Genomic DNA, 72,089 nt, shown 5'->3' on the forward strand with positions numbered 1-72,089 from the left:
ACCTACTGATTATCAACTGTGACTCTGAAGACTGTGAAACTGCGTTTCTATTAAGAATCCTGAAGACCCTTTGAATTGGGCGTAGGACACTGCAGTAGTGGAAAGTCAAACTTACATTGGGTTTTGTCTTTTTAATAACCAACTAGTTTCAATCTCTGACTTAAAATGTTCATTGTACAACTCCCAGATGCTATCATTAAGTTTAATGTAGTCTCTAGTCCCTGCTAACTCAAAAGCTGAGAAAACTGTAACATTTGAGACCTGAAAGGAAATATCTCTCTGCTTTGATGTAGCTTGCCGAAGTCCAGTCTTCACTGATGGGCTTATTAAGTATAAGGATTTATGACTGTCTTTGTTCCTCAGCTACAGAAGTTCACATAACAGCTTTCCATGGTAGAGTTTGTCATTCAGAACACTGGAAATCTGCTTCTTAGCAACAGTCACTTATATGGCTCAGGAAAAACAAAACAAAACAAAAACCATTCTTATTTCCTTTAAACTAGTTATTTTACTTTATATCAAATCAACCTGAATTTCATTTTAACCTTAGTCCCTTCTTGCTATGTAACATCTGTTCATGTGTCTTGAAAATTAGAAAGTGATCAATATTTTTCTCACCTTTGCTTCCTGCTAATCAGCTTAACTATTGTGGGCAAGCTACTTGGGTTAGTAGAAAATGTCCTATCTCTAAAGGCTGGCAATCACAGATGCGATTAGCAAGAATGTTCTAGAATTGTGCTACCAGTTTTATTAACTGATTATTTCAAGAGCCTAGCAGCCACCCAGGACTGGCTGCTATTCAAGCAGACAGTGCAGAAATCAAATAGAGGTGTTACTGCGAAAATCTAGTGGACACCACATTGGTGCCACATAACGTACCTGCTTGCACATTGAAATATTATTCAAGAATTAGATGGAATTCCAGAAGATCTTCCCTGGGTTCTTTATTTTGAAAATTGTTATTCTTGGAGTTAGAGAGATAGGTCAGAGGTTAAGAATGATTGTTGCTCTTCCAGAAAACATAAATTTAGATTCCAGTATTCACACTGGGCACCTCATAGACTCCTGGAACTCCAGCTTCTTGGGACCTGATGCTGTCTTTTTGGTCTTCATAGACATATGTGTGCACACACACGTATGCACACAAACAAAAATAAAACAAACCTTCAAAATTGAATTTTAGCTTGATTGTTATAATATCAGAGTAATTTTAGTTATATTGATCTTTTGATAGATTTTTTGTTTATTTTCTTGTGAGTGCAAAGTATGATATGTAAAGAACTAAATTATGTTATGCTGTTATTGTAATTAATCTGAAGGGGGAACAGTACTTGAAAGAGAACAAAGAAAAACAAATGCAAACAAAAGCAAAGGAATACTCCAGACCAGTGGTCACTTTCCTAATGTAATGACACACTGGAAATTGTGAATAAGCTTACTCATATAAATACATTTCAGTTACTAATGCTATGTAGAAAATTATGCAAAAATGTAGTACAGACAGGCCCTGACTCCTGAAGGGCTTTCTTAGGGTGTTTCACCTTTATCATGGTATACATGTGATTATGTATTCAGTAGTAACGGAAGCTCAAGTGTTGAGTTTTGATTTCTTGGGAGGACATTGCCAAGTGGAATAGTACTCTCTCACCATGCTGGGCAGCAGCAGGAGAGAAGACCTTAGCTTCCAGTCCTCCCCATAATGACAAGAACAAACAGGTTTTCTACAATGTGCTCTTTACCAACCCATTGTATCCAGTAGATTAGTTGTCTTAAATGAATTTGTTTACTGACTATACTTTTAGCTTATAATGTGTTTATCTGGATGAAATCACCTTGTAAGATGAGGCCCATTTGTTACTTAATCAGGTTGTGATTCCGTGTGTCAGCAGGTCAGGAAGGATGCAGCTGAGTAGCTCTCCCTTTCAGTGGTACTGCAGTTACCTGAAATCTCTATTATTTATAGAGTCAAGATGACACATGTGTCTAGCTGTTGATTGTGACTATAGATTCTTAGCACTTGGATCTGAGTGCCCCAGGATTTTAGTTTCAGTTAACAGAGATTTCTGTGTATTGTCGTATTTCCTTTGAAGTGGGGATCTACATGACATTTTCTGGACTAGCCTGACAAGAATTACCCACAGCTCCTACCACTAAGTCTGTCTGGCACAAATTGTTACTAAGGAATCATTGGGGAGAACAAAGATAGAAAGGGAAGGGGCGTGGAACTTACAATTTCATTGGTGACACATTGGGCTAATTCTAGGCATGTTTTTATGGTATCATGACCACTATCAAGTGGAATTTTATCTCAGGCATTCTGACTCTACTGCTCACACTCTAAAACACATATCACTGCGTGTGTGTGTGTGTGTGTGTGTGTGTGTGTGTGTGTGTGTGTGTGAGAGAGAGAGAGAGAGAGGGGGGGGGGAGAGAGGCAGGCAAAGATACAGCTCTATACATTCTTTACTCATTGTTAAGAAAAAGTAAAACCAAGTACAGATTTAAATCACATACAAAAAATGTTGGCTAAGAAGTTCTTACTGGTGAACAGAGATGGTGACAAGACACTTACAAAGAAGACCAGGTCCCTTGACTTTTCAGCTCTGTCTCTACATGTTCTACATGTTCAGACTCTCTTCTCTCTGTCCATTTCTCTGTCTTCTCCATTTTCAAGCCTGTCTAAGCTCTAAATGATCTATGCCTCACACTATAGATCACAGTCCCTTTCCTGGACTTTCTGCTGAACATTTACTCCTCAATTCTGCAAATTGTGTGTCATATCTCCCAAGTGTGCGTGCATTTTAATGAGAACTAAAGGAGAGAGACTAAGAGTGAATTGAACGTTCAGAGTCGCACAACTTTGGGCACTCTTTATCTTATATTTTTGTTTTTATATAAAATAAAAAAACATTTTGGACTATGTTTCTTCTGACCCAAATATTGTGATTGCACACTGGAGACTTTCATGCAAATAGAAAAGCCATAATTCTCACAGGCTTCCGAAATCTAAATTTTAGAGTCTAAAATTCCTTAGGCTCTATCACGGTGACATGCTGATTTGTGCCAGAGACAAATGACTCAAATACAAGTAGCCACAGGGGTACTTTCCCCATGACTCACTTTTGATAGAGCTGGCTCTTAGTGACAGGTCAGCTCAGGGGCCTTTTCTCTGCCTAATGAACAGCTACTTTGTAGTCCTAATAGTCCTGCTATTTAGAACACGATAAGAGCATAATTTTCCCCCATCAAATTGGATATCCATTTTCCTAATGTTCTTTCTATTTCAGATGAGAGGCCCCTTATCCTTCATTATTTTAATTTTGGAGACAAGGGATTCAAGGTCTGATTCAATGTGCTTTTTCATTTAATGAGAGAGGGAAAGGACATCAGTAAATTTCCTATCATTTTTATAAATTAAATTTGAATTACATGGTCGTTTCTAAGGAACACCTACACCATAAGCTTTGCTTTGTCCATGGTATGTGTCATGTACATGGGACGAGTGAAAAACCAATGTTCAAAAAGCTTATAAAATAGGTTTTCTTATTACTTTTCCAAATATTCTTGGTGTCATTTAATACTCCCCCGCTTTACCCTCCTATCCCCCAACATACCTAAGAATCCCATACTGGTTTCCCCTTTCCCACCCCATAGCACCTGTGTTCTATTCTTCTCTATATAAATCTATTTTTGAATATATGGATATACTGTTTTAAATACATAATATAGACTTTTAAAAATATATGTATACGGTTTAACTGGACTTACTCCATATGGAGAATAATGTTCTTCCTAGAAGTATAGATTAGCAAAAAAATAAAAGTCTAGTGTTTTGGATTGTTTTCTTTATATAGATGAGGGCTGGCACAGGATGGGGCAGGGCCTGTGATTGGAAAGTGAGAAAGTGGGACAGGGATAGAGTTTGGGTAAGGAGAGAGAGAAAAAGGGGAAGAACCAAGATGGAGGCAGAGAAGGATGACCCAGATCCATGTGGCCTCAAATGGCCACAGATAGTTATAAATATTTCTTAAGGGATGGATATTTATAGGTCAATTTATCTTATCTAGGTGGTTGGTTTATATCATTATCAACTGGTTGTAAGTTTATTATGTGGACATTTTGTGGAATGAAAATTTAAGTTATAAATCTGATTGCTAAATTACAAGCTTATGAGTCTTGATTTTCACGGGTTGCTGGGAGTTGATGCTATACCTGTTGGGGGCAGATGTTGGGAATGTGAGCAGAGCTCAGAGACAGAGAGCCAGGTGGGCGACTGCTGCTGGGACCAGAGAATAGCTGGGGGTAGTGTGGCATGGTACCCTAGAACCAGCCGCTGCTGAGGTGAATATCCCCTGCTAATGCCATATGGCTTGATGATGCCAGCTAACAAGAATTTGTGAGATTTTTTAAAATATTTACCTTACACAGTGTCAGATGTGAGATACTTCTCCTTTGAGTTATTGGTTGAAGCAGTCCAAGAAACTCGTACAATAATACAGGCTAATGTAATTGTTCTTGGTGGCATGCCAGAATCCAAGAGTAAAGACCCTGTTGTAGACAGCCCACATATCAGTCACAAGCCAGGTCACAGATGCTACTGACCTGGAAGCATTGACTAGTTTTCATCATATTGGCAGGTCCTGTGTAAGGTGCTGAAGCAGAAAAGTTATCAGTGGTCCTACCCTCCTGTGAACTGTAATAATTGACAATGTAATGGCCCAACTAGATATGCCCGATGGAATGACAGTAGCACTAATGTCTTAGAAACTAATGTTAACAAACAGCTGTCTTACTAGAATTAAGGCCTGTTCAATGGGAGGGAAGCCATGTTTGGTACTCTAAACCTAGCCAAGGACCTATGACAGGAGAGGTCACAGACAACAGAGGAGAGGCTACTGCCACTTTGCTAAAATGGTATCGTATCCGATTACCTTCTGAATCCTTAACCTTACACCAATAGTTCCCTGCCCTCATCAAAGAAGCTTCTTTTTGCAGTGAGTGAGGTCATTACAGAGAAGCACAACTGGCCAAAGTAGAGAAAAGAAGTGACTACGGAGTGTTCAGCCAGATGGGATTTCCCTGTCATATACTCTCTCCCCAGACCATAGAAAATATCCTGGAACGGATATAAAGACTATACATTGAGAATAACTACTGAGAAAATATCTTTCAGACACTATAGAACATGTTGCACTTTACACCAGCCTGCAGAAGGTCAAGTCAGTCCATATTCTAGACAGGAGATAAGAGGGACTCGTCGGGCCCTGCCTCTAACTGGACAGCGGTTGGAAATTGATGACTGCTGCGGGCAGCCCTTGAGGGGCCATCCATGCTATGGTGGATGACCCTATCCCCATGCACCTACAGGCAGCATTAGTTAGACTCAGTGAGTTTAAAGATATAAGAGGAAAAAAAGGACACGAATTTGAGAGGGAACATTGTGCAAATGGCATCCAGGATGAATTGGAGGAGCTAGAGGGGCAGATACGATTGAAGTACACTGCATATAAGAAATCACCCAGGGAATAAATAAAAATGAAAACACCTAACGATAAAACAGCCACAATTTGATAATTATTTAGCTCCTGTGGAGACAGGTTGAGCTGTACACTATTCGCTGAGATGTCTGAAAGGGAAATAACAAATAATGAGGCCACAGTTTTCCCTCTGAGCTGCCCAACTACGGTTCGAGGTTGCGCAAAGAAAACATCCTTTTAAAGTTCACATTGGAGATGAACTTACCAATTAGGGTTATACTAAAGGTTGGTTTGTGCACTACTTATATTTCAGAAGCACTCGTAACTCAGTCAGTTGTCAAAGCATTGAATTACTCTTTAATGAAAGGTAACAGAATACCTTCTCTTTGATCTATATTTTGATCATTAATTTTAAGTACGTGCCCGATTGGCATTGCTGCTGTTAATGAGTGAAACCAGATGCCCTGTAAGCGGAGGGTAGGACTGGAAACTGAAGCCTGACAATCACTAACAGATTCATGTCTGCCTTAGAGTCTATGAAAAACCGCATGTTCTTCATGCACTCTGCAGAGATAAATGTACTAATGGCTAAATGTCACAGTCTCTATGAAATTCAGCTTAACTGTTCTTTCACATGTTAAGCACAAGGTTACCATATGACCCAATGGTGTCATCCCTAGGTATACACCACAGAAAAATAAAAATATTGGCTCACATAACAAGTATATGCAAATGTTCTTAGTGGTACTAATCATAGTAACTAAGGTTAATAGTCAACCTCAGTAGACCAATGATAAATGGACAAGTAAGGTTCAACATGTCCATAGCATGCAATATTATCAATCAACAAAAGGAACAAAATGCTATAATATTAATACATAAATAGCATATGCATGCATATACTAATTGGCTAAGGCTATCATAACAAGGTATCAGAATCCAGGTGGCTTAAATAAGGTGTGTTTCTCACAGTGCTAAATGCTAGAAGTCCGAGATGCAAGTGCCACCTAGATTGATTTGTTCTAAGGCATCTTTGGTCTGTAAATTGGCCAGCTTTTCCTTGTGTTTTGTTTCTTTGTTTGTTTGTCTGTTTCTTTCTTTACACAGTCCCCTAGCATGCATGTATCCTGATGCCTTTTGATAAAGGCACTAGCTCTCTTGGATCATGGCTTTCTCAAATAACTACTGGTCTGCAAAGCCAGGCGCATTCCCAGATTCAGAGAGCTAGGACATTTACGTGGTAAGGATTCCTGAGAAACAACTCAATCCAGGAAAGCCACAGAATCATGTGGTGCAAAAGTCAACTTAAAAGATTTTAGCACGCGCGCGCGCACGCGCGCACACACACACACACACACACACACACACATGTACATAGCAATATTAAAAATAAGATTCCATAAATGGTCATATAGAACTGATTAAATTCCTTGTACTAGGCGCCTTGGTTGGATAAATTACATGTATTTCTATATAATGGAATATCAAATAACCACTAAAATTCACAGCGGAGAACAATATTAAATGACATAGAGAACAGATCTCAATTTTATAGAAAAATGTATGCTGCATTCAATGAAAACCTAAATAAACATCTATCAACAAACACAGTAATTATCTCTAGGTGGTAGGATTATACATGATTTTAATTTCATTTTGCTTCCATTCTCAGTACTTTCAGACCATTTTAATGAATATGCATTACTTATATATTTTTAGAAAAACAGGAAATCATGATAAATGAAAGAGGTCTTGTCTTAGCAGGAGCTCCTTTTTCCTGGTGGTCCTGGATGAAGTAAGCTTCATCTTCAGTATTGACTCCGAAGCCTCTTAGCATTGGTCCTGATAGACCATGGACAGCAGATGAAGGAAGCACTCTGAATAGAGAGTAACTTTCTGTCTCTCCTTTATTATGAATGCTAATAAAAAACCAAAGCAAACAAAAAACAATTATTAGATGCACTGAATTGAGTCTTGGAACACTGTATTAGTCAGGGGTCTTTAGAGTAACAGAAGTGATAGAATGAATCTCTATCTATTTATCTATCTATCTATCTATCTATGTATCTATCTATCTATTTATGTATCTATCTATTTATCTATATGTGTGTATACGCATAAGGATTTATTAGAATGGTTATGAGTTATGAGTATTCCAGAGATGGCTATCTCCAAATGGAAAATCCAAGAACCCAGGAGTTGTTCAGTTCACAAGGCTGGATGTCTCAGTTGGTCTTCAGAATACACTGGAATCCCAAAAAGTAGGTTCTAACACCAGTGAAGGGGTGAGCTTGTCAGCCAGAGTAAGGGTAAGCAGGCAAAGAAAAAGAGCTTTCTTCTTCCATGTCTGTACATAGGCTTCCAGCAGAAAGACTGGCACAGATTAGATCTGGGTTAAAGGTGTGTCTTCCTACCCACAATATCCTGATTAGAAGTAGGTTTTCCCACTTTGAGTTAAGCAGAAATCCCTCACATGTGTGCCCTCCACTTTGGGGTTTTAATTATAAATGTAATAAAATTGATAATGAAGAATAGCCATCACAAATACCATTTGCAAATAGTTTTCCAAACACACCAAGAAATGTTAGTGTTGGAAGGCAAAAAATAGAAATTGTACTACCTGAATTACTAATGATAAATGGTGATTATAAGGAATGAGGTAATTCCAAACTTCACGGCCTCAGGCATGCTGCAACACAGAAGCATCATCTGTACATGTCAGAAAGCAGATGCCTTTCTTTTACTATTAGCTTAGATAAGGCTTTAAACTCCTATAAATGCTGTCTCATTTCTCAGTAGGATAAATAATTCAACACTGTTGTGAAATTAAGTGAAAAATTATATGAACAGTTTATATACCAATCCTTTTCTACCTTTAGTAGCCACTCTGCAAAGTAATACTTCCACACATTTTTCTGAAAACCCCGTTTTTCAAACTAATTGCATTTAGAATGAGCTCTCATCAGTACAGTATTAATCCTTCTACTGTTTAGAGAGCCAGTGAAGAAGTTACCCTTTGCAGTTCACGTTGATAATTACACAGGTGTTAGTTGACCAGATGTCTGATCTATCTTTATATATTATTATCATTCCATGTAATGATTAATCTTCATGTAAGGTCTCCTTGTCCCTATAATAAAGTTTGAGCATTTTGGGGAAGGCGATGAAGAAATGAGGCCCCCCCAATGGGAGAGTTAGATAAAGGACTGAAGGAGCTGAAGGGGTTTTCAACCCCATAGGAAGAACAACAATATCAATGAACCAGATGCCCCCACTCCCCCAGAGTTCCCAGGAACTAAATCACTAACCAAAGAGTACACATGGAGGGACCCATTGCTGTAGCTATATATGTAACAGAGAAAGGCCTCATGGGCATCAGTGAGAGAAGAGGCCCTTGGCCCTGTGAAGGCTCAATGCCCCTGTGTAGGGGAATGCCAGGGTGAGGAGATGGGAGGGAGTGTGTGGGTGAGGGAACGCTCTCATAGAGGCAAGGGGAGGGAGGAAGGGATAGGGGGATTCCAGAGGGGAAATTGAGAAAGGGGATAACATTTGAAATGTAAGTAAAGGAAATATCCAATTTTAAACAAGAAATGTGTCTAATGATGGCAAGACTTTAAGTTAAAATTCGATTTGGAGATCACGCACAGTTCTATTGTATCCCATCTCATATCTTTGATACCTACCTCTCTGCTTAGAAACCCTATTAAAATGACAGAGATACCATTTTTATCTTCAAAGTTTGTGAGCTCGAAGAAAGTTCATTACAGAGAAGACACAAAAAATTATGAAAAAATAGCATTGGAAAAAAACAATGAAAAACGCTTGCTAATTGTGGGCTAAGCATCATTTAGCTCAGTTCTGTCTCACAGACATGATGATTTTCTGGGACCATAAGTACATAAAATAACAAATAATAAAGCATCTCTGCAGATTTCTTAAAGCACAGAGACCATAAAGGCTTTACTCTGTGAAAAACGAAAACATGTCACAAATATTCTATCCCAGTACCTTAAAAAATGAGTCATATTCAATGAAAGACTCATCAAGAAGATCTCATGCTAAGCATAAACTAATGCCCATAACTACTCACTGTAATCAGTGCTGTCAGTTGGTCTATTTTGGAGAATCTGAGGCTTTCGTGTTTCTGTGTTGCTATGGTTACTCCAGAGTCTTCCTTTGGTTGGTTCACAATGAAAATTTTAGAGACCTGGTATTTGATACTCTTACTACACCCACCCCTGCTCTATGATATGAAGCCAATACAAGTCTATTTTTCTTTCTCTCGACCTTGGTTATTTATAAGCATGTGAGCTCACAACTATTATTGTAGGTAAGTCAGAATTTCAATGATGATAGAGATGGGCCCAACAAAAATAAACCTGTGAACTCAGAGATACTGATCTTTGAGGCCTTTTCTACTCTCTCTTAGTGATATGGTGGCCCTATCTCCTTCCACTGGGGCCTTCTTACACTTCATCTATCCCAGGCCAGGAATCTATGAAATCATTTCTTCTAGGACCTTCTATCTCCATAAATGAGAAAAGACAAAAATTTCAAACTTGTATCTAATGATGGGACACACAGAGAGGCAGCATTCACCACAGATAATAGATTGGGCATTGCCTGTTGTCATAGCAGACAAGATAGAAAATATATGAAGGTCCAGCTGTCTGACTTTTTCAGCCCAGCCAAAGAAGGACAATGGTATGAGTCATTGCAACAACCAATATTTAGACCAGAGCTAGAAAAGGAGTTTATGGTCCTTGTGTAGCTCTCCTGTTTCAGTTTGCAAGACAATATTTCATAGTATTTCCTTGTAGATGCTCTTGTGCCTGGGATAGAAAAGACCTCTCTGGTTTGAAGAGGGAAGTTCTGCCAAGGGCAAGTTGATCCAAAGAAGCTATAAGTCTTGTTACCTAAAAGGAATGTTGAGACACTTTTTGCATGGGTAATAAAATGCACTTGAACTCTCCTGAATTAACTTCAGCACTGATTAATGCCTACTAAGAAGCAAGCTTGGATGAACTTTTAGGAGCACAAATCACCACCCCAACCCTACTGCAGTACTTTGCAGGGGCCTGGCAAAGTACACATACAAATACAAAACAATAAAACAAGCAACATCATTGAGTCAAAGATGATCATCTTGACTGGCTTCAGAGGCAATACAGAGAGCAAGGAATGCTATAAATGGTTGCTGGATTTACCAAGTAGACTTCTTTGGAACTTTGCTTAGCCTATCTTTTTCATCTGACTATATGAGTTTCTCTGTAATTCTTATCAAGTGGGTAGCTCCTAACATTTGGCACATATTTAAATCGCTCATTAACTTTTACAACAATCATTGGTAAGGTGATACTAACTCAAAGGTAAAAGAAATATTAACTCAACCTGTTATTTTCCTTAATTAAAAACTTAAAACCTGATCATGGATCTTATTCCTTCTAGTTCCTTCTCACTATCAACATATTTGTGAATGAGAATGCCTTCTACCCACAACCCCCACATCCCAGTCCTCCATCCCCCTACTCCCTATATTTGAGTGCTTAGTCATCAAGGAGTGACACTATTTGAGAAGGATTAGAAGGATTAGAGGTTTGGCCTTATTGGAGGAGGCGTGCCACTTGGGGTGGACTTTGAGTTTTCAAAAGCCCATACCAGGCCAGGTCTCTCTCTCTCTCTCTCTCTCTCTCTCTCTCTCTCTCTCTCTCTCTCTCTCTCTCTGTCTCTCTCTGTCTCTGTCTGTCTGTCTCTCTCTCTCTCTCTCTCTCTCTCTCTCTCTCTCTCTCTGATTATATCTGGATGTAGCTCGAAGCTAATGCTCTATCACCATGTTGATGATAGTGAACTAAGCCACAAGCCCTGGATTAAATACTTTCTTTTATAAGAGTTGCTTTGGTCACAGTGTCTCTTCACAGCAGTAGAACAGAGACTAAGATAAATATTATCCTTGTTGATTTGTGTTATCACCTACATACAACATAGGATCAACTGCAAAGAGGGAACCTCAGTTGAAGATCAGATTGCCTTAGGCCATGCCTATGAGAAACTGTCTTGAAGAGTGATTGGTGAGTGAGGGCCCAGACCACTTTGGGTAGCACAGTCCCTAGGACTTGAGCTGTATACGAATGGGTGGCTGGGTTGAGGAAAAGGGATAACATTTGAAATGTAATTTTAAAAAATCCAATCAAAAATAAATGAATCATTAAAAACAACAACAACAACAACAAAAGGATGCTAGTTAATCATAAGCCAGAGAGTAATCCAATAAGCAGGATTCCTCCATGGTTCCAGATCCAGGTTTCTAGTTTCCTGACTCTAGTTCCCTTGATGGATTATTACTTGTAATTGTAAACTGAAATAAACTACTCATATTACTACTCATATTACTTTGATTGTGGTGTTCACCATGGCAACAAAAAGCAAAGTAAGATAAACATAACAATTGCTAACTCTAAGATCAAGGATGCAAGCTCGCAAAAAGTAATCACTTTATATCTGTGTCAAGATGTTCCTGACATTAAGCAGAATCTTAGAGAGATTCGATAGTTCCTTCAAGGTCTCCTTTCCTGGCATTTCTTCTACCACTGTCCTATCTTTTTTCTTATTACATTCAATAACACTCACTGAGGTATTTTCTATTACACTGTTGTTACTCTTTCCTTTAAAAGTTTCTCAAATTTTAATGTTTAAAAAAATTGTTTATGGAATTTGCTAACAATGTACATTTTCCAAGCTCTATTCCTGAAGATTCTGGATGGGAGGAAGAGGGTGGCTAGCCAAGAGAGTGTGTTGAAAACAAAAGGTGGACATACATTGGATCACCTCTGAGCAACTCTGCTCTAGATAAGTGGTCCATGCATAGGAAAGCAAGTATCCAGTATATAGTTATTTCAAGTTAGTTGTTTTGAACATCTGCCAGACCCTGTGATTCAACTTTTTGGAGATGATTTCAACACATGACACCTTTCCAGAGATGCAAGGATCAAACTTTAGTCATAGACAGGAAGTCTTCTCAGTGCTTGCTACAAGTTTGATAATGTTACAGTCTCCTTTGTTTAAAAAAATGATGGAAATAACAAATTGTTGCAGTTAGAGATGATTCTCAGCTTTGTCATACCAAGAACTATAAGTTCTCATTTCAATGAATGCAATTTTCAGAACTTTCAAGTATGTTTCCTGTGAGTAATTATCACCCCGTGCCCCATGATGCCAACTTACTTTAAATATGTTGGAAATTAATAACCAGAGAGGAATCTGCCTGCGTAGTCTTTTGCAAAAGAACTGGTGGCATTGTAATTTGGTTTCATCATTGCCAAGAATATCTGTTGGTGTTAGGGAAGGAGGCTGTTAAGAACTGCCAAAATGTCCTAACCTTTGAGAAATTACCCAGAGGAGGCCAAAGTGGGGGAAAGGAGATAATGTCTTGTTTTATTTCTGATTAGAACAAAAAAACTCTTTCCCAAGGACGATACATGCTGAGTCTACATGGTAACTATAGACCTGTCACTCATCTGAGTCTCCATAGCAACCACCAGCATGTTACTCAGCTTTTACTATAGACTAAAGACAGAGCAGCCCCCTCTGCTTCTATGTCTTTGAAGACCTGTGGATTGTCTTGTGTACATGAATGCTAAGCCAAATTTGGAAAATCGAAAGTCAATGAAATGTTCTTGAATCTATACAAATACAAAAATGGTCAATAAGAAATGTTGAGGAAGACAGGAAAGAAATTAGATTTAGAAGATAGAAGTTTTAGTTTAGGAACCAACTTCCTAGACTGACTAGGATTTAAACTGACATTCTGTTCTGTTAAGAATATTGGCTATGAGTCAGACTCCTAAGGACTTAATATGTCCTCTGTTACCTCTGACTGATAAACTTGAGTAAATTGTTTCCTCTAAGCCCCATGTCCTTATTTGAAAATGGAAATAACAACAATACATATTGTACTGGAGAAGAAAATGTCACCAAGTGCGGGAACAGAGATTCCATGAACATAATGGTTGAACAAACAAATGCTTCCCCAATTACAAGGACATTATAACAGCTGTGGCTACATAAACATGACTCACTTTTGAGGATGAAACTTCTTCCTACTACTGCTTCCCCTTCAGTTTGACAAAAAAAAGAATCATGATTGTTAGTTCAATGTCATCATTTCCTTAAAAAGAGACTGTGCCTCTCTATGTATTAAGGAGATGAGACAAGGAGTCAGGGGAAATGAATTAGTGGAGAGAAGTTAACAATGAAGTTACTGCAGAAAATAGAGAGTTGGTCTGTGAGTGTAAGGTACAGTGGGAAATTAAAATTATGGGTAAGGATGTATTTTGCTTTTTCTATATGGTTTACGTGAGATGTTGGTGAAAGATTTCAGGTATTTTAAAATTCTACTTGGTGTTTCGGCCAATTGTTCTCTGCCATAATACAGTTCTTCAACTATAGCTATGCAGTATTAATAGCAGGAGTTTTACACCTTGTGATAGAAAGACTTAAATCCTGAGAAACAGCTAAATCTACCTTGAAAGCCTTTTTGTGTCCTAAATCCCACCTTTAGATGAAGCACAATGTATAAAGATAAATCTTTCTACCTTCTGAAGTTACGAGATGTTTCCAAGTATATCAAAAACCCAGAGTCAGAGGCTATAGGAAGGCTATAGGAAGGAATAGGAAGGCTATTTCTTCTCTTTGGGCCGGGGCAATCTGCTCCAAGCTGGAGTCTATCTCTACACAGGTACCACTGGGTCAAACTAAAGCCAGATTTTGTTGGTTAACAATTTCTGACCAGTATTTCTGGTCACTATGGGGTGGCTAAAACTGACATACAAAAAATGGGCAAGAGACTTAATATTCTTCTTGTATTAGGAATTTTATCAACAGGGATCTTAGTGAGATCCAGGGCCAGGATGGTGACATTGATAGAGATGCTTAGTGGCACAAAATCACTGCTATCTGTCTCCCCCTACTGTTAGAGAGCATGCCTTCCCCAAAACGTACTAGTTCTAGATGCTGAGATCATAGGTTTCAAAATCTCAACTCAACTCATGGGTTAAAATCAGACATCTAGTAAAGTACTGCCCAGTACTTTGTGAATGTGTCAGGTTGATAGAATGACAACTTTCCCAAATAGCTAATTGCTCAAAGTCCCCAGAGGAAAGATGTGTTATAGAACCAATGTCAAACCAGATAGGAAATCTACAGATGGGAGAGGAAGTCTAGCCAGAGTGGAGATGTTTTCTATCTTTACTAGGTATGTGATAGGCTTGCTGGACTATTTTTTTTCCTGTGACAATACATTTTATCTGCCAAATCATAAACTAAAATTTAAATTGGGAATAATGTCTATATTTAATTAAAATGACAAGGTGACAAAGTATTCCAGTTACAAAGGAAAATAAACAAGTTTATGGAAAAAGATCCAAGAGTACAATGTCATTCTAGTTTTAAAAAGTAAAAATAAATAAATAAATAAATAAATAAATAAATAAATATAAGGATCAACATTTAAAATTATTGAGAATAAGTAAAAAATTATTAGAGATAGTAAAAATTAGGGAGTCCAAGACAAGACTGAACTCTTTTTTTAATTGCATTTTTTATTTACATTTTAAATGTTATCTGATTTTTCCCCTCCAGAAACCTCGGTATTCTCCCTACCCAACCCCTGCTTCTATGAAGGTGCTCACCCACCCACCCACTCCCTCCCACATCTCTGCCCAGACATTCCCCTACCCTGGGGCATCTGGCTGTGACATCTGTCACCCCATTGATCCCAGGGTTTATTCGACTGATCTGGCTGGCTAGGCAGGGTGTCCCCTTCCTCCCTCACCACTCCATGTGCGTCTCTTCCAAAGCTGCATGCTCAGTCAAAGAGGATGAAGAGGACGACCTTCCCAGAATAGAGGAAGATCGGTCTTCAGTCGAGGTTATACAAGTAGCTGCACTCCCCCGCTGGAACCTCCAAACAAAATCTCTAGGTCCAAATACTTAACTGTTAAGGTTTGGGATTAAGAAAAGAAAATTAGAAACTGAGTTAGAAGAAACTAGATTGCTGTAAAATAGTTGTAAACAAAGAAGATGTGGTAAGCATTAAGAACATCGTGAAAGGATTAGGCAATGGAAGTGTGGTGTTTCAAATTCATGGACTTAAGAAGTTAAAAAAAATGTGTAAAAATATATAAGATGGAGCGATGATGGCAAAGAGTCAAAGTGGAATCAATCTGAATGGATTAGGTGCTCAAGACATGCAGGGGTACCCTTAAAGCCGTTGGCTTCAGTTCTCCTTAAAAGAGATGGATTTCTTTAGGTAAGACTTTGGGGAACTTAACTAGAATAGAACCATCATCCCTGGAAACAGCTGAGTGGAAGTAAATATTATAAAACCATATGCCTTAGCAGAAAGAGTGATGATCTTCCTCTGGTTTGAGGTATATGATATATGTCCACAGGTTTTGAAGTGATCCACCAAAGACAGACCATGAATGTTCGCTACCAAAGATGAGTGAAAGTTTTCTAAACAGAGTGAAGACAGGAGTGTTCTGGGAAGGAGCAGATCATGCAAATACTTGTGGGCATTGAAAGAGTGGTACAGCTGGGGTAATTCTCCACACCAATGAGCACAGGGCATAGAAAGACTAGATAAATAGGCAAGAGCTGGATCACAGATGGTTATAGACTTAAATTTCCATTAAGATGAGGGTGCTTCTGCTCTTCCAGGCCAAACACATAAGTGAAGAGTTAGAGAGAAGGCAGACACCTGTGAGATCTACTAAGGAGAGAGAACCACTGGGATTTTTCAGACTTTGAGATCTATTTGGAATGATGGGAAAGGGAAAAGCTGAGGATTGCCTCTGTCTATCACCATGAAAGTGACCTTTGTGTGAAATACAGATTCTTTCCCCTTTCTATGTGAATCTTCCATCACTCTAGCACCATTCATTGACAATGCTTTCCTTTCTTCCTGTATTCCAGAAGTGTTCATGTGTGTGTAGTTCTGGTTGTGGACTCTGCAGATCCACGGTCCCTTCTTCTGTAACTGATTAAAAATATTACTTACTTACTTACTTAATTACTATAGCTCCTAGTAAGTTCAGTGTCATAAATTCTTTAACTCCTGATTAAAGATACATTCTAGATGTTTACCGTTCCATGTAAATTTTGAAACCAGATTTTCAACTAACATAGCAATCTCCTAAAAGGGATTTATAAACACTGCTGAATCTCCCACACTGTTACACAAGTGGTGGACATATTTGCTACGGTATCGGTTCTAGCACTAATTTATCTCAGATTAGTATCTCTCTCGGAAGCTCAATGCTAGCCACAAACTCTCTGGTTCCAGCTACCCGGTAAAATCATGGTTCTAGAAGTCCAGCAGCAGCTGGCTTATTGCTGCTCCCTACCACAGACTCTGCCCACACCTCCCAGCAACCGCTCCCTAATAGTTAAAGTATAAACTCCCAACTACCGGGTTAAAATCAAGACTCAACAAACTGTAAACCCAACAATCAGATTTATATGCTAAATTCTCAACCCACAATGCTCCACACAATAAATTCACCTCCAGTTAATAAAGATATAAACCACACACCTAGACAAGATAACCACACTCTAGTCTACCTGAATCTGGATCATCCTGCTACGTCATCTCCATCTTCATTCTCTCTGCTTCTCCTCCTCCTCTCTCCTTCCTGTACTTTCCCCCAACCTATCCTTCCTTCTCATCCAATGGTAGGCTTCGCCTTATCCTGTACCTGCCTTGTTGCATAATGACATCACCGTACACATATTTAAAATGCTAAGTTTTTTATAAAAACAAATTTAATGGTCTTATATTACTTGTATATTACTCAATAGGTTTATCCAAAGGCACTTGATAATTTTCTCCTATTGTTGACAGCCTTTAAATGAATACTTTGGTAAGTTTTGACAAATGACATCATCAAAATAATAAAGATATGAGATATACTCTTCAATACTCTCAGATTTTCTTCTCAGCCCTTGTAGTCATTTATGTCTCTTCCACATTTCAGCTTCAAATGTGCTTATCAATTTAATCTTTCCAGCCCTAAAATTTCATATAAATAAAATTATACACACACATCTCTTAGACTGATATTCTGCACTCAGTGTAACGTTTCTGATCTTTATTTGTATTGCTGGGTTGTATGCCAACTTATACAAAGAAAGGATTTACTTAACAGTATCTGTTTTGATATTAAAGATTCTAGTCTGCAATTTCTCTTTATTGGATTGAAAAAAGTTGCCTTCTCAGTTTATAAGTCTTTGAAACTCCTATTCTAGCTTTGCTTCATTTTCCAAATGCCTTATTGCATGTGATGAATATCTTCCTTCCCCACATTTTATTTTAATCTAGTAAATTGTATCATAGTGTTTTAAAATACTGTAATTAACCCATTTGTGGGTGATTTTATGAATGATTGAATTTTATTGATATTTTGAGAGGTTTTGCAAATATGTTCATTTAAAATTTTATCTTTAATTGTGTTTCCTACTAAAGTCTGTTGAATATTTAGAATCAAGATTACAATGACCTCATGAACTTAGAAGTATTTCCCTCTTTCTTTCTTCTCTCTCTCTCTCTCTCTCTCTCTCTCTCTCTCTCTCTTCTTTCTTCATTTCTTTCTTTCTTTTTTTCTGTCTTTTGAGGGTTCCCCCCCATAAATGTTTGGTAGGAATTCATCAGAGAAGCCATGTTGCAGGCATTTGCTGTGGGAAAGATGTCATTGAAAACCGAGTTTGTGAATAGAGCCAGGGCGGCTCGGAGGTTTCTCTTTTCTCCTGTTTGATTCTGGGGCTGTAGTTTTCCGGGAGTTTTCCTGCTCTGACTTTTAGCTGTTCCTGTCCAGTTCTTTGCCATCATCCTGTTTTCTTTCTAGTGTGATGTCTATGCTTCCATTTCTGAAAACTGATTGTTCGGCCCTTTCTCTCTTCGCTCTCCATTAGACATGCTAAACATTTGCAAAGCTTGCCTCTGCTGATCCCTCTGACACTAATGTTCTATTTCATAAGTTCTTCCATTTGTCCTGGTCATTTCGCCCCATTTAGCTCGGTATTCTCTTCTTCCACTTCCTTTTGAGGTAGACACTTCAACCCTTCATCAATTCTCAGCCTTCTTTGCCTATTAACACCATATGAATATCATGTAAAATTTTCCTTCAGTACAAAGCTATATATCCTACAAGGCTGGCTATGTAGATACCTTAATTATTAGCTGAAAACATGTTATAATTTTCACTGTGTTTTCTACTTATATGCTGTTTAAAACATGTTGTTTCATTTTCAAATACATTTTGTTTACTTTATTAGTTATCTTAAGAATAAACTGTTTATTTACAAATGTTTATTTATAAAAGTTTTAGAGTTATAAAAATTCACGGACAGAACATACCCATAGTGCTCTGGTAACTAATGAAACAGTTACCATTGGGCATCACTATTGACCATTATTAGGGTACTGCTGCTCTCATGGAGTCTTAGTGACAGACACATGTCAACAAGAACTGGGCACACATACATGTTAAAGATCCTTCTCCATATTGCCGTATGTGTCTGTAGTAAGGCAAACATGAGCCCACATTCATGTCTCCACTATAGTCCATTGCCACATGGATCCTCCAGCCTTCTCCTTTGCTTACCTGTAATATTCTACTCTAGCCAAGTGTCTCTATTGCTCTTTTTAAAAATGCACTTGTGTTTTCTTCTACTTGTTTTTTCTTCTCTCTCAACTTTATACATATTTGTAATATGTTTTCAGCACATTCCCATTATCCTTTCCCTTCTCCTCCATCCCACTGACACCTGTTTTCTGGCAACAATTTCCTTTCTACTTCCATCCCCTTTTGTGGCCCAGAGTGGCTCATCTGAGCATGGATAGGGGTTCTTTATTTCAGCAAAGGCACTGTACCAGAGGCAACAGCACAGAGGGAGAGGACATTCATTCCCCAGCAATAATTAACTGCAGACAGCTCTTCAGGTCCCTTCCTACTCTGAATGATTTCCCTTGTTCTGAAGTCTGCTGAAGTGAAAATTTCTGCTTTCTTGGAAACCCAGTTCTAACACATGATGTCTTTCTGGAAGCCGACTTGACTGCATGTTCTGCTGAAGTAGACATGTGAGAAGGCATGCGATGTTTGTCGGAGCAGACGCTTCAGAGTGTGCGTGATGTTTACAAAGAGTATAAATGGAACCACATAAACAGTGATAGGTTGCTCTTGCATTGCAACATTGTGCCATACTTCTCTGGTCTTGTTTCTTTGCTGGTCTTCCTTGTTTAGAGAGAAACACACCAAAGAATTTCTTGTGGTGTTCTGACTGACTCTAGTCACTTTCGCTGACTCATGCTGATTTAGCAAAACCTTGCATTTTCCGTGCGATCATGTCACTGTTACTGACTGTGTAACTACTGTACTGTTGGTATCCTGACAACAAAGAGTGGAATTGTCTCTAGAAACTACTATTAAACAGGCCCTCAATCCCCTTTTTCTATTAACTTTCTTTCTCCCCAACCTCTAGTTGCCAGGTTAGAGGGGAGGATAAAGTGTTTGAGAAGCCTAAATAAAGTAAGTTTAGAAAAATCTAAGCCTATAGTCTGTTTCAAACAAAGTTAATATAGTTTATCTGGAAATCTTTTGATTATTATTCCCATTTTGCTCCATTACTTTAAATTTAATTTAAATACTATATATAAAGTGAGTTTTCTATAATAAACATGTAACTGGGTCTTCTTTAGTGATCTAGACTGAAATTCTGTTTCTCTATTGATGGATTCAGATCTTGAGAGTCTTTAGGAATGAACTGGTTCATAAGACTTTTGATTGAATGTTCTTATAAGAGGAAAAATTTTATGGACATGTTTCTGTTTTTATCTGTCTTTATCCATCATCCTGCTATTAAATTATTTAAAATTTATATTTACGTAGCAATGCTAAAATTGTATAATTAAATAATGAGTGAAGTCTGACAAACAAAAACTAGATATGTGTTACACATTTTAAATATCATATTTCATATTATAAAATAATTTTGCTTTCAATAACATTGGAGTAAATTTCCTCCTTTCATACATCAATCCATTTTTCTTGAGAACTAATCACAAGAAACTGCACTTTGATGGCTCTCTTTGATGACAAATATATGTATATACAGTAATGTATATTAATAATACAATATATTATATATATTAGAGGAAGATAGAGAGGGAGACTGACCGCAAACTTGCTATGTAGCAGAGGATGACCTCAGCCTCTATTTCTAAATGCTAGGATTACAAGGATGCACCACCATGTCTGGTTCTACGCGGTACTGGGGCTAGCACCCAGAGCTACCAACTTAACTACATCCCCAGTCCTATTTTAAGTCTTTAAGAGTGAATTAATAAGTCACAGAAACTCTTCAACAGTGAGTTACACTCCAAGTTCATAAATCTTCAAATGTGGATTTCTATGAGAACTACTTTACTTTTTCTCATCATAATAGCACTGTTCCAAGCGTTCATTTTCACAATGATATTTCTGTGGCATGAGTTTTTCTCTTATTATTGAAATGTCATTTTTACCTTGAAATGTAGAGATTAAGTGTATTTACATTTTATAGAAATGTTGTCAAGGTTACACAACCATTTGTTGTCAGAAAAGGTCAAAACTTTTGGAATAATAACCATTTTGAGAAACATAAATTCATGACTCATATTAAGCTCAATAACCTTTATGCACTTTCCCCCATTAGTAAATATTTTGGGCAAGCTAACCATTTGATAGGCAGTAAGTTGTTTGCTTTTTAAAAATTATCTCATATAATTCCTTACTTAAAGAAAAACCACAACTTTATCTTCTTTGAATTTGCAAGTGAGGGAAGCTAATTTCATGTAGTCATTTTGGAGTTTATTTTTTAAATATTTGTTTATATTGACTTTTCAAGATGGGGTTTCTCTGTGTAGCATTGCGTGTCCCAGAGCTTGTTCTGAAGACCAGTCTGGCCTGAAGCTCACAGAGACTTACCTGCCTCTGCCGCCCAAATGTTGGGGATTAAAGGCCTGCGTTACCTACACCTGGTTTTTGTTTGTTTGTTTGTTTGTTTGTTTGTTCTTAATCCAACATCATTTAGTAGTGTTTTAGGCTAGATTTCTCAGAAGATGGCCTCCAGGAACAACACTGTTCATGAAGGAATGTATTAAGAGATGCCAGAGTGAAGGGCTGTCTCTCTCTCTCTCTCTCTCTCTCTCTCTCTCTCTCTCTCTCTCTCTCTCTTTATCTCTCTCGTGTGTGTGTGTGTGTGTGTGTGTGTGTGTGTGTGTGTGTGTGTGTGTGTGTGTCTGTGCAGGAAGTAGAAAAGGGAAGAAGTCAAGCTATGTGCATTCTAAGGAAGTCTTGGCTTCCACCTCCTCATCAGACATCATGGAGCATAAACTGCATCTTGTGTGCAATTTTTGAACATTGTCCACTGAAGAACGAGAGAAAGGATAACTTCCCCCATCACAGATCATCATCAAGATGAACCCTTCTGGGGGCAGTGAGGGGGCATGTTTATTTGTGTGGGCCCAGCCAATTTTGAGTCAGACTGTTCTACAAGTGATCTTGAAATAAATGGCTATCTGATGCCTTTCGATGTGATTATCATCTATTTTCTTGTAATATGGATCCACCCATCTTTCAGAGGCAGAGACACTTCCACAAAATTTGTTATCTATTCTAAGGAGGGTATTTTTTAACCTTTTTTACAACCAGGAAAGATAGTATAATTCACGTCTGGTCAGTGGATTTGCAGTGGGAATAAAAGGTTCCCTACTCAAGTCTGCCATATGAAATCTGCCTGTCAAAATTCCTACTCTTTTCGCCTTAATTTTGTGGCCAACTTTCACAAAGAACAAAGAACTGGCTATAATCCTGATGGAAAAATCATGGGTAGCACTAAAAAATAGAAAGAATAGTTTTGTATACTTGCTAAGATTCAGGATTTTCCTAAATACTGTGCCACCAACATGAGATGCTTGCTGAATCCTTCCCATTTGCTATTAATAAAAGCAGTAGGCAGTAGCATTAATGAGAGCATCAGATTCATCACATCCTTCCCATCCTTATGACCATCAACCTAGTCCAAACTATCAGCATCACTGGTAGGACAACTGTCACAGCGCCTCATATCCATCCTTGCTATATTCTAATGTGTTCTAACATTTTAGTGAAAGAAACTTTTCATCTTAATGCTTTCCATTAGACCCTTGAAGGGCCTGCCTTGTCTGGCTGTATCCACCACAGCAGTCTTGTCACAAATCACTCTTATTCTAGCTTATTTCCCTGGAGCTTCACCAGCTTGTTCCGGTTCCCAAATGTTCCATGTTCCTTCTTTCCATAGAAACTTCATCTCAGCTAATCAGCTGTTGGCTTAGAGAAGCCTTAGACCAATCCTGATATTGGATTTCTTTGATCTTATATTTCTTTGCATATCCCTCACTCTGAACATATATGAGCAATATATGTTTATTAATGTTTATATAGTGTTTAAATAATAATCATATATTTATATGTTCACATGAGAGCCCATGGTACCCATAGGCTCATATATTTGAATGCTAAGTCATCAGGGAGTAGAACTGTTTGAAAGGATTAGGAGGTTTGGCTTTGATGGAGGAAGTATGTCACTCACTGTGGCTGGGCTTTTAAAACTTCAAAGCACAGTTCTCTTCCTCCCCTGCTCCCCCTCCCTCTCTCTCTCTCTCTCTCTCTCTCTCTCTCTCTCTCTCTCTCTCTCTCTCTCTCTCTCTCCAAATCAGGATGTAGCTCTCTGCTACTTCTCCAGTGTCACAAAAGTTCCCTCCATGTTCCCTGCCATGATTATAATGGACTAAGCTTCTGAAACAATAAGCAAGTCGTCAGTTAAATGTTTGTTGCCTTGGCCATCGTGTCTCTTTAAAACAACAGAACAGTATCTAAGACAATAATGTCATCAAATATTCTTCGTAAGTATCAAATCACATTCTTATAGTTTTGGTTGTGAGCCTAGCCTTTAATGGCCGAGCCACTCTCCAGCCCATCACATTACATTCTTTTTTTTTTTTTTTTAAATCAGTGAATTGATGCATTTATTGGAGTTACTTTCATGGATATGGTTGATGGTTGCTTACAGAAGCATGTGATACCCCAAGCTGGCTGTGCCACAGAGCAGGCTACTCCAGAATGGGTGATGACAGAAGCTGTGTTTCTGCTGCTTCCTGAAGAACATGCAAGATGTTCAGCAGACAGGAGAATCTCACCCTGGCCCCAGAAAGTCTTATTGCTTTAGTAACGTCAGGGACAACCTTTTGAATCTTGCAACTCTTGGGGCTTCTTGGGCCTTCTAACTTTCATCAGTTTTCTGAATCTTACGATCCCCTCCTTCCTCCAGAAGGAGACCTTTCCATTAGGAGGAGAATTCTTAAGTAATAGAAAATGCATGTACCATAGTTAGAGTGAACTCTAGGGCTCTGGGTTGTGCTGATGTGTTATTGAACATTCTTCAATTGTGACCTGAGCCATTCTAGTGGAAGGAAGATCACAGAAATCCTCTGTACTTCCTATGACATTTTACTGTGAGTCAAAAATTTCTCTAAGACAAAATCAGTTGGAAATTGTGAGAAAGTGAGAGCCAAGGATGTAGTTCAGTGGTAGAGTGCTTCTCCAGTACACATGAGACTCTTATTTTGATCTCCGGCATTGAAAAAAGCAACAAAACAGAACAAAATATCTATTTTCTGAATCTTTGGGCCACCTGCTTTTTTCCAACCCACACAGCACGATTGCTTCATTCTTGAAAATTCGTGTGGGGAGCTGTGACCATTAGTAGTCAAATAAAATCCCCAGAGATCCACAGTCCCAAAAGTGGTATTACATTTCTCTCCTTCAAACCTCTTATGTTATTGATTGGCATTATTATTGGCAAATATCAGAGTGCTGCATTCCTTGGGAAAGCAGGAACCAAGAAAACTTGGCTTGCAGCCTGTGTAGATAGACCGTCAAGAGGCCAAATGAGTCCAGAGAAAGATGGAGAAGGAGTTCGTGGGGGTCAGTAAATATCTTTTATACAGGGACAGATACTCTTTGAGGCTTTGCAGCCTATGTTGCTTTCATTGCAATCCTTCAACTTTTCTGTTTAATGTAAGCACAGCCAGGTACAAAATGCACAAAAAAATAGTTACAGTATTGTTCTATCTGTCCGATCTGTTATTTCTGAAATCAAGCAGTGGGTCTGACTTGACTTACAGTTTATGGAATCTAACCTCCCATATTAGAACAAGAAACAGGCTAGCCACTATAGTCCATCAGAATAATGGCTGTGTCGTCTTCCAGTGAACACTTGAAATAAATGTTTTCTGCTCAACTTCCTACTGATGTCCATTTTCAGCATTTCTAATCTTTACCATCAGGGACGATGTGCACAGAGTAACCCCATGGCACATGAGATAAAGTGTCTAAAAGGGTGGTTTCTAGAAGTTAACTTTCCAGGACAACATGTATCTGCATCTGTAGTTGTGATCAGTGGCAAAGTTGTCCTCCTGAAGAATGATGCTGATTAAAATTCTGAACTACAGTTGATGAGACCATCTTTTTTTATAGTTCTTTTCACCTGCAACATGATAAATCTTTGGGGTTTTTTGACATTCTGTGGAGAGTGGAAATATACAAAAATTAAGCTCTAAGTTGTAGAGCTTGTCTGATGAGAATTTTGAACAACTGTTCATATGTCCTCCCTGTGAATTGTCAATCGAATACTTTGTCCAGTTTTCTTTCAGCAAGTTTACTGCTGGCCATTTTCTTCTTGATGTCTCCATATTAGAGATTAGTATTTTGTGATATAAATAAGTTATTATTTTCTTACCATGTGGTTTGACTTTGATTTGATGTTATTTTTCAACCTGTAGGGATGTTGTGGTTTGAATGTGAAGTGTCCCTCAGGCTCACAGGTTGGAACACTTAGTCCCCAGTTGGTAGCGATGTTTGGGAAGGCTGTGAAACATTTAAGAGGTGGTGGAACCAAAGGAAGTAGGTTACTGGAAGGGGTGCAAGCTGAAGGCTTTCTACCTTAGCCTTACTTCTCTCTCTCTCTCTCTCTCTCTCTCTCTCTCTCTCTCTCTCTCTCTCTCTAAGCTATGATGGGAGTTTGGCTTGCCCCCTGTTCCTGTCACCATGCCTGTGGAGCCACATATCTGTCATGCTAGACTGACTATGCTCCACCCACCAAACTATGTGGCAAAATGAACCATTTCCTCCTTCAGATCCTTTTAATAAGGTATTTGAAAATTCACCAATAGAAAAACATTGAGTCAAAATTGGTACCAAGTGGGCTTGTCGTTATTATAAACCTGGCTATGCGGGTCTTATGGTTTGTGAGACAAATGTGAAAGATTTTGAAACCATAGGCTAGAAAAGCCCTTAAATATGGTACACAGACAAGAGTTTAATGAGCCAGTTTGAGGGAAAAGCGGAGGAAAATGAGGACTTTGGAGGCCTGACTCAAAAGTTTTCGAAGTGAGAAACAAAGACTGTTGAGAACAGAGATGGGGCTCATCCAAGTTATTGGAGTCTTTTATGCAAAGAAATTCATAATATTTTTCCTTTAAAAAATTCATCATTTGAATTGTTTGCAGTTTACTCTACTGTGCATTGTGAAGTATTGGTTCATAAGACTAGTTTTCCCAGTACCTTATGGGACAATATATTTTCTCTATTCATTTTCAAGCTCACTGTTGTCTTGCTCTGGACTCTGTTCTGCATTTGGTTTTGATTCTGAAATTGCTATTCTGGACCATAGGTTATCTGTCTGTTTGTATGCACACACCATCCCATTTAGTCAATAACATTATCTTTCTTCCTGTTTCGTTTTATGCTATTAAATGTTCTTATGCTTTTATTGCCCCATTTGTTGATATTAAATGATATCATTTTATGCCCATTGTGGCCTCAGCAAGTTTATTCTGCCTTCAATGTACTTTCTCCTCATCTGACTTTTTTGGTTGCTATAATTTCCACATTGACAGAGAATAAATGCTTGTATTTCCTTTCTGTTCTTTTAAATTCTACACTTGAACAAATATTAGTTCTATTACTGAACAATTTAAACATTATCACATCAGTTTTTACCAGTTATCCTCAGTCATCTCGTCTTCATGTGACCCAAGCTGAAGAGTAGATAAAGATGAGGATGAACAGATAGCACACGTGGAGGTGTAAAGTGACAACAGGGAGTGTCATTATTCATAAATGGATCTTGACTCTTAAACTATAAAAGGAAGGGAGAACAGAATGGGATTGAAGTATGGGAACAACTTTGATGAACAATTCTGCATTAGAATTTCTGTCAAGAATCAGGAACTGTGGTACAGATGAGGAGGAGATTCACAGAGTGGGGGGGGGCAGCTGATTTAACTTACAGCTTGGGATACCAGAGGTTAGAAACACCTGACTGATCGTAAGGACCAGGTTATGACTATGCAAGTGAATTCCAAGAGTTGAGAAGATCTTTAGCTACAGAGAGGTCAGGAGGCAGAGAATGGAGTAGGGAAATCGTTGACATATACCAACAAGATTGCACGATCCAGTAACATAGCCAGGGCTGGAGTCAGGAGAAAGGCTCCCACCAACATACCCCAGGCTTTGATTTGGAGATTGCTGGAGGTATGTGCACGCAAGGGCAGGGCGGGCTTTCACTTGAAGATAGATGGATAATTATCTGAAAGTCATCTTAGGAGGAAAGACTGCTTCTGTCTTGGTCAGGTTAGATCTCCTGGTGCTTTTGTACCAAAGCACTAGGCTTGCTGGTGGCAAAGCCTTGTCTTTCTGACAGTGTTAGTGTCTGGGTTGTTCAAAATCAAGGTGCAAGCGCATTCCATGCCTGTTTGACAAATGGCCACCTTCTTGCTATGTCTTTGCACTGTTAATTAGTTGCTTAGATACCAGGAGGATAGGAAGGAAGACCTTGGGTTTTGTCTTCATCTTCATAATCTACTGCTTGACAAAGTAAGGACTAGAACAGCAGGATTCTGATTACTGTTCAGTGGAATGGGACCTGAGTCATATTTTTCACCTTGAGAGGAGACATAACATTCTTAACTGTTACAGGTTGATGACTACATAAATATGGTTTGGGGAAGCCCTGAATCTTATGAGATTACTGTACCGCACAAGGCTGTCTCATAAACAAGGCCATACCATTCTCCCTCCTGTTAGAGTCAACCGAAATGCAACTACTGGTTACCTGGGAGGAAAACATACTTTCTAAAAAGCTGTCTGCTCCAGAAATAGTATAAAGCCTGCCCCACATGCAGAGTGATACAATGGGCTTTCTGGCCAATCCACAGTATCCTTTAAAATGTTCCATTTCCATCTTCGTATTCTCTGCACAGCACTTTGTATGCTACTCGTAAATTCTCTTTTATGGAAATTCCAAGGACCAGGAAGTTGAGGGGACTGCAGATTGAGAGGCTCCAGTGAAACCCTGTAGACAGCAAGAAGAATATTAATCCTGCATTTTATTTTATTTTATTTTTAAATAAGAGCTTCAGTCTCAGGGCTTTATTTCCTCCCAAGGTTCCACCTCTTGGTACTAGTATCTTGAGGTCTACAATTTCAGTGGATGACTGTGGGGATGACAGAAGCTTTCAGCGCACAATCTCTGTGTCCTTGGCCCTATGCCTTGAGTGATAAGAGGTTAGGTGGTTGGGGAGAAGAGTCTCCCTGGGACATGCCACCTTTCCATCTCAATGAGGAAGAAAATAGAATCGCATCACATCAGGAAGGGGCCAGCGATGAAAAGCTTTCGTTTGGCTTGTGGTGAAGAGGAAGCATCAGCTGGCAGAGTTCAGGAGGAAAATTAATGGAGTTGGGTTAAAAGAGACTGAGAATGCCTGTGACAACAAGTGCTTGCCTCTGGGAGAACCTGCATCCTGGACAGACTACATTTGCAGATATTAAAGGCAGCAGATGGAAATGTGTCCTCAGGGGTTGTCATCATTTGTGTTGATATTGCTTATTATATGCAGTTTGAGAGATAATTGCTATAAATTTCCTGGATTTTAAGTTTTTTCTTATTTTTCTCAAGAGTTTCATAATAAACACTGTATCTATATCATTCCACTCCACTCCCTCTCCTCTAACTCCTCCAGTGTCTCTGTAATACTTCCCCAATCCATGAACTTCTCTTTGGTTTTTATCATTAGATATACATGCTGGTACAAGCAACCCACGGAGCCCACTTAGGATTAAGTGTGCTTGTGTCCAGGGTTAGTTTTGTGTTTTAAGTCAATTGAACTCAATGTTCCAAAGAATAATGGAATAATGTAATCAAACTACATTAGAAGTAATTGAGTAGATACTGTGTGTTTGTGTGTTTTCTCTCTCTCTCTCTCTCTCTCTCTCTCTCTCTCTCTCTCTCTCTCTATCGTGTGTGTGTGTTTGTGTGTGTGTGTTTGCAGATGCCCTCAAGGTCCAGAAAAAGATGTTGAACACATGGAACTGGGTTCAATCAGTTGTGAGCTACCCAGTGTGTTTCTGGAAACTGAATGTCGCTCTTCTTTAAGAGCAATATTTGCCTTTAACTGCTGAGCCAGCTCCTTTTTACCTCTCTTTTGTTAATAGTTCTCTTTCAAACTCTTACTTGAATTTCATCTATTTATTTTTAAATAGTTTATTCTTTGAAAAATTCATGCATAAAATACAGATTTCTCATCTCCATGTATTACTACCTCCTTCCAACTCTGCATAATACCCCTACGGATGCCCTCCCAACCTTGTGCCCTGTTGTTGTTGTTGTTGTTGTTGTTGTTGTTATAAATAGACCTTTGTATTAGTTAGGGTTTTCTTGAGGAACAGAGGTGATAGAATGAATATAAATATATTGTTAAATATATCATTAATAGTATTATTAATAATATATAACATACCATATATTTATTACATAATAATATAATATTGTATAACATATAATAAATCATATATGGGAAAATGATATGTATATGGGATTTATCAAGAATGGCTTACAGGCTGTGTTCTAATTAGTCCAACAATTGCTGTCTACTAATGGAAGTTTCAAGAATCTAGTAGTGTTTTTATCCCGGAGGTTGGATATCTCAGCTGGTCTTCAGTGTACACCAGAATCCTGAAAAAATAGATTCTAATGGAAGTGAAGGAATGGAATTCCTGACTAGAGCAAGCAGGCAAAGAGACCGAGCTTCCTTTCTTCATGCTCTGTCTATAAGCTGCCAGCAGGTGTGACCCAGATCAAAGGTGGATCTTCCCACCTCAAATACCTGAATTAAAGGTGGGTCTTCCCATTCCAAACCCTCTGGATTAAAAGTGGGTCATCCCACTTCAAATGATTGAATTTAAAAAAAAACTTCCTCACAGGTGTACCCAGCCACTTGAGCTGTAGGTAGATACAGATCTAACCACCACACTCTCCGATTCGAATTAGTGCTGCCTGTTTTCGAATGAGTATGTGCCCATTCACCAGGAATGAACAACCTCTTAACCTGGCCCTTTCCCCTATAGAGAGTGGCTTTCCCTCCCTCAACACCCATCGACTGCCAATAGTTTCAGATACTTCCCTCTGCCCTATTCCATGGTAGAATTTTTATTACTTGTTTGATGTGCTTAGCAAATTATTGAAATATTTTTCTGTAGTCTTTGTAACAGCTATCATCAGGAAGAGAATAGAAAAATAAACAACTTGTTGTGCTTTTTTTTTTTGCTCTGACAACTACTATATGGTCCATTCATAGTCACTGTACAAAAAGTCTGCAGTGTGTAGGAGAATTGGAGAGGTGTATAGAAAGATAATTGAAGATAGTTACATAGTAGCATCCTCAATAAAAAGCAATGAGTTAAGGTTAAAAACATGAAAATTTATGAGATTGAGACAGGATGGTTGCTGTAATTTTTAGAGCATCCTGGGCTAGCAAGTGAGTCCCAAGCTAGTCAGAGTTACATAGCAAGATGCTATCTCAAAAAATAATAAATGGGTGGATGGATGGATGGATAGATAGATAGATAGATAGATAGATAGATAGATAGATAGATAGATGAAATAGACAACCCACTATTGCTGATGCCAAGAAGTACTTGCTGACAGGAGCCAGTTATAGGTGTCTCCTGAGAGGTTCTGCCAGTACAGCTAACCATTAGACTGAACAAGGGAACCCCAATGGAGGAGTTAGAGAAAGGACTGAAGGAGCTGAAGGGGTTTGCAACCCCACAGGAAGAACAACAATATCAACCAACCAGACCCCACCAGTGCTCCCAGGGACTAAACCACCAACCAATGAGTACACATGGAGGGTGGCATGGCTCCAGCCACATATGTAGCAGAGGCTGGCATTGTCCAGCATCAATAGGAGGGAAAGCCCTTGTTCCTGTGAAGGTTCATTTCCCCAATGTAGGGCAATGTCGGGAGTTGGGGTGGGAGTGGAAGCATCCTCATAAAGGCAGGGTGAGGGGTTGTGGGAGAGGGGACCAAAAGGGGTAACATTTGAAATGTAAATACATAAAATAGCCAAGGAAAATAAAATTTAAAAATAAAAATAAATAGACAACCAACAGGAAAGGACAGCAAATATGTAGTTCAACTCGATATAATGCCCGAAGCAGCAAGTAAATAGAAAAGAAATGCAATATTACCCTTGAGACTGAGGGTAGAACACCTGGCCCTCTGCAACCTATGCAAGTGATGAAACTCAGTACATCCTTTTATTCATGATGTCTTGTGAAACTTTTTAAAAAAGGAATTCATCATGCCTTTACTAAAGACTACCTTTAATGAAGGAAGCAGGGCAATATGATCCAGCAAAATGGATCCATGAAAAATGTCTTTATCATTTCTTTGTAAAGGTATTGTATTGATGTTAAAAAAAACTGCATACTTTCAAAGATAAACTAAATGAGAAAATAACTGTGAGAAGTCAATTAATTATTTATGTATTTATGTGTGTTGTGAACATATGTGTGGAGATGTGTGTGTGTTTGTGTCTGTGTGTTTGTGTCTGTGTGTATGTGTTTGTGTGTGTGTGTTTGTGTATGTGTATGTGTGTGTATTTGTGTGTGTGTGTGTGCATGTATGTATGTAAGAAGCAGAGAAATGCATCAGGTGTCATTTCCCACTCTTCGTCTTTTCTTTTTTCCAGAAATGGCCTCTCTGTGAAGTTTGAGCTTTCACCTTCTAGACTAGACAGAAAGCCAACACATCCCAAAGATCTTTCCCTGTCTGGCCTTCTTAGAGTTGAGTATACAGGCATTTATAGGTGTATAACTGGTTATGCAGGTGCTGGAATTCAAGCAATGGTTTTCATGATTGTGGAGCAAACACCCTTAACTACTGATTCATTTCTCGACATCTAATATGTAATACCTTAAATTAAGCCTTATATAAATGGTTAGTGTTGGTTTGGTAGTTAAGTAGGGCTATTATAATTAACACAGTCTTGAGCAACATTATCTGAACCAGTGTAGAGAAGTAGAGAACTTTCTGATACAGTGAAACAAACCTAAAGAGTGGCCAAAGCTTGGGATTTCAAGGATCCTTTGTTTTCCTGATAAAAGCTTCTTTTAAAGAAACACAATCCAGGGCTTGGAAACCTCTCTTTGTGGTGAGAATTTTTTTTAAATTGTGGTTATGTTTGTTGAAACAGACTTTGGCTTTTGCTTTTAGCGATAGGCCAATGTCTTCAACTTTAGAACAATGTGTCTGCATTCATTGCTGGAAACTGGGAAAGGCACATCGGATTGTTACTAGGAAGGATATGTTGTTCTGGGGTTATATCTGGAAGGAGATCATCACAAAAATATGTGTGCTATAACTAAGTGACGTGCGTGCGTTCCTTCGCAGTTGCCATAATTGTAACAGTGGAAGCATATGTTGCTTATCGTGATGAATCTGGCTCTAATCATCACCAAAAAGATACAGCCATGCACGAATGGTGTTTGTTTCTCATCATACGGTATGCAAATGCCGAGTGTCACTTCTTCTGCCCCATATGCTCCTTTTAAAATCCAACACTAACATGTTAGAATTGGCCTCCTTGACAAACAAAACATTACTATCCAAATCCTCATAGAAATAATGATGTGAGATTTACAGAGTTGCCCTAAAAATGAAAATTATGGATTATATAAGACATGTCTATTATTGGAAATTATAGAAATCGTTTCTGTGTGACATTCTTGATCAGGTTAGTCAATTATGTTCAATGGAAACACACATTGAGACAGAGCTCAGGGGAGGATAAAAACATTGATTAGCCATTTAAAATTGTGAAGAAAGAGACATGTGGGTAGACTTTACAGAGAAAGAAGCCAAGTAATTTGCAAAGCTATACTGTTTGGCTGAAGGAAAGTTCTGGAACAAGTATGGACACCCAATGTATCTTGCACTGGGACAAATGCAGGTGGCTCTAGGGAGAACATGGCTGGTGAGAAAATGGCTGTGGGAAGATGGGGCAGAGGCAGAAGGTCCAAGAGACTGGAGACTGTGTGCTGGGGAAACAGGTAAGAGGGCCCTGAGGACAGAGAGCATAAAAGCTGGCCCCATCACCTACCACTTGCTACCCATTTGCCTTGAGGCGGTGTGGGTGGAGGGGTGAAGCCCTCTCCTTTTTCTTTTTCTCCCCTTGCCACCTGTAGTAGATGGAAGAGTGGCCGTGGGGCCTAAGAACAAGAGAGCAAGCCCTGCTTTCTCATTATCTGTAGCACTCAGGAGAGCAGGGCTTGTACCATGCCTAGGTAACACAGGGTAGCTGGCCCTGATAGCAAAGGCTGGGGTGAGCCAGCCCCAAGGTATGAGTGGGAGGGCTGTCCCAGTGTCTCCTAGGGTGCAGCACTTGGGAGAGTGGGCACTGTACCTTAACTGGTCAGCAGAGTGGACCTGGCTCTGGAGGTGTGGGTATGGCTGAGCTGACCTGAGGGCATGAGAGCAAGAGAGCTGATCCTGCCTCCTGCCGATGGCAGCATTGAGTGGCGGGCGGAGCAGAGAGCATTCACCCTGGTGGTGTGGATAAGAGAGAACCTGGGGGTGACCATCTCAGCTACCATCCAGTCCCAGAATCAAAACCAGGAATTGGCCCACCCCAAAATCTACAGCATTTGCAAATGGTTTGGATGGATGAAAGGATTCGTCCTGCTATTCGAAAGCTGCAACATTTCCGTGACACATGGCAACAACAGAATAACCAGGAGGAGTCCCAATGAGGATGGTGTCACAGAAGCCAGAGATCACGAACCAGATGGATGACTCATTGCAATGAACATTTGTAAGTGAAGATCTGTAGTCACAGGGTTATACTGTGGGACACACTGCTTCCATGAGGATATGTTTTCTATGATTTGTCTTTTGTTTCTGTTTTTGGTGGTGGTGGTGATGGTGGGGCTGGTGGTGGTATGTGTGTGTATATGTGTATGTATTTTATTTTGGGGTAGAGGTTGTAAGAGCTAAGGGTATAAGAGAAGATGAGGAGATGAATGGGACTGGGATACATGATGTGAAACTCACAAAGAATCAATAAAAAGTTAAAAAGAAAATTCAGGATGAAACCTCAGTACTTAGTATTACCCACCGGAACCATCAAAGTCCATAGTTTTAGGAGAGTCTTTAAATGTCCTAACCTTGCTTTATGGCTTCCGTAGTTCTGCTTCTGGGTAACTGTTCTAGCTAACTGAAGTGTGACAACTCCTGTCATGGCTTTTGTGTTTCAAAGCTCACATGAGAAAGGCTTGGGGTTAAACTACCATCCTGAACACCCTGTGTAGTCTCTGGCCAGCTGGTACAAACTTTCTATTGGCTTAAAAAAATGGTAGGGGAGCAGATTAGAGCTGTAACAGCAGGCACCTTGAGAAAACTCAAAAGCAGATTCTTTCTCGACTTCCTTACATCTTCCTAAGGCAAAAGTAACTTTTAAAAAGATTTATTGCAAGGAAAAGACATGGCTCAGATGTTGAGTCCTTGTTGCTCTTTCAGTAGACACAAGTCTGGTTCCTAGCACATGTATCAGGCACCTAACATCTTCATTGAATCCAAAGCCCCTTCTGGCCTCCATGGGTGTATACACACACACACACACACACACACACACACACACACACACACACACACACACACACACATCTTTTTTTGGTTTGTGGTTTATTTTTTAGTTATTAGTAGAATTTTGTTAGAAATAATTTTACTATATACTCTATAACATCATATTTACCTATTGGCTTTGTATATTCCTAATCAAGTTTTCCATTCCATTTATAAAAGCTTTGTTTACCTTCAGTGAAGATTGGGCAGTATTCTACGTAGGCTGAGCTTTAGACTTACATTGACAGAGAAGAAGAGAACCTGTCCTGGCTGAACTGAACCAGAAAATAGTTCATTCTGTCCTATGGGCTTCTTGGTAATGTTTCCATTTATTTAAAAAAAAACAAAAAAAAACAAAAAAACAGAAGGCAAGTGCTCTGAAGTATTCCTAAAAATAAATGCTTTCTCCTCCATTAAGAGTAGTAGCACATGGCAGCTGGGATAAATGGGCAGAGTATTTCCTCTAATTTAAACTAGAGATCTAGCTCTGTAGACAATACAGATGATGATTTTAGCTTTCAAAATATATATTCGTATCACACACTCATTTGACAATGTGATTGGCACTTTTTAGGCTTTATACGAAGTAGTTATACAAGTAATGGCTGAAGAGAAAGGCATATTACAAAAGGGAACAGAACCTGTGCAATTAATATTAATATAGTTTGCATTTTCTTATAAAACTTCTATTGACTGGCATTACATTATAATTGGGAAGATGGTTGGGCTCTTCAGGAAGCTACCTATTAATCTTAAGGACAGCTGCCTTTAATTTTCAGCTCTTTTCACGAACTTGTTTTCTTCCAAAAACAAAGCTTCTTAGACTCAACATTTTACTACCTTCCAATAGTTTATTCTAGGAAACAAAATAATTTCTATTTCCTAACCTACTGAGTCTAAATTTGCTTAATATGCAAGAAAGAACAGTAAGCTATTTGTGCGTGGCCCTTAGTATTGATCAGTGCTGATGTGACCCAGCTTCTGTGACTTAGTTTGTTGATTTAGTTCAGGAAATATATTTTAAATCTCTAAGCCTCAGTTTCAAGTTCTAAGTGTGTGTTGGGATAGTATTAAAGATTAAATTATCTAAAAATATTTTTAATTACAGTAAAAGCAATTGGTTGGTATCCACACAAAAATATTTTGCACCCGCTTTCCCCTCTCTTTTGAATTATGCGTGGAAGAGTCTTAGGAAGGCTGCATGTTGTGAAGGACTTCTTTTCCCAATTAAAATAACAAAGCTTTTGTCCTGTCCCCGTGTTCTCTTATTTCAGAAGTTGTGATACCTAGGAGTAAAGATAGTGCAAAAGAAAATTAGAAAGAACGTGCTCCAAGAGAGAGCTGACCTGGGCTAATTATCTCAAGACCTGTTAGGTGAAATCAATAGCCTTGACTAATAGACTCGCCATCGAGTTTTATGTGACTCATAAAAGGTTGTAGCATTTCCATATGACTCAAGAGCAAAAGTGACCTCCAGAACATAAGAATATTCAAATAAAGTAACTTGTCCTTTTACCTTCAATGTGAATAGCACCATTAGTGAGTAAAGAAAACTCTCTCTCTCTCTCTCTCTCTCTCTCTCTCTCTCTCTCTCTCTCTCTGTGTGTGTGTGTGTGTGTGTGTGTGTGTGTGTGTGTGTGTGTGTGTGTGTTGTGTGATTAAATCAGGTGTCAGTATTGGGTGCCATCCATGTTGTCTTTGAGACAGAGTCTCTCAATTCTCCAGAGTTTGGTCTATGGCCAAAATGTAATAAGCAAAATGTAATCATCTGTGTATCATATTAATTTGTTTTCTTCCTCAATTTACTTATGCCTTATTTCTCTATGTGAGGAAATACGTGGCTTTTACTAAATTTGCTCCTTATCAAGTTGTATTGAGTAATGCTATGTGCTTTTTTTTCTAACTCCAAAACAAAAATTATTTTTGACGAGTGAGGAAAACACCATCTGTGGCAACTGAAATAATATTAACTATTTTTTTCTATTCTCAAAGCACATGAATGTTACATAAAGAAAGGAGAAAAAATGATTAGTCCCAGGCTGACTTTTTTGGTGCCAAATAAGTATGCTAATTTTGTTGGCTAGGTTAAAAGATCCTGAAACCAGGGATTTGTGAAAGACAGACTCCTGGTTTACATCCACATCTGTATACTTCAGGACCTGGGGCACTAAAGATAAGTTTGGATTCTAGAGGAGATATGAGAATGAGGACAGTTGGAGAAGGACAGACGGACGCTAAGCAGAACATGCTTTCTATCTGTAATTTGAGACTAGCTGATGGTTTGGATGAGTCTACGATGGCAGTGTCAACCTAGAATGCTTTGCACATCATGCTTATTAAAACACATTCATATTAGTCTCGGGTAAACTCCATGACAGTTCTGCAGTTTCAGTGTCGAGCAAGAATACTGGAGGTCCAATAAGTCAAGGAAAAGAGGCAGAGGAGGCTTGCAATGGAGACGATCGAGAAAGCATCTGGTACAGGATACAACCTCATCCCACGGAGAAAAGTGTGTATCCATTTAAAGTCATGTGGGCAACGAGAGATAAAGGCTGCTGTGGGAGTGAGCTGTTCTTGTACTGGATATGAGCAAAAGCTTTATGCTTTTCTCTATCAGATATAGAACCTAAAAACAGGGACTCTAAATGGAATCCATCCCAGGCATGACCTTGAACGGTGTGACTTCTGGTTACGGAGGAAATCTTGAGGGATGAGAAAGAAGTTAAAAGCGGTTGGTACAGAAAGGGAATGACAATCAGAGATCTTCTAAGGTGGTCCCATTCCTAACAAGTGACCATGAGCTGCAAGCAGCAAAACAGAAATGATGCTGTTTCCTACAAAAACCCTCTTTGTGTTGTTGAGCCGTTCTCCTTCCTTGGTATCCATGCGCATGTGCGGTGAAATGCTGTGTACAACATACTCCAGGCTGATGCTAGTAGTTAGCGACAGTCACTGTAATTCCCAACCCATTTCCACATCACGTTTTTATCAGAATTAAAACATACTCTCCTGAAAGAAGGAGAGGTGTTCGCAAGACTCAAGAAGCTAAGGGAATGTTTCAGGCTTAGCAAGTTCGCAAAACTTACAAGACCCAGGAAGCTCGGAAAGTCATAAGCATCGCAAGGCTGTTCTCAAAATTATAAACACACTAAGTGCTGGAGAAGAGTAGATTCTTCAGGGGAGCTGTCTGCAAGTTGTGTGTGCAGATCCAGCTTTCCCAAGCTGTCACCTGTACTAGATGGGCTTTCTGGTGATGCAGTCACCAAAAATAACCCGATAATAACCCTGTAAACCACCCCCTCATCCATACTCCTGTAAGTAAAGTGCATTTATTCATTAGTTCACTGAGCTGGAAGTGGGTGGGGTTGTTTCTTTGGTTTATTGTTGGCATTCTGTCTAGGGTGAATGGTGTTCGCTTATAAGAGCCCAGAGAAAGTCACACAAGGATTTACCAATGCAAGTATCAATTTTGCTCCATAGAAGAAATGAAAACCTTTATGAAATAGAAGTGTCTTCAATGTCCAACTTTACTAAGAGTTGTTGCCATGACGGTCTTACACTGATTACAAAAGGAATACTCTGAAAAAAATAACCTATAATTTCCTTTCATCCCATTGACTAGACTTGGTGAGAAATATGGAGGAATTTGAACTCCAAACTGTTTGATACTGTCACTTCTCTTCTCGGGGGAAAAAAAGAGGAGAATTTTATATGTAAATTTTTATAAACAAGAATTTAAAGAGAATGAATTGGGTCCTAATAGTTTAGAAGTTTCCTCCACTTGTACAAAATTATTGTGCCAATTGAAATTCTATTGTATAAATCCTAATATAGTTAAAATTAAAAAAGAAAAACAGTTTTCTCTTTCTGAAGTTCTATAATGTAACCTGTCCATATATTTAGATTACTCTCTTTCGGAGACTAAGAAACACTTGAAGGGCTTTTTCTCCCCCTCAAAATTCCAATGCTGTAAGATACTTCTTCATTTGATTAAGATATATTTGTGGAGTTTTTCTTTTTTTCAAATTAAACTGAAAATGAGCTAGCAAGATAAAACAACTTTCCAACCTTTTCCCAAATGAGAAGAATCTATTTCACCTTGTTTGATGAGAGATATCAGGCAAAGGAAAGGTCCAGGAACTGGAAAAAATGTGCATTTCTAGGAAAACTGATAGGTATTCTCCACACCCTTGAGGAAACCAATAATGATGGTTTGTTTTTTTTAATGCTCTTTGAATGTTAAGGAGAGATCACAAAGCTTGGCATTCTCAAGATGAAAAAAAAAGTTACCTCAAAGCACGGGCTGGAACTCAAATCTTGGCTCCTCTGTTGTTTTTTGGTTTCCCTGCTGCCTGCTCTGTTGATAGATGTTGGCACATCTTGCTTTCAGCTGAGTCTCTGCTTCTGGAAACTGCAGTGGGAAGCACTCTGTCAATTGCACCAGGTCTTCTTGAGATTGATTGAGGCTCTGGGCTCCAAGCTACACCATTCTTCTGTCAAAAAGCATGAAACCAGCTCCTAGGAAATGTCAGGTCTGCCTTCTGTAGCAACAAGGATGTTTACGGAATCGTCTGGAATCAGCAAGTCCTCATGGGAAGAAGTTACACAGGACTCTCTTTCAAAGCAAAGTCAGACCATTTCCTGACTTCTAGAGAGTAAACCCTTCAAAGTCTGTCTGGGCTCCCCTGGACAGCACAGGTTTAACATCCTTCATCAACCACCAGGCCGCTCCCCTTACTTGACAATTCACTGCAGACTCTGCTCTGCCTTTCCTTCCTCTCCCTTTTGTCACTTTGTTTCTTTTGCCCTCCCTCTGTCCCTCCCTCCTGTCAAGGAAATTACCATCTCAGACCTCAAAGGAACAGAGAGATGCCTTATTCTGGAGCTAAATTTCAGTGTCCATGAACCAGAAATAAATATTTAGGATTTTCAAATACCAAGCTCCAATGAGGTAAGTCATGAACAGTTTTAGAACCAAGAGTCAAGGAGTAACACACCTTTCAGGTCCATTGGCGGGTACCTCAGGTTAGAGCAAGACAGAGAGACTATAGACTGCAGACACTGCCTGACAATTCTTAACCCTTTGGTTAGTGGAACTGAGCACTCCAAAACATTTAGAGTCAGAAATATATTGTCTTTCCTTCTCTTCTTCCTTCTTTTTTCCCTGCCAAAGGTAACCATGTTCATGGACTGTCCTAGCTATTCCTTCCTTCCATTTTTCTTTCCATATTGTCTCACTTCCAAGTCACCTTTCTTTCTCCTTTCTCTTAGAACCACACAAGATCCTATTCTTCACTTTTGCGCCAGCTATGGAGATACCATTTTTTTTCTCACACTGAAATCAAAGAACCTTGATGCCAATGTTCTATGTGCCCTTCTGGGCAAAAATGAAATACCCAGCCACTAATTAACAAGAAGGGCCAAAGTTTGGGACACCCTATAGTGAAGGGGGGTGGAGTGTGTGTGTGTGTGTGTGTGTGAGAGAGAGAGAGAGAGAGAGAGAGAGAGAGAGAGAGGAGAGGAGAGGGAGAGGGAGGGGAGAGGGAGAGGGAGAGGGAGAGGGAGAGGGAGAGGGAGAGGGGAGGGAGAGGGAGAGGGAGAGGGAGAGGGAGAGGGAGAGGGAGAGGGAGAAAGATCTTTAAAGCCGAGAATCCTCCATTTGAAAGACTCTTGGAGATAGACTAGTGTGACCATCCTGTGATAAGAATGAAGCAGAGGCTCAGAGAGGGTAAATGAATCCTTGTCTCCTGACACCTAGACCAGTGCTCTTTGGTTACCTTGTGAAGGGCCAAGATGGAGGGATGCAGTTAGGCAAGCATTTAAAAAGTGCAAGAAGGGAGGGGCATGACATCCTAGACTGTGAGCTTCATCCATATTTCTGTGGACTTGTTCACTGCAATCTCACCCCAAGAATAGCTTTCAAGCATTCCCTTTTCTTGTTTTCTTAATTTCTTCCCACTCACAGAGGCAAGTTCACTTCAAGAAATACCTTGGTTCCCTGTGCTTATGTTCATACCATGATCCATTTTCCTACAAAGCTGTTTGCTGTGGGCAATGAAGTTGGGATACTTCCCTTAGATGGTTTTAAGATTCCTTCCTCCATTCTACATCTATTCCTATGAGTCTTTGCTTGCCTTTAATTTCTTTAAGCCAACTTTAATCTTGTTGCTCTTTTTATGTGAACAAACATTCCAGTCTTTTGGCCAGAATTTAACTCTTAGCAGTTCTGCCTCGGATTCTATGCTTCTGCGGGCCTTTGAGGAGTACTGGCAAGAGATGCAAAAATGCCAGAGAATGCAAAATTGAGCGACCATACTGTGAGATCTGGCAAGGTATCCAGCAGCCTGCCCTCTGAGAAGCCCCTCAGGAATATGGACCATCGAAACCAAAACAGATGGAGCTGATGATGGAATTATTAGTGAAGATTAAAGACATTTTTGTAGCATAGAGAAATAGGAAAATGTGTAGACATAAATACATATACTCTGATCATTTTTTCCACACCCAAAATCAGAACACATGGTGTGACCCACTCAGAATCTCATGAGGGAAATATGTATTGGAAAGCAGGACTTTCCCAGAGAGGGGTTGGGGGTGGGGGTGGGGGTGTAATTTGGTCAACATTTTATAGCAAAAAGAACAGAAATGACAGGCAGTGAATCTGACTAGAGAGAGGAGGAGGACATGGGGAGGAGAGTATGGACAGGTCTAGGGTAGTGCCAAGACTCTGGGTTTCAGGCAGGTGATGCAGTTTTGGTGAACGCATTTGACCTACAGTGCTATAGTCTTAGTCTCATTCGTTTTTGTACTCTAAATACCTAGTAGCAGACACACCCAATACTTGCAGATGTTTTACATAGCCACAGAGTTTAGTCTCCCCACTGACATCCTCCATGATCTAGCCCCCTACCCAGACTTTAAGAAAAAAACAATAAGTATTTGCAGGTTTTTGAAAAGGGATATGGATGATGTAATTAACAGAACACAAAAACATAATATTTTTTTAAAGCAGATATTGTGGATCACCCTTTTTACAAATACATACACGAGCAGACTTTGTATTTGGGAACCTTGGAGCTCGAGACTCGAGTGAGGTCAATTCTTTCTTTAAAGGCTTATACCTTGAATAGCCTGGAAGAGTTACTGTGTTAAACATAAATGCTAAAACCAGTTAGGTCCTTTCTAAACCTCAGTCTCGGCTCTTCCTTGCTTTGCAACTTAAGCAAGACTGCTACAGCAGACACTTAATTGACTCCATCATGTAGAATGACAGACGTTAGATGACTCCCATGTATGAAACAGCCGAAAGGCATCTAGCACACTTTGTCAGATCCAGAAAGGACTTGACAATGGTGGGCCAAGAAAAGAGCTATGAAGGTCATTCAGAAAAAGAGGCACAACAGTACTTTTAAACATAATGCATTTTCTCAAAAATGTATCCTAGAATCTCTTGTGACTTGAAGTTATCTGGTGGATTTATTCTGTAAGAAAATTACACTGGTATTTTTCCAGTGCCCCCAAACTAAGCAGTATATGTTAAGTGTGAAAAATAGACCAAAGTAGATATTTATCAATGCACTAGCAATCTTGTCAAAGGTAAGATTAAAATTCTAAAAGAACACCATTTTGAGAACATAGTACATTCTAGTCTAGAATTCTTGTAACACCCTCCCAACCCCCGCCCCCCACGTTTTTCTAATAGAGGTAGAACACACTATGCTCTCTCTTCTAAGTATTATTTTATTTCTGGCAAGAGTACATTGTATGTTTCCACCCACTGGCTTTTAATGACAAACAGAGAACAGTGATTCATCTCAGTCAACATTTTAATATTATTGAAATGTCTCCCTTAGTCCCTAACATGATTTTCAAAATATGCGAATCTAAGTGAATGAAAGGTATATCAAACTGTCTTTGAATAACTTATTTTCCTCTCGGCTCAAATTCCCTCTGAACTGTACATTATCAGCCGATACTAAGGCAAAGGTTAGAGAGAAATTCCTACTCAACTCACCAAGCACTTTCTAAAGTCACTTAGTAATACCCAGTACTGATCGGTGAGGAGCCACCCTAGGGCTATTTAATGGCCCTTCCCTGATCCAGTTACAATTTCACTGTGTGCGAAGAATGGAGCTAAATCCGTGCTACCTCAAGACGTATTCCTAAGCATGGCCTCGTTTGGATGTGATTGCGTCATCTCCCCATCATCCTCAAGTGTGAGATGAGACCCACAATGGCTGCTCGGTGTTCCTGGTTCTGTCTTGTCTAGGCTTCGAAGTAGAAGCAAGTCAGAGGTTTCCAAGGACTGCAGCAAATGCCTCCATTGAGCCATTCAGTATCAAGAGGACTGTCTTTCAGCATCCTACTGGAGCTCAGCCCCTGACCCAGACTTAAGGCCTTTTTAAATATTTTAACATTCCAATTTTGGCTTCCAGCCCTGCAGATTTTTAACAGTCAAAATAATTAGAAAGCGAATGTTAAGAATTCATTAGTGCAGGCACAAGGGTCTGAAAAGGATTTGGACGGCTCTGAAAGAAAAGAAGCTAGATGCAAATAAAAGATCTGAAAGCTAGACTCACATGACCCCAGGCTTTTCCCTCTTCCTGTCATTGGCAAGACAGGACAATCGTGTGCCTCTCTCTTCCTCCTTCTTCCTTCTGCCCTTTTTCTTCCCCTTCCTTTGCCTTCTCACTCTTGCTCAGAATTCAAAACTCTCTGTCAACATTTTGTGTAGATGCCAGAAAGACATTCTATCCATCCATCCATCCATCCATCCATCCATCCATCCGTATATACATGTTTGAATTTATACATTGAAATTGATCAGCCTAAGAGGCACACAAGTTAAAAAAATATTGCTAAAGCACTGATCATATTTCTCAAGAAAATTGGGTTGGACTTGTTCTGACAGCTTTCATGAATCCTCTCTCTCTCTCTCTCTCTCTCTGGTTTTGTTTTTTAAGATTTTGTCTGCACCGTGAGGATGTAGCAAGGAAGTTATATTATCATTTTGTGCCTAAAATGTTTACAATTGAAAAGAATTGGAGGCAGAATAACAAAGATTCACTTTTCTTACTTTGTAAAGTCTTAGCAAAGAAATTCTTTCCACTGATGTAATATTAACACTTTGTGCCAGCCACTTGCTGTGTTTCTCATGATTAATTTTTTTCATGTGTTGATAAACCTCATAAAGGCATAATGATTTACACAATAAACTGCTCTCATGTCAAGTATCGGATGAGATGTATTATATATAGTATCATATAGCCACTAGCCCAGATAACATGTAAACCATCTGCATTATGCAAAAAGGTCCTCAAAACCTTGATAATTTATTGGTATTCCCTAACCCCTATTTCTACCATGAGAACCATCTATGTTGATCTATGTTGTATAATGTTATACTGTAGATTGCTTCATCTGCCCTAGTATTTCATAAACATGAGATTACCGAGCATGTTCTCTATATAATATAGGCTCTTTAAATACAGTCCGTCTGCTCTGCACATCAGTCATTTGATTTTTTTCTCACCAGAAACTATTCCATTATAGGCATAAACCAGTTTGTCTACTCATTCTCTCATTGTTGGACATTTGAGTTGTGCTGGGGTTAGTCGTGTGCGTTGTGTACTCAGAACCTGAGTTCTGTGCTCCTGTCCAGACTGCTGCAACCTAATCTTGAGGCAGTGCTTTAACCATTGTGCTGGAAAAATGCTCTCTAATAAGCCTCGATTCCTTAACAAACGCCTGGACCCTAAGACTGCGGAAGGGAAAAGCTGAGACTGAGTTGGGGTTCTCACGTAGAGACCGCAAGGAGAAGGAGAGAGGAGAGAGGAAAGAGAAGGTCACCATGAGGCAGGATGGGCCATGAGGATGAACCATGAGGATGGACCATGTGCACATGACCAAAAAAGCTTGCACTGAGTACACACATCAAATGAAGCAAGACTCTGTTGCCAAATAATGGGGTATCTATCTGATTAAACCTAGCCAGGTTTTAATCGTCTCAGAACCTGCCCAGTGTAGTTTTGTAGCTTGTTAAAAAATTCTGAAGCTTCTGTGTTGTTAACTTTGGCTGTTTACTTGGGAGCTAAAGAGGAAAGAGTAGAGCACAAAAGCCCCTAATAAAAATACTTCAAGAGAATTGTTTAGAACAAATAAATTATGGATTCACAAGCACCTATAAGCCTTCTTGTGGACATACATTCATTTTTCTTAGATAAAAGTTCCTTGAAGCTCTGGGCCATAGATAGCATAGCCTAACTAAACAGAAAGGATTATAATTCTCCTAGAATGCCTTTAGGGTCCACACCCCTGCCAAGAATGACAAGCTTCCCAGTTGTGTCCCCACCGCTAGATGTTAACTGTAGAGTGTAACTGTCCCCACCACTGAATGTTAACTGCAGAGTGTAACCGTCCTAATTCATGTTGAGCTTGTCGTTTGTGATGTGCACTTTCCTAATGCGTAATACTGCTGATCGCTGTTCTGTGCTCTTACTAAACCAGTCATGATTTTAGTTTATGAAGAGTTTGTTCACAGAACGGACTCTTGAGTTGTGACCATTTTCCCCGTGCTCTGGAGAGGAGGTCTTGGAGAGATAGCCGCATCTTTCCCCTCTAGCTCTTCTCTTCCTTTTTGGTTTTCTTAATGATCTTCTGGTTAAGCAGATGACTTTTTTTTTTTAACCACAAATCCAATTTTTAAATTCTGTTGCACTTAGAACCTTTATTTCTCTCCAGTTTCTGCTTTTACCAGGTATTTTCTTCAAGAAACTTGGTTTTACAAGCCTCTTTGAGGATGCCTTAAAAGCAGCTTAGTGTTTGACTCTCAGCTTTCCAATTCAAATTGAGTTGATTGTGGATCGAGTAGAAGCCCAGCCTCTGGCTTCCCAGTAGATATCCAGATGGAATAATGTCTGCTGGAAAGATCTTTCTTTCCCTTTCTGTCAAAATCAATTCATTATTTGAGTGTATTTTGTCCTATGGATCACACTGTAAACAATGACATATCCCACATCATAGCAATCCCATAATATCTAGAATATTGAAGCTTTAGAGTAAGCCTTGAATCATATAGGATAAATAATACAATATTTTTTTCAAAATTTCAGTCTATCTTAGGTGTTTTGCATTTCTATGTTTCAGTAAAACCCACTGAGCTATGGATTGGAGTTTGGTACATCTCCAGATCAACTTAGAAAGGACATGTTGGCAATATCAAGTGTTCACGTGAACTTAACAGTGCTTGCTATAGTCCCATCTGGCTAAGTGAGCAACATTCCTGTTTTTTCCCACACTGAATAAGACCATGTCCATGTCCAATGTTTCATTACTACATAAGATATCTCCTAAGCGAACAGTTCTTTTAGTTTGCTTAGGGTTTTTACTTAGTCCATTGATATTACTGGTCTTTAAAAGAACCAGTTTTGAATGCTTTCCCTCTATATATCCAGTTCTCTGCTTTATTAGTCATTGCCCTTACCTTGATTAGTTACTCTTTCTGGTCCCCTTTGGGCTTAACTTGCTCTTTTTTGTTTCACTTCTTGAGGTAGAAATTTAGATTATTGTTCTTAAATAATATTTATCTAATACAGTCTATTAAAACTATGCCAAAATATTTGCATTAAAAGTATTTATGTTGTAGGGTTGTTGGAAGAGTGTTTTGTAAATGACAGTTACATCCCACTATATCTAAAACTTTTTCTTATTTGTGTGTGTAGGATGTGTGTATTTACTGTGTGTGTGTGTGCATATGCATACGTGTGTGAACATGGCTGTGTGTATGTTTATGGGTACGTGCGTGTGACGAAGAATATGTGGAGGACAGGGGACGACCTCAGGAGTTGGATTTCCTATTCCATCTCATTTGAGATGGTCTCTGTCTTGTTTCTTCCTGCCTATGTCAAGCTACCCGGCCTTCAAGCTTCTGGATTCACCTTGTCTTCTTGTCTCTTACCTTACTGTGGGGATTTGGGATTACAGATATAGTGCCTGGTTAGATGTAGGTTCAGGAAATTTGAACTCGCATCATCACATTTACAAGGCAAACACTTTACACTACTAAGCCATCTTCTCAGTCCATATTCTTACACAATTTTCTCAACTTTTACTGAGAGAGCATTGCTAAAACTCCCCTACTTCCTCCTTTTTCTCATGTTTTTGGTCCTTCTCATTATAAAACTACTTATTTAAGATGGCTACATTTTGTCGCCTTATCATTATGGATTCATATTCTTGATTGTTACTTTGATATCCATATGACTTTCTGTTGGCTTGTTTTGGTTTTTTCTTTCTGAAGCTTATTGTGGGCATGATCTGTCTTTCTCAACTTCGTTTTCACATCTATGTCTCATTTACATGCTATCTTATGTTAGATACACATGCCAATCTCACAATCTTCTTTTTATTTGAATGGGTATTTTATTTACTTTTAGTAAATTATTGCTTACTATTAGTAATTATTGATACAGTTGGTTTTAGGTCGATCCCACTGTTATCTGTTGTCTATTTCTTCTATCTGTTGTCTCATTACCCTTGGTCCTCTTTTGCTTTTGCCCACGTTTATTTGGCTTAACCTTGATTGTTACATTTGTTTCCTTTACAAATGAATTCATGCCGTTCATTTCTAATAGTTGTGTCAGGGGTCATTATAGTATTCATACAACACAATATATTTAGGATTACTATTTTTCTACTTTAAACCCACTCTCCACACATAATAAACATTATAGTTTATCAATTTATCTCCATTACAACCCTTATAACGAAGCAAATCTATTTCTACCTTCTTTCTTCCCTCTTGCTGTTCTGGTAATACATTTTATTTCAACATATGTTTTAAATGTCTTTGTGCAGTGACTTTATTTTTTATTTTGTTGTTCTGGAAAATTAATCTAAAAAAGAAATACAGCCCACACCCGCGGATCCCGGCCCGCAGCAGCTCTCTGCTCCCAGAACCCGTTGGAGAGATACCTTACCGCCTGGTCAGGTGGGCACTCCTGAGGCTGCAGAGCAGAAGAGACCACCAACACTGCCCACCCCTGCCCACATCCCTGGCCCAAGAGGAAACTGTATAAGGCCTCTGGGCTCCCGTGGGAGAGGGCCCAGGTGAGGCAGGAGCCCTGCCTGAGACACCGCCGGAACCTGAAGGAAACAGACCGGATAAACAGTTCTCTGCACCCAAATCCTGTGGGAAGGAGAGCTAAACCTTCAGAGAGGCAGACACGCCTGCGAAACCAGAAGAGACTGCTCTCTGCACACATTGCTGATTCCAGAGGAAAACACGAGGCCATCTGGAACTCTGGTGCACGGAGGCTCGGAAGAGGCAGCGAGATCTTCCCGGTTGCTGCCACCTCAGAGAGCCCGTGGGCAGCACCCCAACGAACTCTGAGCCTCGGGACCACAGGTAAGACCAACTTTTCTGCTGCAAGTGACCTGCCTGGTGAACTCAAGACACAGGCCCACAGGAACAGCTGAAGACCTGTAGAGGGACAAAACTACACACACAAAAGCAGAACACTCTGTCCCCATAACTGGCTGAAAGAAAACAGTAAAACAGGTCTACAGCACTCCTGACACACAGGCTTATAGGACAGTCTAGCCACTGTCAGAATTAGCAGAACAAAGTAACACTAGAGATAATCTGATGGCGAGAGGCAACCGCAGGAACACAAGCAACAGAAACCAAGACTACATGGCATCATCGGAGCCCAATTCTCCCACCAAAACAAACATGGAATATCCAAACACACCAGAAAAGCAAGATCTAGTTTCAAAATCAGATTTGATCATGATGCTGGAGGACTTCAAGAAAGACGAAGAACTCCCTTAGAGAACAAGTAGAAGCCTACAGAGAGGAATCGCAAAATCCTGAAAGAATTCCAGGAAAACACAATCAAACAGTTGAAGGAATTAAAATGGAAATAGAAGCAATCAAGAAAGAACACATGGAAATAACCCTGGATATAGAAAACCAAAAGAAGAGACAAGGAGCTGTAGATACAAGCTTCACCAACAGAATACAAGAGATGGAAGAGAGAATCTCAGGAGCAGAAGATTCCATAGAAATCATTGACTCAACTGTCAAAGATAATGTAAAAGCGGAAAAAAGCTACTGGTCCAAAACATACAGGAAATCCAGGACTCAATGAGAAGATCAAACCTAAGGATAATAGGTATAGAAGAGAGTGAAGACTCCCAGCTCAAAGGACCAGTAAATATCTTCAACAAAATCATAGAAGAAAACTTCCCTAACCTAAAAAAAGAGATACCCATAGGCATACAAGAAGCCTACAGAACTCCAAATAGATTGGACCAGAAAAGAAACACCTCCCGTCACATAATAGTCAAAACACTAAACGCTCAAAATAAAGAAAGAATATTAAAAGCAGTAAGGGAAAAAGGTCAAGTAACATATAAAGGCAGACCTATCAGAATCACACCAGACTTCTCGCCAGAAACTATGAAGGCCAGAAGATCCTGGACTGATGTCATACAGACCCTAAGAGAACACAAATGCCAGCCCAGGCTACTGTATCCTGCAAAACTCTCAATTAACATAGATGGAGAAACCAAGATATTCCATGACAAAACCAAATTTACACAATATCTTTCTACAAATCCAGCACTACAAAGGATAATAAATGGTAAAGCCCAACATAAGGAGGCAAGCTATACCCAAGAAGAGGCAAGAAACTAATCGTCTTGGCAACAAAACAAAGAGAAGAAAAGCACACAAACACAACCTCACATCCAAATATGAATATAACAGGAAGCAATAATCACTATTCCTTAATATCTCTCAACATCAATGGCCTCAACTCCCCAATAAAAAGACATAGATTAACAAACTGGATACGCAACGAGGACCCTGCATTCTGCTGCCTACAGGAAACACACCTCAGAGACAAAGACAGACACTACCTCAGAGTGAAAGGCTGGGAAACAACTTTCCAAGCAAATGGTCAGAAGAAGCAAGCTGGAGTAGCCATTCTAATATCAAATAAAATCAATTTCCAACTAAAAGTCATCAAAAAAAGATAAGGAAGGACACTTTATATTCATCAAAGGAAAAATCCACCAAGATGAACTCTCAATCCTAAATATCTATGCCCCAAATACAAGGGCACCTACATACGTAAAAAGAAACCTTACTAAAGCTCAAAACACACATTGCACCTCACACAATAATAGTAGGAGATTTCAACACCCCACTCTCATCAATGGACAGATCATGGAAACAGAAATTAAACAGAGACGTAGACAGACTAAGAGAAGTCATGAGCCAAATGGACTTAACGGATATTTATAGAACGTTCTACCCTAAAGCAAAAGGATATACCTTCTTCTCAGCTCCTCATGGTACTTTCTCCAAAATTGACCATATAATTGGTCAAAAAACAGGCCTCAACAGATACAGAAAGATAGAAATAATCCCATGCGTGCTATCGGACCACCACGGCCTAAAGCTGGTCTTCAATAACAATAAGGGAAGAATGCCCACATATACGTGGAAACTGAACAATGCTCTACTCAATGATAACCTGGTCAAGGAAGAAATAAAGAAAGAAATTAAAAACTTTTTAGAATTTAATGAAAATGAAGGTACAACATACCCAAACTTATGGGACACAATGAAAGCTGTGCTAAGAGGAAAACTCATAGCGCTGAGTGCTTGCAGAAAGAAACAGGAAAGAGCATATGTCAGCAGCTTGACAGCACACCTAAAAGCTCTAGAACAAAAAGAAGCAAATACACCCAGGAGGAGTAGAAGGCAGGAAATAATCAAACTCAGAGCTGAAATCAACCAAGTAGAAACAAAAAGGACCATAGAAAGAATCAACAGAACCAAAAGTTGGTTCTTTGAGAAAATCAACAAGATAGCTAACCCCCTAGCCAGACTAACGAGAGGACACAGAGAGTGTGTCCAAATTAACAAAATCAGAAATGAAAAGGGAGACATAACTACAGATTCAGAGGAAATTCAAAAAATCATCAGATCTTACTATAAAAGCCTATATTCAACAAAACTTGACAATCTGCAGGAAATGGACAATTTCCTAGACAGATACCAGGTACCGAAGTTAAATCAGGAACAGATAAACCAGTTAAACAACCCCATAACTCCTAAGGAAATAGAAGCAGTCATTAAAGGTCTCCCAACCAAAAAAGAGCCCAGGTCCATTTTGGGTTTAGTGCAGAATTCTATCAGACCTTCATAGAAGACCTCATACCAATATTATCCAAACTATTCCACAAAATTGAAACAGATGGAGCACTACGAATTCCTTCTATGAAGCCACAATTACTCTTATACCTAAACCACACAAAGACCCAACAAAGAAAGAGAACTTCAGACCAATTTCCCTTATGAACATTGACGTAAAAAATACTCAACAAAATTCTGGCAAACCGAATCCAAGAGCACATCAAAACAATCATCCACCATGATCAAGTAGGCTTCATCCCAGGCATGCAGGGATGGTTTAATATATGGAAAACCATCAACGTGATCCATTATATAAACAAACTGAAAGAACAAAACCACATGATCATTTCATTAGATGCTGAGAAAGCATTTGACCAAATTCAACACCCCTTCATGATAAAAGTCCTGGAAAGAATAGGAATACAAGGCCCATACCTAAACATAGTAAAAGCCATATACAGCAAACCAGTTGCTAACATTAAACTAAATGGAGAGAAACTTGAAGCAATCCCACTAAAATCAGGGACTAGACAAGGCTGCCCACTCTCTCCCTACTTATTCAATATAGTTCTTGAAGTTCTAGCCAGAGCAATCAGACAACAAAAGGAGATCAAGGGATACAGATCGAAAAGAAGAAGTCAAAATATCACTATTTGCAGATGATATGATAGTATATTTAAGTGATGCCAAAAGTTCCACCAGAGAACTACTAAAGCTGATAAACAACTTCAGCAAAGTGGCTGGGTATAAAATTAACTCAAATAAATCAGTAGCCTTCCTCTACACAAAAGAGAAACAAGCCGAGAAAGAAATTAGGGAAACGACACCCTTCATAATAGACCCAAATAATATAAAATACCTCGGTGTGACTTTAACCAAGCAAGTAAAAGATCTGTACAATAAGAACTTCAAGACACTGAAGAAAGAAATTGAAGAAGACCTCAGAAGGTGGAAAGATCTCCCATGCTCATGGATTGGCAGGATTAATATAGTAAAAATGGCCATTTTACCAAAAGCGATCTACAGATTCAATGCAATCCCCATCAAAATACCAATCCAATTCTTCAAAGAGTTAGACAGAACAATTTGCAAATTCATCTGGAATAACAAAAAACCCAGGATAGCTAAAACTATCCTCAACAATAAAAGGACTTCAGGGGAATCACTATCCCTGAACTCAAGCAGTATTACAGAGCAATAGTGATAAAAACTGCATGGTATTGGTACAGAGACAGACAGATAGACCAATGGAACAGAATTGAAGACCCAGAAATGAATCCACACACCTATGGTCACTTGATTTTTGACAAAGGAGCCAAATCCATCCAATGGAAAAAAGATAGCATTTTCAGCAAATGGTGCTGGTTCAACTGGAGGTCAACATGTAGAAGAATGCAGATCGATCCATGCTTATCACCCTGTACAAAGCTTAAGTCCAAGTGGATCAAGGACCTCCACATCAAACCAGACACACTCAAACTAATAGAAGAAAAACTAGGGAAGCATCTGGAACACATGGGCACTGGAAAAATTTCCTGAACAAAACACCAATGGCTTATGCTCTAAGATCAAGAATCGACAAATGGGATCTCATAAAACTGCAAAGCTTCTGTAAGGCAAAGGACACTGTGGTTAGGACAAAACGGCAACCAACAGATTGGGAAAAGATCTTTACCAATCCTACAACAGATAGAGGGCTTATATCCAAAATATACAAAGAACTCAAGAAGTTAGACAGCAAGGAGACAAATAACCCTATTAAAAAATGGGGTTCAGAGCTAAACAGAGAATTCACAGCTGAGGAATGCCGAATGGCTGAGAAACACCTAAAGAAATGTTCAACATCGTTAGTCATAAGGGAAATGCAAATCAAAACAACCCTGAGATTTCACCTCACACCAGTGAGAATGGCTAAGATCAAAAACTCAGGTGACAGCAAATGCTGGCGAGGATGTGGAGAAAGGGGAACACTCCTCCATTGTTGGTGGGGTTGCAGACTGCTACAACCATTCTGGAAATCAGTCTGGAGGTTCCTCAGAAAATTGGACATTGAACTGCCTGAGGATCCAGCTATACCTCTCCTGGGCATATACCCAAAAGATGCCCCAACATATAAAAAGACACGTGTCTCCACTATGTTCATCGTAGCCTTATTTATAATAGCCAGAAGCTGGAAAGAACCCAGATGCCCCTTCAACAGAGGAATGGATACAGAAATGTGGTACATCTACACAATGGAATATTACTCAGCTATCAAAACAATGACTTTTATGAAATTCAGAGGCAAATGGTTGAACTGGAAAATATCATCCTGAGTGAGCTAACCCAATCACAGAAAGACATACATGGTATGTACTCATTGATAAGTGGATTAGCCCAAATGCTTGAGTTACCCTAGATGCCTAGAACAAATGAAACTCAAGACGGATGATCAAAATGTGAGTGCAGATCGCCATGAGAGACACAGCCAGAATACAGCAAATACAGAGGCGTATGCCAGCAGGAAACCACTGAACTGAGAACGGGACCCCTGTTGAAGGAATCAGAGAAAGAACTGGAAGAGCTTGAAGGAGCTCGAGACCCCATATGTACAACAATGCCAACCAACCAGAGCTTCCAGGGACTAAGCCACTACCCAAAGACTATACATGGACTGACCCTGGACTCTGACCTTGTAGGTTGCAATGAATATCCTAGTAAGAGCACCAGTGGAAGGGGAAGCCCTGGGTCCTACTAAGACTGAACCCCTAGTGAACTAGACTGTTGGGGAGAGGGCAGCAATGGGGGAGGGGTTGGGAGGGGAACACCCATAAGGAAGGGAGGGGGGAGGGGATGTTTGCCGGAAACCGGGAAAGGGAATAACATTGAAATGTATATAAGAAATACTCAAGTTAATAATAATAAAAAAAAAAAAGAAATACATAAAACTAACCTTTCATATGAGGTCTTTCTTTTAACACCCCCTTTTCTTGTATTCTTTGTTACTTCCTATCTTTTTCAGCTTTCCATGTGGCATCATTTTTTGTACAGCTTGGCAAATGTTCTTGTGTATTTCTTGACGTCCAGTACATTTCTAATGAATTACATCAGTTCTTTAAAATCAGGGAGCTTTTATAATTGCTTGCCTTGATACACAAAGACTGTTTGGACATAGGACTCTCTCTTTTTTTATTTTTATTTCTTTGTTTTAGAGCTGTCCTTTAACAGTGTTCCTCCTGTGCTATCACTGATGAGAGATTGAGTTGAAATGGAGCATACTTTGTTTTGTGAGTAGCATGACTTGTTTTTCCTGCGGTTGCTGCCTTCAGCATTGGGACTATGGTGGATCTGAGTTGCAGATCGCTGTTCTTTGGCCTTCTTGGATTGACTGAGCTGCATGAGGTTCTGGGTGGGCATTTTCACCACAACTGGGAATGTTTAGACAGCTTTTTCTTCATGTGCCCGCCGTCTCACTTTCCTCTCTGCTGTAGCTCAGTTATTCACACGTGCTGCTAATGCTTAGTTTCTCCTGGGTCGCCGAGACCTCGATATTCTTATTTCACATCTTTTGATCTTCCTTCTTCCCAATCAAAATGCTACAGATCTGTTTGGTTAGCTGACCTTTTCCTTTGACCTCTGCAAGTTGCCATTAAGTTCGCGCTTTGAAAATTCCATTTCAGATACTGAACATTTTGTTGTTAGAGCCTCACTGATCATTTTATTATTTCCTGTTTGTATGTAGAGACCCAAAATTTGTTCATACAGAAGCCACATTTTCCTATTCTTAAACACTGAGTAACCACCTTGGGTTACTGCTGTCTTTGCAAACATAAGCAATGGTGTCACCTGCGGTCTGTTCACTGTTGACTACTTCCTTTCCTCAGGATGGACCACGAGCTCTAGTCTCTTGTTCCTCTGTTTTTCTACAATATCCTGAATGTTATAAATATTCAGGTGTGTAGATTATGGTTTTCTCCTTTAAAACATTATTTTAAATTTCCAAGATGTTCATTTCTGCCATAACTTCCTATAATTCCTTATCAAGGCCAGAGTTTGGACTTTATTTTATTTGTGTTACTGAATGAGTCTAATTTCCTTACATCTTGGCTACTCATTCCGAACTGGATAAACCAGCTTCCTCCACCACCAGTTTGACTGACTCAGCTCATGCTACACCTACAAACCTTGGAGCTGTCTCTTGACTTACTGTCTTCCTCTCATTCTTGTATCATCAACCACGCTCTTCCAAGCGGGGCTTTTCCATGTGGATGCATTTTATATTTCAACACTCCCGACATCCTTCGGTGGTACATCACCTTTCTCTATCATCTTTTCTTTATATGTATTATCATCTGACATGCCACGTGTTGTAGAAAACATTTTAAATCCTAGCCCAGGGTTTCTTTTTTTTATTATTATTATTATTATTAACTTGAGTATTTCTTATATACATTTTGAGTGTTATTCCTTTCCGGTTTCCGGCAAACATCCCCTCCTTCCCCCTTCTTTATGGGTGTTCCCCCCATCCTCCCCCTGCACGCCCCCCCCCAACAATCTAGTTCACTGGGGGTTCAGTCTTAGCAGGACCCAGGGCTTCCCCTTCCACTGGTGCTCTTACTAGGATATTCATTGCTACCTATGAGGTCAGAGTCCAAGGTCAGTCCATGTATAGTCTTTAGGTAGTAGCTTAGTCCCTGGAAGCTCTGGTTGCTTGGCATTGTTGTACATATGGGGTCTCGAGCCCCTTCAAGCTCTTCCAGTTCTTTCTCTGATTCCTTCAACGGGGGTCCTATTCTCAATTCAGTGGTTTGCTGCTGGCATATGCCTCTGCGTTTGCTGTATTCTGGCTGTGTCTCTCGGGAGAGATCTACATCCGGCTCCTATCGGCCTGCACTTCTTTGCTTCATCCATCTTGTCTAATTGGATGGCTGTATATGCACGGGCCACATGTGGGGCAGGCTCTGAATGGGTGTTCCTTCGGTGTCTGTTTTAATCTTTGCCTCTCTATTCCCTGCCAAGGGTATTCTTGTTCCCCTTTTAAAGAAGGAGTGAAGCATTCACATTTTGATCATCCGTCTTGAGTTTCATTTGTTCTAGGCATTTAGGGTAATTCAAGCATTTGGGCTAATAGCCACTTATCAATGAGTGCATACCATGTGTGTTTTTCTGTGATTGTGTTACCTCACTCAGGATGGTATTTTCCAGTTCCGACCATTTGCCTACGAACTTCATAAAGTCATTGTTTTTGATAGCTGAGTAATATTCCATTGTGTAGATGTACCACATTTTCTGTATCCACTCCTCTGTTGAATAGCCCAGGGTTTCTACCCTGCCTTTGGTTATTGAGTTCCTAGATACACACACACACACACACACACACACACACACACACACACACACACACACACACACACAACCCTAAACAGCACAAGACCTGGGCAGCTGTCTATACTCCATGCTGTTAGAATCTACTTTCCTATTAATAACCCCGAGTTATTACTTACTATTTACTATGTTCCACCTGGGCTGCTCTTAATCCCGGTTGGGCAGCCCTCTCTTAACCCATGGCGGGTTCTCCTTTCTCTTCTCCTGCACCTTTTTCTTCCTCCCAAGATCCCAAAACCTAAACCTCACCTGTCTCTTCTACCCAGCTATTGGCTGTTGGCATCTTTATTCACCAGTCAGAATTAACTTGGGGGCAGAGTCACAGGGGCTACATACAGACTCCAGGTCTTAGGGCCCACACTTAGCATTACAAAAGACAGTAAAAGATAAAGCCTCAACATCACATGTTTTATGTTACATGTTTCATGATACAGGTTAAAAATGCAATGCCCTAAGTCCAAGAATCATTTTAAGGAAATAGAGATTGTAATAACACACACACACACACACACACACACACACACACACACACACACACAGCCTCGCAGGTAAGAAACAGTGTGAGAACAAGACAGTAGGAGAAATGAGGCTTTGCAGAGATCTTGGAAAAGTAGCGTGGAGCTATCAACAGAAGTAGGGATCCTTAAAGAATCTGTCACTTGGGAAGTAGAAAGAGCTATCAAACACCTTTGAGAATGGAAATTGTGACCTTGGATCTCTGTGCCATTGAATCTTCTAAAAACAGGGAATCTCCTTGTGGATTAATCTGCACCAGCAATCATGGATTGTTTCCCGTATTTTTAGGGAGTCCTCCATTAACGTACTCTGAGGATGGTGGTGATGTGAGTTAGTACTCTCTTGAATCGCAACACAAGTGCAGTGTACATCCATTCTGTTGGCCAGGTATTTATTTGCTGAAATGTTTGTTATATTTAGATTACTTTTATTTATATCTGCCCTTATCAACCTACCCCATCCAAATACACACCAGCATGCTAATTTGTAGAAGCTTTGTTTTCCATTAGCTTTTCAAATCTTCAATCACCTATAGATCATTCAATTACTTATTATTGTTATGTGTGTGTGTTTGCATATCTCTGCGATGTGTGAATTAGTACTGGTATATGCCAGATGCAGAGGGCAGCTTTCAGAGGTCAACTCTTTCCCTCCACTGTGGGTTCCAGGTATCAAACTTAAGTAGTCAGACTTGCATGGCGATTGTCTTTACTCGATAAGCTATCTATCTTACTGGTCCTAACACATTTTTGGTCAAAGAAAATAAATACGAATCTAATCTAGCCCATAATTCAAGTCATGAATTAAATGGCATACCTTAGTGGTTTCTGAGTCAATGAAATAATGTACTAAGTTGTTTCCAAGACAGTGTTTATTTTCCTTTCCACACTTGACACGTTCATTAAAGTTTAGTGAGCCGTTGCTCTGGGGAACATATCATCTCAGACAGTCTAAACCTGATGTTTAAAAGCCTGGCTTTAAATAGTTTATCATTTCTGTGGTCTAACTGAAAATCTTCTCCTCCCTTCCCTCCCCATCTCCTCTCCTCTTCCTTTTCTTCTTTCTTCCTCCTTCCCTACCCCCTTTCTCTGCCTCTGTCTCTTCTCCCCTTGCTCCTCCTCCTCTCTCTCTCTCTCTCTCTCTCTCTCTCTCTCTCTCTCTCTCTCTCTCTCGCTCTCTCTCTCTCGCTCTCCCTCTCTTTCAACTATAAGAAGTGAATGTAACTTAAATTACATTCCCTTGATTCACTTTTGGTGTCTTATTGCTCTAGCAAGAAGTATTATAATTTCAAGAATTATAATGAATAGATAGGAAGGAAGTTGGCAGCTTTGTCTTCTCTGTGATTTTAGTGGCGTTGCTTTAAATTTCTCTCCATTTAGTTTGATATTGGCCATTAGCTTGTTGTATATTGCTTTTATTATGTTTAGGTATGTGCCTTGTATCCCTGACCTCTCACTTTTAACATTATGTGTTGGATTTTGTCAAGGACTTTTCAGCACATAATGAAATGGTCATGTGATTTTTTCAGTTTGTTTATGTGGTGGATTATGTTGATGGATTTTGTATGTTGGTCCATTCCTGAATCCCTAGCATAAGACCTACCTGATCATGGTTAATGGTGTTTTCGATGTGTTCCTGAATTAGGTTTCTGAGTATTTTATTGAGTATTTTGGCATCAATGTTCATAAGGGAAATTAGTCTGAAATTCTCTTTCTTTGTTGGGTCATTGTGTAATTTAAGTATCAGAGTGACTGTGGCTTCATAGAATAAGTTTGCCAGTGTTTCCTCTGTTTCTATTTTGTGGAGTAGTTTGAGGAGTATTGGTATTTAGATCTTCTTTGAGAATCTGGTAGAATTCTTCACTAAAACCTTCTGACCCTGGGCTGTTTTGATTGGGAAACTTTTTAATGATTGCTTCTATTTCCTCCAGGGTTATAGGGCTGTTTAAAAAGTTAATCTGACCTTGATTTAACTTTGGAAAGTGGTATCTGTCTAGAAAATTATCCATTTTGTTATGATTTCTCAATGTTATGAAGTACAGGCTTTTGAAGTAAGACCTAATGATTCTTTGAATTTCCTCATTGTCTCTTGTTATGTCGTCCCTTTCATTTCTGATTTTATTTTGGTACTGACTCTCTGTTTTTTGTTAGTTTGGCTAAGGGTTTGTCTATGGTATTGATTTTCTCAAAGAACTAGCTCTTAGTTTTGTTGATTCTTTATATCGTTGTCTTTGTTTCTAATTGATTGATTCCAGCTTTGATTTTGATTATTTCCAGCCTTCTACTCCTCTTCAGTGTGCTTGCTTCCTTTTTTCCTAGAACTTTCAGGTGAACTCTTAAATTGCTGATATGGGAACTTTCTAATTTCTTTGTGAAGGGCATAGTAGGATGAACTTTCCTATTAAGACTGCTTTCATTATGTCCCATAAATTTGAGTTTGTTGTGTCTTCATTTTCATTGAATTGTAGAAAGTCTTTGATTTCTTCCTTTATGTCTTCACTAACGTAGAGATCTTGTGTAGAGATTTGTTCAGCTTCCAGAGTGTGTAGGCTTTCTGATTTCTCTGTTGTTGTTGAAGTCCAGCCTTAATCCATGGTGGTCTGATAAGATAAAAGGTGTTATTTCAATCTCCTTGTATCTCTTGAGCCTTACTTTGTGACTGGCTGTATAGTCAATTTTGGAGAAGGATCCTTGAGGAGCTGAGAAGAAGGTTATCTTCTTCTGTGTTTGGATGAAATGTTCTGTAGATGTTTGCTAGGTTCATTTGATTCATAATGTCTGTTAGTTTCATTATTTCTCTGTTTAGATATTGTCTGGATGACCTGTCATTTGGTGAGAGTGGGGTGTTGATATCTCCCACTATTAATGTGTGGGGTTTGATGTGCAATTGAAGCTTTAGCAATATTTCTTTTACAAAGGTGTGTGCCCTTCTTTGGAGGGTCATAAATGTTCATAATTAAATCATCTTGGTAGGTTTTTCCTTTGATGAGTATGAAATGTCCTTCCCTGTCTCTTTTGATTAATTGTGGTTGAAAGTCTATCTTTTTAGATACTAGAATGGGTACTCATGTTAGTTTCCTAGGTCCATATGCTTGGAAAACTTTTTTCCAGCCCTTTACTCAGAGGTAATGTCTATCTTTATTGCTGATGTGTGTTTCTTGTGTACAGCAGAATGATGGATCCTGTTTTTGCATCCATTCTGTTAGCCTGTGTCTTTTTATAGGGTAACTGAGTTTACTGACGTTAAGAGTATTAATGAACAGTGATTGTTACTCTCTGTGTTATTTTGATATGGGTTGTGTTAGTGTGTGTTTGTGTGTGTGTGTTTGTGTGTGTGTGTGTGTTGTGTGTGTGTGTGTGTGTGTTTGTGTGTGTGTGTGTGTGTGTGTGTGTGTTTGCTGATTTGGAATTACTTACTTCCTGTGTTTTCTTGGCTATAGTAATCATCCTTGGTTGATAACTTGGGCTGGATTTGTGGATTTTTTTATTTGTCTTGAAATAGCTTGTTTTTTCCACATATGGTGATTGAGAGTTTTGCTGGGTATAGTAATATAGGTTTGCATCTGTGTGTTTTTTAAGAGGTTATAAGGTATCTGTCCAGGCCCTTCTAGTTTTCAGAATCTCTGTTGAGAAGTTGGGTGTAATTCTGATAGATCTGCCTTTGTATGTTACCTAGCCTTTTTCTCTTGCCACTTTTAATATTCTTTCTTTGTTCTATACATTTTATATTTTGTTTATTTTGTGGCATAGGGTTTCTTTTATGGTCCAGTCTAATTCTTGTATTCTACACTTGATCTTAGCCAAAAGGCCGAGAAGCGATTAATTCTTGTATTCTTATAGGCATCTCTTTCTTTAGCCTGAGAAAGTTTTCTTCTGTGATTTTGTTGAAAATATTTTCTGATCCTTGGAGCTGGGACTCTTTACCTTCTATTCCTATTATTCTTAGGTTAGGACCTTTCATGCTATCCCAGATTTCCTGAATCTTTTGTGTCAAGAATATTTTAGATTTAACATTTCCTTTGAGGGATGCATTAATTTCTTTTCTTGTATCTTTTCTGCCTGAGATTCTCTCTTCCACCTCTTGTATACGGTTGGTGCTGGCTGCATTTGTTGTTCCCGTTCTCTTCCCTAGGTCTTCCATCTCCAGGATTCCCTCAGTTTTTGTTTTCTTTATTGCTTCTATTTCCATTTTCATGTCGTGAATTGTTTAATTTATTTCCTTTACCTTATTAATTGTATTTTTCTGAATTTCTTTATGGGATTTATTCATTTCCTCTTTAAAAGCCTCTATCATTTTTATAATTTTGGATTTAAGGTCATTTTCATTTGCTTTGGTTATGTTAGGCTATCCAGGGTAGGAGGATAGCTGTGCTGGGAAGGCATCATATTGCCCTAGCTTTTGTAGGTTGTATTCTTCTGAGAGCCTTTAGCCTTCTGGGTGGCTTTAGTCCCTGGATGTTCCTCTTGTAGTAGGTATTGGGAGAGGGCCTAATCTTGATGATCCTGGTGTCACAGGCCTCTGATGAGTATGGACCCAGATCAACAGGTCTGATGAATGTGGATGGGGAGTTGGTGGAAGAATAGGGGTCCAGCATGGATAGCAGGCTGCTCAGGGTAGCTAGGGATGCCCCAGAGGACTCCACAGGCAGGGAAGATGAGTGCAGGTAGGGAACCTAACCTGTATGATCTGATTCCAAGTTGTTTTCTTATAGTGAGTGATCCCAGAACTATTTTCAATATCAGCACCCATATAAACTCTGAATTTTAAAAAATTAATTAGTTGATTTAATGTGTGAACATTTTATTTCAATCAGTTTCTTGTTCTTTTTAAACAGTTTCATTTTGTTTTTTAATTATGTGTGTTTGGGGAGTGCGTGCATGTGTCAAGGCAGGCATTCATTGGAACCACAGGAGAGCATCAAAGCCCGTGAAGCTGAAGTTACAGATGGTTGGAAGCTTCCCAACATGTGTTCTCTCCAAGAACAGTGTGTCCTCTTAACTGATAAACCATTTCTTTAGCCTTGCTATTTTGTCATTTTAAATGTGTACATTTCGCACTTGGTTTTTAGTGCCATTGAATACAATTAAATCAATTCTGACAAATACATAAACTGAGATATATTCATTTACTAAGCTAAGATTTGAAGATTATTTATATTCCAGACTAAGAAATTTCAGCAACTTCTAAATGAGATGTACCAGAGGTTAACAGCATAATTTTATAGGTGCTCTTTATATTAAAATCAATTTGTACATAAATTTTATATTTTACAGTTGTATCAGACTATATTGGCATATATATGTGTATTAGTATGACATAGAAAGGGTCCTTATTCCATTATGTGAGTTTGACCTTTTAAAATTCAATATTTTTGATGCAACTCTAGTTGAAATTTCCATTTGTCCAAATACCCACAGTAAAATCCTTCTGTCATAAGTAGGAAAGGTCAATGTAGACGCAAAGCAATCTTAATGGAATTATGTGGTTATATTTATCTTTCCAAGAGAGTCATGGGCACATATTAGGTGCTGTTCTGGTGACTAACATTGCCATTCCTTGCTGAGACATTCTTGTCTTGGTGTTTAATAAAAAGTCTTTGATTTTGAATATAAAGCCAGCATGTGGCAACCTTGGATGTTGGTATTTCATATACTGGCAGGCTGGAGATCAAATCAGTATGATACTTCTGCATAGCCAGGCATGACACCATACCATGTGTAATCCCAAGACTAGGAAAGTGGAAGAAGAAGGATCTCTGTGAGTTCCGGGCTAGCCTGAGCTACAAAGTGAGACTTTGTCAGAAACAAAACGAAACAAAACCAAAAAAACAGAAAGCAAAGCAACAACAAAAACCAAAAGGCCCAGGCGTTGACTATATTACCCCAAAGTAGATTATCTTCTTGTCCCCATTGCCTTATGAAACACAGATGAGCAGGCTCAGCAGTGTCTATGAATTCTGAAGGTCTGTACAACCCAAAGAGCTAATAAACATGCTTTGGGGGCCTCAAAACTGTGTTAGGTATGAGCTACACTCACAAAAGTCCTTACGAGTAAATCGAAATGAGAAATTCTTGGTATGCTGCGAAGTACGCGTCTTTCTAATCAAGTTCCTTAAACACATCTCAGGGGAAGGTAGCTGCTTCAGTTCATTGCACGTATAGTTCAGTTCATGGCCCATGTCCCTGCAGCTACTTCCGTGTCACATTTGTTTCCAGTGGACCAAGAAATTCTAAAACTCCCCTAGAATACACCTACAATGCTTTTATGGTAGGAACCGTTCCTGTATGATCCACAAGTGGTAGCACGCTGGTGAGAGATATAAAACCCTCCCCATAACATGTTTGTCTCATGAGCATCAACTTTTCAGACACAGAGTTTATGTATTAGCTTTGTCAACTTGATCCAAACCTGAAGCACCTAGGTAGCGGAAGCCTCAATTGAGGTACCACATCTATCACATTGCCCTGTGAGTATGCCTCTGAAGCATTTTCTTGATTTAATGATAATTTATGTAGTACATGGGCCAAGCTTACTGTGTGTGATGCCATTCCTAGGCAGGTAGGGCTGGCCTGGCTAAGCAAAGAAGCTGAACAAGCCAGAGGAAGCAACCCCGTGTGCAGTGTTCTTTCCTTGTCTCTGCTTCAGTTCCTGCCTCTAGGTTTCTGCCTTCAAGTCCTGGCTTGGTTTTTCCCAATGCCAGACAATTTGTAAGCCAAATACAGTCCTTCATCTCTTGCTTTTAATCCAAGTTGCTTTTTTACCACCATGTGTTAATTAGGGTTACAATTGCTGTGATGAAACACCACAACCAAAGATACTTGAGGAGAAAGGATTTATTCTGTTGATGTTTCCACAGCACTGTTCATAAATGGAGGAAGTCAAGGCAGGATTCTAGAGGCAGGAGCTGAAGCCATGGTGGGTGTGGCCTCGCTGTTTACTGGATAGCTTCCATGGCTGTGATCAGTCTGCTTTCTTATAGAACCCAGGATCATAGGCCCACCATGGACTGGACCCTCCTCCATCAAACACTAATTTTAAAAATGCTTTACAGCTGGATCTTATGGAGGGATTTTCTCAACTGAGTTTCCCTCTTTTCCGGTGACTCTAGTTTGTGTCACATTTTCATAAAACTAGCCAGGACACACAATAAATAGGAAAGCAAAATAGGACAGTATTTCCCATACTGCTCTTACATTTATTTATTAATTTACATGCTTTCTAGACACCATTCTCTTCATATTCAACTTGGCCTGGCAAAATGATCATACAACTCCTCCCATTTGAAAGAGGCAGGATATTGTTTTCACTTACAATAACTCAACTCAATGTAATCTCTCTCAGGGGAACAGTTACTGAATAATTATACCTGTAGAATAATAATAAGCCTGAGAAACATGATTCCTAAGTAGCATTGCTGTTGATAGTAATTAAGGAGTATGGTTTCTTTTCAAAGCAGGATGTCTCAATGTGATACACACTGATTATGAAAAAGTGGGCAGAGACAATAATGTACATGACTTCTACAAGGTTATCAGAGCCTCCTTTCCCAACGAAAGAAGAAACACATATACACAAGATACTTCATTTTCACATAGTAACTGGTTAATATGCTAAAACAAAAAAAAAAGCATCAAGAATCAGCAACAGCAGATGATTGCATTGTAATATCATGATAGTAATTTGAAAATAAATTTTTGTATTTGCTTTGAAAAAGCCAGTGGAGTAAGATGTTGTGAGGAAATTGCTCCATGAATAGCTCTTGAGTTTTAAACCAGCATTTTCTAACAGATAAAGTTTTATCTGAGGTCAAAACAGATCAAATTAGAAGGCATTCTGAGTATCCATAGAAAGGTCAGGTACCCACTATTTTTAGAAGAGCCCAGCTCCATCATCACAGCAACAACTGAACACATGGACTCAAGAAGTTTTATTTTTACATTTATCTTTTTTTCTTGAAGGAGCCTGGCATACAAGAATGACACGACCTGCCTTTGAAGGGCTTTCTTAATGGTAACAGCTATTAATACACCTGAGTCTTTGAGTTCAAGGTCTATTTAACATGCTGGGAACTAAACGTGCTTTTTCTTGTTGTCAATGGATGGATGGCTGAGGAGGGAGTGAGGAAAGCATCAATCTCAAACCCTAGCTGTGGTCAAGCTTGGCGAACATTAAAGTTTTAAAGACTTTCTTCGCAGCACAGTACTGATTGGTCATGGGTACCCAAGATGAGTGTGATTTTTAGGAGTCATCTCAAAGTGTCTTGTTGAAACTGAACTTTCACACCAGCTCAATTTATAGAGCAATGTTCGTCTGGGTAACTGTGTGAGAACTCAAGGGCATCCTACATGATGAATGCTGTTCAATATTTCTTCACTGTTTTCTACTCTAGATGAAATATGGTTCCAGCTTTCAAGTCAGTTGATTCATTGACTGGATCTGGAGAGAATTTTGCTTGCATGTCTTAGACCTAAGATACTTTGATCAGTCTTTTAAGTAATGGTAGAGCACATCCTATAATGGTGCGGATGTCTCAAAGCAACCAGGTCTTTGCTAAAAGGCTTTTGGGTCCCTCTATGATAACTAGTGTAAACTTTAAGAAGCAAAAATGCGGGGTTGGGGATTTAGCTCAGTGGTAGAGTGCTTGCCTAGCAAGCGCAAGGCCCTGGCTTCGGTCCCCAGCTCCGAAAAAAAAAAAAGAAAAGGAAAAAAAAAAGAAGCAAAAATGAATATTCACAAAATACCGTGTACATGGTGGTCAATGTAATAATCTCATCTGTAGCAGGGTGCATGGAGATCTAATTATCTTGGACAAAATTGATCTTGAGGAATTATTGTGGAAAAAATCTTCATTCATTGCAGATATTCCTTGAATTATGTGATAGTAGTCATTCCCAGTGATATAGCCAATATTTCCAAATGCTAGCTAATGTGAATGACTATACTAACTGCAATTGATGTGAATTTACACCCTTTCAAGGCTTACTTGGGCTACAGAATCCACAATCTTTGTAACCCTATGACCTAAGAAAACATTGACTGTAATAATTACTCTTAGCTGTCAATGTGACTAGACTAAGAGAGACCTAGGAAGCTGGTAATGAACACTCAACCCATGCCTACAAAAGTATTTCCAGAAAATACTGGCATGCAGATCCATCAAAGGGACATGACTCACCCAGAATTCAAGTTGTACCATTTAATATGCAGGATGCAACAAGGTAGGGTAGAAAGAGAATGTTCGGGTTTAGACAGCGGATTCCAACTCCTTCACGAACTTTCCCCAGGGCTTGCCCAGACTTTGAGCCTCTGTGCTAGTTTTTTTGTCAACGGGAAACAAGCTAAGTCATCTGAAAGGGGGGGGCTCTCTGTTGAGAAAATGCCTCCAGGAGACTGGACTGTAGATAAGCTTGTAGAACATTTTCTTAGTTGGTGATTAATGTGGGAGGCCTCAGTTCATTGTGTGTGAAGCCTCTCCTGGGCTGCTGTGGTCCTGGGTGCTATAGGAAAGCTAGCTAAGCAAACCATGTAGAGCAAGACAGTAAGCAGCATTCCTTGGTGGCCTTTGCATGAGCTCCTGGCTCCTGGTTCCTGTCCTATGAATTCCTGTCTTGGCTTCCTTTGATGGACTATGATTCAGGATATGTAAACTAAATAAACCCTTTCCTCTCCAACATGCTTTAAGTCATGGTGGTGTTTCATCACCACAATGATTACCCTAACTGAAAAATTCTATGAGCAGGCTCCATTCTTTTTTACCTCTTTTGTTCCAAGTTGCTTGCATAGACCATCTATTGGGTTCCTGCTTTCTTTACCTTTTGAGTATATAGATGACCACTGTGGAGCTATTTAACTATTAAGTATGAAAACCAGTCTGGTAAAAACATCTCTTAAAGAACTGGAAGAGCTTGAAGGGGCTCGAGACCCCATATGTACAACAATGCCAAGCAACCAGAGCTTCCAGGGACTAAGCCACTACCTAAAGACTACATGGACTGACCCTGGACTCTGACCTCATAGGTAGCAATGAATATCCTAGTAAGAGCACCAGTGGAAGGGAAGCCCTGGGTCCTGCTAAGACTGAACCCCCAGTGAACTAGACTGTTGGGGAGAGGGCAGCAATGGGGGAGGGTTGGGAGGGAACACCCATAAGGAAGGGGAGGGGGGAGGGGGGTGTTTGCCCGGAAACCAGGAAAGGGAATAACACTCGAAATGTATATAAGAAATACTCAAGTTAATTAAAAAAAAAAATCTCTTACAATTATGTTTATATCTTGCTGGCTCGGTTCTTCCAGATTCTCTGACTTAAACACTGCTAGTGAGAGCATCTCTCTGCAGACATTCACACAAATGCTCCTCTAGAACGCAGCCCTGTCTTGTCTCCTAGAACTTTATGCTAGTGTGATATGAGTGACTGTTAAAGCACAAGCCTTCACTTCTGGGACATGCATCCACATACAACAGTAATATAAAACAGATACATTGCCCTCAACATTACTTGGAAGAGGTTAGTTCACATTTGTTTTTTAAAATTATTGCTGAACTTGTAACTTTATCTTTATTTTATTTTTCCTAAATGAACACATTTTTTAAAATGGCTCAAGGCTCACATTAAAATGGATAAGAAGTGACAGAGAATTCTTACTGACCCAGACCCCTGTAGACAGGTCCCATGAGCTTTTAATCCTCTTTCTTCTAATGATAGCATATTTTATGATTGTTATCATCATACATTATCAAAACCAGGAACCTGATGTTAGTACATTATTGATTAAGGTTAAAACCTCATTTCACCAGTTTGTGTAATTTGTCATTTTGGGTTGGTATACATAATTCATGAGCATTGTATATGTAGATTCAGGCAACCTGAACAGTCAAGTCAGGTAACAGAAACATCTCATGGTCACTACCACCCCCATATCACATATTTCTGCTTGTTGATTTCTCAATAACCACACTGCATCCCCAGCCCTATACTTGGGAACCACTGATCTCCACCACTATAATTTTGTTGCTCTGAGGATGTTTCATAAATTAAACAGTACAATAAGTAATATAATATGGTCCACTTTAAGAATGGCTTTTTTTGAAAAACCAAGTAGAATTTCCTTGAGAGCTTTCCAAGTGCTATATGTGCTAACATTTTGTCCTTTGTAAGCGTAGTATTTCTATAGTTATAGAATCTTTTATGAAGCTAAAGAACATTTGGCTGGGTTCTTTGTTTGGGTATCTACAAATAATGCTGTTATGAGCTTTCGCAAAAATTTTTATGTGTTAAAATAACCTTTTATTTCTTCACGATGAAGATCTAGGAGGTAGATGGCTGGGTTGTCTGAGAGTGGATGTTTAGTTTGTAGGACATCTCTCTATTCTTAAGGAGTTTCTATTTTATTTGTTTTTGTTTTGTTTTGTTTTAATTGGATATTTTATATTTACATTTCAAATATTATTCCCATTCCCGGTTTCCCCTCTGCAAATCCCCTACCTATTCCATCCCCCCTTACCCTGCTTCTATGAGGGTGCTCCCTGCCTACCCACTATTTTCCAAAATGGATGTGCCATTTGTCTCCCCTCAAGTGGCATGGGAGTGGTGCAGCTTCCTACCAATATTTGGCAGGATTTTATTTTACATTTTATTCATCATTTTTATTTTGTTTTTTATCCAGTTATGAATCAGTAATCTCACTGGGGTTTTAATTTATGTTTTTCCAAAAACCAATTACAGGGAATCCATCTTCGTGTGCTTACTTTTTACTTTAGAGCCACCTTTTCCGGTGTGTTGGATTTTAACTTTTTGTCACTAGTAATTTGTTTTCTTATTTTTGTTATTCGTTCGTTTGTTTCGAGTCAAGGTGCCATACTGTAGCTCAGGCTGACTTCTACGTCACTGGTCCTCAGCTTCTGTAGTGTAGAGACGACAGACCGCAACACGCAGCTTAGGTTTTGCCTACTCATGGATCTGAGTAGTTTTGAGAAGTTCGAGAGTTAAATTGGGGGTGTATCGTTTTGCCTTTTGTTGTCCACAAGCTCTTGTATCAGTTGCTGAGAAGACTGTCTTTTAGTCTGTTCTTTTCCATTTCTGTCAGACCTCAGAGGCTGGCACTTCAGAAGGGCTGTCTTGTACTGTTTTATCTTGCTCTGTTGATTTGTCTTCTCTGTTGCCAGGAGCACAGTGACTTACCGTTGTGTAAGCCTGAAAATCACATAGTCTGATTCCTCCAACTATCTTCTTTTCTGAATTTGTTTTGTCAACGTTTCATTCTCTTTTACATGTAAATATTAAAATTACCTTATTCAGATCCACCAAGAGCAGTCTATTATTTTTGTAAAGATTATATAAAACTGCTAAGATAATTATAAAACTAAAGATAATCGAAGTGTTTATTTGGTTGAATCTTCCAGCTCCTGATCATAATATAGCTCTTATTTGTCTAGGTCCTGGTTTCCCTTATTAGATTTCTTTAGCATAAAGATTTGGTAAACTTAAATCTATGCATTTTATTTAGTACAATGGGATGTACCTATTGCATCATGTGTATAATTTTAGTTTGCTGTTGCTGACTATTTGCTTGTAGGAAAATGATTGACTCCTTTATGTAATTTCATATTTTACTCTTGCCAATTTTCGCCAGCTGTGTCTACGAGTACTTCTGTGGGTTCTTATGGTTTTCCTGTGAATGAAGAAGTCACCCACAGATAGGATTGGTTTAGTTTCTCTTTCCAACTAGCACAGATTTTTCTCCTCTTGCCGTTCCTTTAAAGAACTTTTAATTAAACAAAGATCATGTCTGTTTACTGGACCTTGAAATAAGCTATACAGGTTCATGTAAAAGGGCCAGAAAGGCAAAATTATTGTGCAACTGCTTCTAAGTGACTAGCTAATAAACATTGGCAAGGGTTATAAACATGTGCAGAACTTAATATTTATTCTGTGCTGCCTATATAATTATTAAAATAGAAGCATAAAGAAAAGTATCCAAAGATATTCTGATAAAATTGAAAAGGTACATACATTTGAAGTGCACACAAGAAACATGAATTATGAAGCTAAACTGTGCGTGTGAAAGTGACCAGAGACATAGAGTTGGGGGTGGAAGGGACAGCCAAAAGAAATGGTGATAAACAGAACTAGGGAAATGAATCTAGGAGATTTCTAAGAGGCTTGTTGTATAGGGCTGGTGTACTTTTCAGTGTAACGCTAAAGAAACATGGCCTCCTTGAATTACCACATAAACAAAAGCAGTTTTCTTTCTCCTAGTTCCAACTGTTCTGAAGGAAGTTGCATCTCAGGCGTGCTTGTGGCTTCTGCACACTTTGAGTAAGTAGGTCACAGATGGAGAATCTAATGAAAGAACATTTAAGGACTGACTCCCAGGGCTCCAGCGCTCATCCTTGAGGAGGTGATGCGTATCTGAAGGGCATGGTTCTCAACCTTGTTGCCAGTCTCAGGCAAAAGCATGTTTACTTTGGCTTCTCTATTAGCATGCAGGACCCACTTCTGCAACTGTCTTCTGAGGGGCTGACCACTCTCTAAATAGTCTACTTAGTCAACAGAAATCCCGCAGGAACCAGCTCCTCTCACATTCAGGCACTGTCGGGTCTGAGCACTGTGGCGCCTTTTTTCTCTCATTTTGGAATGATGCTTCAGAATATGCCTTCACTTTCTTCTTAGAAACCTTTCTTGGACTTGCTTCCAAGGGAGTTAGAATAGAGAATACAACATCCAAAAACCAGATAGTGGGTTTTTTTTTCCAATTTAACTTGTTCTAAAAAAAAAAAAATCTGATTAGGAGCTCAGTGAGATCACTGTAGGCGACAGCGAAGATTTCTCCAAACCTAGGAAGATTCAGTAGAGGTGCCCTTGCCAGGGTAAGGGCACCAGAGAGTGTCAGATGGCTCTTTGGGGTGGACCCCTTAGCTTTTCCACAGTTTCATTGTGGGCGAGGAGATCTTAATGTTGCAAAGCTGTGACCTCACTCCCCATGCCTACAAGCTCACAGTAGAAAGGCACATGTCCGTGGAGTCCGTTTTGATTTTTGCATCAAGATTTAAAAATATAAATCACAAAATGAATTCCAGGAAGGAATTTGGCTGACTGCAAACTCCCTGCCGTCATCAAAGAGCTCGTGTAGCAGATTCACACCCCTAAAGTCCATAGAACGGCTTGTGGTAGGAGGCTGTAGGAGGCTGGCATAAAAAGAACCCCCACTCTAGTTCAGCTTCCTTTTCTTCATTTTCCTCATTACAGGATGTCAATGAGGTAGAGTTGATAGTAATTAAAAATCAAAGATTTGCATCTCTGATATTTAATTAGAAAAGATGATTATGAATGACAGAACATCAAAAACAAAGCCAGCAAAATCTAAACTTCCCTCCCACTAATTGACTCGGAACTGAGGAACTGATAAGTCATTTCTATACCAACGACTGACATTGCTATCTTTAGCCCAGGCTTCAGTATCCACTCAGGGTTCACATAGAAGATCGAAACCCTTCACCCCCATTTGTTTGTTCTAGCGTTATCTCACTCGGGCACATCCAGATCAGACTTCCTTCCTCCATCTTCCCCAAAAAGCTTTCAGAGAAAGTCCTTCCACCTGACTGGCCACTCATCCTTTCACAGCTATTTGAAGTAAGAACTGAGAAACCTTGGGACTGAGATAACCTGTGCTTTGTGTTCCTAAGTAAACACAAACTGAATTAAAGGAAAATGGTAAACAACTTAATAAATCATCAACTCACCTCTAACTAGGGATTTACCAACTTACCCCAATTGAATACTGTCTTTCTCTTTTCTTTACTGGATATTTCTTAATTTACATTTCAAACGATATTCCCTTTCCTGGTTTCCCATCCATAAGCCCCCCTATCCCATCCCTCCTCCCTTTTTCTATGAGGGTGTTCCACCTCCCCAACCACCCCCTACTACCCACCTCCCTGCCCTGACATTCCCCTATACTAGGGGATCCAGCCTTGGCAGGACCAAGGGCTTCTCCTCCCATTGGTGCCCAACAATGCCATTCTCTGCTACATAAGCAGCTGGAGCCATGGGTCTGTCCATGTGCACACTTTGGGTAGTGTTTTAGTCCCTGGGAACTCTGGTTGGTTGGAGTACTGTCTTTTTCTTATTCCTCAAGTAATTTAGGAAAGCTTCACTTACTCTCCACTCCGTGAATCCCCAATCTGATTGAATGGCATGTGCACCTCACGAATTTCTGTTATTTCAAATAAGCCTGTTTCATTTTTCCGTCTAAAACTTATTTCTAAATACATTTTAATTAAAATATAATTACTTGTTTCATTTTTTGATATGTCTAGGTTTATCTTTTAGCATATCCCATGTGCAAATTTCCAAAAATCTCTACTCAATTTCTTATCAAATAGCACTATATGCTGATTTTTATCAATTCTTTGAGAACTTTGTAATGCAC

The sequence above is a fragment of the Rattus rattus genome, chromosome 4 (assembly GCF_011064425.1).
Source record: "Rattus rattus isolate New Zealand chromosome 4, Rrattus_CSIRO_v1, whole genome shotgun sequence".
NCBI lineage: Eukaryota > Metazoa > Chordata > Mammalia > Rodentia > Muridae > Rattus > Rattus rattus.